The sequence below is a fragment of the Calypte anna genome, chromosome 4A (genome assembly GCF_003957555.1).
Source record: "Calypte anna isolate BGI_N300 chromosome 4A, bCalAnn1_v1.p, whole genome shotgun sequence".
Classification (NCBI taxonomy): Eukaryota; Metazoa; Chordata; class Aves; order Apodiformes; family Trochilidae; genus Calypte; species Calypte anna.
In genome coordinates this window covers 1003810-1073394 of record NC_044248.1, presented here as the reverse complement: position 1 = coordinate 1073394, position 69585 = coordinate 1003810, and the positions used below count along the sequence as shown (strand labels likewise).

The following is a 69585-nucleotide window of genomic DNA, read 5'->3' as shown; positions in this document are numbered from 1 at the left end:
GCTGTAGGGTGACACTGGTGCTGACTGAAAGGTGGGGCACAGGACAGCAAAGCCAGCCAAATCATCATTCCAAGTTTTCCAGGCTGATTCTGCTGGAACCCAGTCTGAGAAACAACAGGAAAGAGGGGTTGAACATTTTCTGGCTAACACTTCAGCTACAGCACATTTCACCATGAGGGCACCTGGCTGTAGGATTCACCTTCCAGTATCTCAGCATCCTTCACATGCTTCCAAGGCCATCTCCAACTCTACTCACCTTCCATGGCAGTTCTACCATAGCCCTCAGGCAAGGCCAGATGAAAACCTCACCCCAGCCCCAACCCAGTTAAAGAGCAGGCCTTGTGTTGGGGCTACCCAACACCCAGGTGGGAACTGGCACTTCTGAACTGTCATTAGGTGCTTCCTAGAGAGGGAAAATCAGACCTTGCTTCCAAGGGATTTCAGCATTATTTCTCCATCTGAAAGAAGGAAACAGAACGGCAGAGGCAAAAAGCTGCCGAGGCAGAGAGAAGGAAAAGAATGAGAGGCTAAGGAAGGCAGCAGAGTGGGAGGCTGAGCTGTACCTCAGGATGTCACACACTAACAAGGACAGAGCCCAATTAGCTGCATGCTCAGGCACCATCTGAAGCCCCAAGGAGCTGAAAGCAGTGGCAGAGCAGAGAAGGTGTCGGGCAGCGGCCAAGCGAGACACAGCAGCTCCTCTGCAGCCCTGCTGAATCCCAGGGCCTTATCCCAGGATCCTAATGGAGGCAGCTGGGATTAAAAAAAATAAAATAAAATAAATTCTGTGTGTCACATCAACCGCTTACTTTAACACTTAAGCTGTTAAAGGCTTTTACAGTTGAAGTATTACAACCTGTGTGGCTGTAACACTCTGGAAATCACAGCAGTAACCCCAGGTTTCAGATTAACACCTCACATCTGAGGCTGAAGCAGTTATGGGCAAATTCTCTGGCATCAAGGTATTTCAGAGGACCACTGGTGTTTTATTGTTTTATTTACTTCATCTTACTGGCTAAGTTGAATTACTAATTCAACTGCAGCTGAAAAAACAGAAATGAACTTTTATTCAGAGCAGCTGTGAGGCCCAAGTGGAAAAAAAAAAAAAAAAAAAAAAAGAATTCTTAAGGAGCAGCCCAAACATTTCAAAACCATCTTTCATGTAGGGCAGCACTTTCAGCTATGACTGTCATTACTGAGGATGACATTTAGGAAAGCCAATTTGCACACCATAGGAGAACCCTGTAACAAACTATAGCAGTCAGAAAAAATGAAAGAAAGAACAGGGAAAATCCTCACACAAATCCAGGACTGATCTACCTCTAAACACCACGAGACACATTGCTCAAGGAGAAAACTGAACTTACAGACTCTTGAAATGGTTATGATACTAGGAAAAGCAATTATAAACTTCACTGCCAGCAGCGAACATCCTGAAAGAACAAAGACTTGAAATAAACTTGTAAACAGTTATTATTGTACAATTAACCTTTCTGTGTTTAATAGAAGTCCTAATGTGCTCTGGACAGAGCTTAAGTAGCCATTTGCTACTAAGACTTGCTCATTTTTTTGCACTATTTAACTATTTATTGAAGACAAATGTTTGACAAAACCAGTACAGACAAGAACACTTTCAAGAAGCCTACACATTTATGGGTTTTTTCCTGAGCCTCTTCAGAGGAGCCGCTAAACCACATTTTCACAAAAAAACAAAACCAAAACAAAAAAACTCACTAACAAAGAAACAAAGCCACCCACAAACTAAGACTGAAAGCAAATAATAAAGTTCTCAAACAATAATAATAATCCCAGGCCTCACATTATATATCAGCTTCCATTCATGTAAACTGCTTCTCCCCCCTTTCTGTTTTTCTGTTTGTTTCATGTCCTGAAAATCAAGACAAAGGTTTGACTTGACCCAAGGCTCAGCTTTGCCAGGCAGTTTTATCCATATTTCACATATTTACATACACATTTACCAACAAGGAGCCAGGCTCCATGGAGGGTGGAGGCTACCCTGTTCAGTCCCACTAAAAAGGAAAAGCTAAAATCCCCATTAGGGCTCCAGTGAACAGACTGGCCCAAGAATATCATCATCTTCACCAGTGTCCCTCCTCACTCCCACAGTGCTGATGGAGAAGAGATGCACTTTCACCTCACCCCTAAACATCTGGCATGTCAACTGGTTCAGTTTTCCACAGGTGTCACTGCACCTGCAGGATGTGGCACTGCAGTCCTAGTGGGATCCTCCAGCAGCTCTGGAGACTGCTGGCCCCTCAGGAACCCCAACAGTTGTGCTGGCTGGACCTGATGGGTCATGAGCTAAGGAGAGCACTGCCAGGAAGCAGAGAGGCTGAGCTCCCCCAGCAGGGAGCTGCTACTGCCATTTGTCCCTTACCTGAACATCCCTCTTCCTCTCTACTGAACAGAGCTGCTGGGTTTTTCCTGAGCTGGTGGTTGGGACAGAGGCAGTTTGCCACTCACAGACATCACTGCATCACACTACTTCCAGTATTGGGGGTCTGGGGCAGCAGCCATTTGCTGCAATTGCCACAAGCAACCTTGGAGGTTGCCATGAGCACTGCAGGAAGAGCTCCTGGAGTCACTGGAATGAAATTTCAGTCCAGCTTCTCCCCAAGCCCAGTCCAGTGCCCATGCTGCCATGCTGAGAGCTGAGGAACAGGCAGATGAAAACATCTGATCAGAACATTTTATTCCAATCCATCACCTCAGCAACTACTGCACCAAACAACATCTCTCCACTCATGGGGTTTTTGTCTATCTGTCAGGTCTCTGATGATAACTCCTCTGACTTGTTGCTACTGTACTCCTGGTTTTTAGAAGCTGTTTCATTAGTAGTCACATCTAGAAGTGCTTTGCTTCAGAGATTAGAGAAGTCTTAATGTATTAAGCATGAGAAGGGCAAAAAATAGCCTAAGACAAACTGTCTTAAGTTTACAAAGATGATGAACTGAGTGGTTGAGAGGGAACACCATCTTACGCAGTGTTTCCACAATAGTTTCCATTTATAGCAAAACCATAAACTCAGATTCCTGTGTATTTTTCATTTTATGTGCCTTTCAGACTGCCACTGGTCAGAAGACTACAATCCAAGCACTGAAAGCCAGACAAGCTATGCACACCTAGGGAAGTCTGAACTAAAAAAACTATTTTAAACCCCAAACCAATAAAAATCAAGCAGCAAAAACACAAAGCCTTTTTTTTTTTTTTTTTAAGCTTTTAAAGCTGAAATTAAACATCAGGTTGCTTTCAGAAAAGGAAAACTCCCTTTGGCTGAGAACACTCAAAACACATTTCCTTCCCAGGAGCTGCTGGCAACCACTTTGAAGTTAGCCCCTCTGCTCCATTAATCAGGCCATCCTCATGCTCACATTCCTAAAATCTGTGATTTCAGCTGTGTGAGTTCAAACTGAGCTGCACTGCTCCAAGTCAGGGGGAGAAAGGCTAGAGCAGGTTTTTTTGCAAGCAATCTGAATGATCAAGACAAATAATTACTCTAAATGAAGCTGACACGTGACAAAACGTATGGACGTAATAAAGTTAATATTCAGTCCCAGACCACCCAGCCTGAGAAAGCCTTCCCTTGCTATGAAAATAAGATGAAAACATCAGGGAAGTTTCCAGATGCCAAAACCTCCTTGCCAGCTATTGGTCTCTACAACATATCATGCTGCCAAAACCAAGCCAAGTCTTCTTCTGCTGCCTCACAACAGTTTAACAACCACTTGCTTTTTTTCTCTCTCTGCAGGTCTCAAAGCAAACCCAAGAGGAACCTATGGCTGTGCAAGGTATGGTGTGCAAGCAAAGCCTCACTCCCCAGGACTGCACACACTCCTTGGCTATTCCTGACAAACAGTAAATTCATCTGCTCAGGATTTTCCCAGTAAGTCTCCCAGGAGCCCTGCTGAAGGTTGCTGTCACACAGGACCAGTCCCAGTGCTCAGCCATCACCTGCCAAGTCACCACACACCACCACACCCAAACCCCACAGACTGTTCCAGGGTCAGCACATCACCTCGGCTGCCCAGCTCACAAGCTTTACACCTCAAAACCTTCCATCTACCTGATGATACTTCCCTGAAAATAAACACTGATAGGAACAAAATGCCAGGCATAACTTAATTGAGACGCATTCCTAGGATGCAATTTATCTCACAGAAGTTGGGTAAAGTGCTTGCTCTATCAGCTTCCACAGAAATAAAACACAGAGTGCTTAAGAGGGGAAAAACCTATCACCATCTTAGCCCAGCCCTTCCTTAAACCTATCACTCTTCCTTCCCTTTCTTCCTGCTCATTTTAATTCTGACACAAAAGCAGATAGACCACTTCAAAGATAAACCACTGCTGAGAAACAGAGTTCACAGAAAAGCTTACACACTTGACGTGGACTTGTTTTTGAGGACGCTGACAAAAAATAAAATAAAAAAAAAAGCAGAAGTGAACACTCAGCTTGGAAGCTGTGAGCATTGAGACCACCCCGCGGAGCAGCTCCGTGTCTCTGTGCAGGTCAGGAAGGGGCTCCAGGTCCTGCCGGGCCCTTTCCAGCCATACCCACCTGGGAAACCTCCCAGCAGAGGGGAGGGGACTCGGGAGCCTTCCCGGGCTCCTCTTAACCTGACACGGAGCCGGGGGGTCAGGGAAGGTGTCGGCCCGGGGCCCTGCTGTGGCCGCCGGTTGGGGCCCTGCTCCTCCAGGCCCCGGGGAGCCCTCAGCCCGGACCAGCCAGGCCCGTTCGCCCCGGGAGGAGCTGGGACAGCCGATCCTGGAGGTGCCGTTCCAACCGGGCACACGGCGTTCCGGCCCAACCGCCACGGCCTCGGCCCGGGGCTGCCGGCACCGCCACCACCCCCTCCCGTTCTCCCGGCTCCGATCCGGATTGCACGTGTAGACACGACACCGGGGCCAACTGCAGCTTCTCTCGGGCCTCGCCCCGCCCGGCACCACCCGCACCTGCCCGGCACCGCGGACCGAACCCGCCGGCCCCCAGCCCAGCCCAGCCCCCCCGGGCCGGGTGCTGCAGGAGGAGGGGGTGGCTGCCGCCAGGCCCGGTCCAAGCCCCGGGGCCCGAGGTGCCGGTCCGGCCCGGCCACGAGGCGCCCGTCTCGGTGCTGCCCCCTTCCTGCCTGTGCCCGGCGGGAGCGGGGCGGGATTATGAAACCGGAGCAGTAGGGCAACCCCCGCCGCCACCGGGGCCTTCCCCCCTCCCCGTCCCGTCCCCGCCGTACCTCAGAGACCTCCTCTTCTTCCTCTTCCTCCTCGTCCTCTTCTTCCTCCTCGTCCTCCTCCTCCTCGCTGCCGTTGTTGCTGCTCTCGCTGCCGCCGCCGCCGCTCTCGCTGCTGCTGGCCGCCCGGCCCGCCCGCCCGCTCCGCTTCGCCTTGCCCGGCGCCGCCTTCTTCTTCAGCAGCAGATCACACACCCGCACCAGCCCCCGCGGGGCCGCCGCCGCCGCCGCCGCTCCTCCTTCTCCTCCTTCCCCTCCTCCGGTACCGGCGCCGCCGTTCAGCCCCTCCGGGGGCCCGGGCCCCGCTGTGGCGCTCCTGGCCTCGCCGCCCTCACCGCCTCCCTCCGCCGTCACCGCTGCCGCCGCCGCGCTGTCCGCCTTCTCCATGGCCGCCGATCCGCCCGCGCCCGGTGCGGAGGGAAGCGGAGGAGGAGGAGGCACCCGGGGCCGCCGCTGTCTCGGTCACCTCTACCGCCGGCGCCGCGACACCTCTCGCGATATCTGTGCCCGCCGCCGTTCGCCGCCGCCGTTCCCCTCGCGACGCTCCCGCCGCCGCCGCCGCCGCCGCCTCGCGCCCGCCTCGCGCCCCCTCCCGCCTCGCTCGGGCTCGGCCGCGCGCCCCCGCCCCGCCCCTCCCCGCCGCCCGCTCCGCTCCGCCGCGGATCCCTCCTGGCGGCGACCCCCGCCGTGCCCCGCGCGTCACCGCACACGCGACGGAAGCGGCCTCGACGTCATCAGCCGCCGCCGCGCCCCTCTCCTCAGCTCACCTCAGCGCCCCGCCCCGTGTCCCCGCGGGAATGGCGGCACCGGGCCCGGACCCGGGGAACGGCGAGGGGAGCAGAGCGGAGCGGAGGAGAGGAGGAGAGGGCGGTGCGGCGGGGCCAGCACAGGCCGCTGGGGTGGCGGTTGCCCGCCTCACCTCGTCAGACGCCGCGCGGTAAGCGGGGCCCGCGTCACGCACCGGGCTCTCCGGAACGGCTCGGCACGTGCGGGCCGCGCTGTGCCCGCGTCACTGGGTCCCCTGTCCCGTGTTTGTCCCTCCGTCTGGGGCAGCAGGAGCTGACCCTCCTCAGCAAATGGCGGACGCAGGGCCCAGGCCTCGGCCCGGCAGCACCGGGTGCGGGTTTCAGGGACAGGCCGCCTGCAGTGCGTGCTCCCCGGGCACCGCCCGCCCCGCCCCGCCCGGCACTGCTCCAACGGAAAGCTGGGGGATGTTCCCAAAAACAAGGAGAAAACGCCAAAATGCCTGTGTCCCTTTGACCACAAGCTGTACATGTATCCATCAGCTGACACCCAAGCCCGTTTCCCCCTGAACTCGTGGTTTGGGGTTTGGTTTGGTTCGGTTTGACAGAAGCGGCCACCTCCAGGTGTGCAGGTGAGGTGTGGCAGGTAAACAGAGGCATTGGTACCTCACAGGCTGGGAGGCACCTCAGGGATCACCTGGCCCAACCCTTATGACCTTACTGGTTGTGAGGTGTCCCAGCACCCCACTGAGCTGGACACATCCTCAGTGAAGGAATCTGCTTTTTCTCTTTTTTTTTTTTTTTTTTTCCCAGACCTGATGGAAATCATCAGGGAAAATGCTTGTGCTGGAACCTTAGGGGAAGGGGTGTTCCAAGGCAATGGTGTCTGTTCCACTCATAGTTTAAAGCAATGCCAAGAACTTGTTACTTCATTACTCTTTAAGTGTTGTCTTTTGGCTTGGATCCTGTTGGAAAGCACCTGCCAGGCCTGCAGCCCCTCTGACAAGCACCACTGCCTGTATAAAGAGCTAATGCTCACCCTGAGAGCAAGCCCACACAGTGTCCCATCCAGGGCCCCATGTCCCTTACATCCCATCCAACCCTTCCTCTGCCTCTCTGCTCACCAAAAGCACTGCAGGAGTGGGAGCAGCACCCCTCAGTTCCAGGGCTCTCACTGCACTTCTTCACCTCTCACCTTCAGGTACAAGGCCCAAACTGAACCACACATTTATGAACACCTCTGGATGGTGTCCTGCAGGAGGAACAGACAGTGTTCCACCTCCCTAACTTGCTGCTTCCTGGTGTGTCTGCACAGAAAGCTGCAGGTGCTGCAGGACCTGTGACAGCAGTTCCATGAGAACAGTGATTTTGTCCTCCCCTGTCCCATACCTTGATTTCCACTGATCTACAGGGAAATAAAAGCACAAAATGGAGCATTTGTTGTGATCACCAGCAGGCAGAAAACTGAAATAAAGTGGGTGTGGGTAACCTCAGCCTCCCCACCCGAGCTCCCTGGTGGAAATGCTGTCAGTTTTCCTGCTGGCAGAGCCTGCTCTCCATGCTTTGGTCTGAGAGGCAGCTGAGCCTCGGGTGTCTGGGGCTGTCCCACAGCCTGTCTGAGGGCTCCAGCCTCCCCTGCTGGGGTCAGGAAGGGACCTGCAGGGCTGGATGCTGCCCTCTGAGCTGCCCTGCAGGTCTCTTGCTGCAGGTTGGGAGGTGGCACCTGAGGGTCTGTCCCTGGTGGAGCTGGTCACTCAGTTGTGGTGCAGAGCTGGGATTTAATCCCCACCCTCAGCAGCTGCACAGTTTCAGGTGCCCCTGTGAGGCAGGGGAAGGGTCCCAGGGGGTGGCTGGTGATGAAAGCAACCGTGTTATTTAATCACTGGTTTCTCCTCCAGCCCTGTGTCAGATGGGGTGGTTACAAACCCCTCTTGCAGCAGAGCCCAGCAGGCTGTTTGCTGAGGTGACCTCTGCTCTGATCAGAGTTCCTCCCTCTTCTCTCCCAGCCAGTCCTTTCCCTCCAGTGTTCAGCACATGCACTTGATCCCTGCTCCCACTCTCCCTGCCTGGATGGAGCCTTGGCTGAGTGCAGCTGCAATGAAAGCTCTTGTGTTCCTCAGAGCACTTTGGGTCAGATCCAGTGGGTTCTGAGCCTTGGTTTTGGCTGGGCAAACACTGCTAACCAGTCCTCACCTCAGGCAGGCAGGAAACATCTCCAGCTTGCACAACAGACCTTTATCTTTTAGAAACCCAAAATAAAATGTTACCAATCATCATGGGTTTGTAATGAAAGAGTACATGATTGAGATAATCTCTCTGGTGTCCTGGTTCCCATGTGAGTGTGTAACCCAGAGCTGTTTCCTCTTCAGAGGGCTCCAAGGCATGGGGTTACTGAGCAGTGGGAAGGCAGCACAGCCCTGAGCAGGGGAGCAATACCTAACAAATACTTCTGCTATGAGGCTGGGAGGTTGGCTGACTTTGCTTCTCTTGTAGCCTAAAGCTGCAGGGAATCTTGAGAAGAATAATGAGTTCCCTTCCAGTTATTGATCAGACACTCAGCATGAACAGTGGGAAACCCTGGGGTTTGAATCCAGTGAATACTTTGAGGGACTTTTGCCTCCACCTGCCCTGCTCTTACCTCTGCACCTTCTCCCTCCTGGATCATCCATGTGTCAGCTAAATCAGAGTGCTCTGTGCCCGTGGCACCCAGCTGTCCCAAACCCAGGCAGTTCAGAAGGTTATTTCTTTGGGGTTTTCTCCCTAGGAGCTCCCCAGTGACAATCAGAACTTCTGAAATTATCAGTTGAGAGCTGGAGAGAAAAAAGGGTAGAAGAAGGTGTCTCCTCCATGTGCAAGGATGAAGTAATGGAGTCTTCAATAGCTTGCTGGAAATGCACTGAAATGGCACCTCTGACTCACTGGATTATTGGATATCTGCATTAATCCACCTGTGATGCACAGAGTTTTGCAGCTGTTGCAGCTTCTATATGTGCTGCAATGGTTTTATTCCCACGTTCTGGGAATTGTGGACCTGAAATTATTACATTCCTTCCCCACACCTGCCAAAAGGACTGATTCGTGCTCCTGGTGCACAGTGGTAGCTTAAAAAGCAAGACCCATTTGAAATGAAAGAGAAGATAAACTAAAATTGGACCTTTATGAATTATTTTAAACATTATGAATAATTATTTAAAATAGTCCTGTTGGAGTTGTTCAGCAATTATACAGCTACTGCTGACTGAGTCAAAAGGAGAAAGCAGGGAGAGAGCAGAAGTGTCCCTGCTCTCACAGGGGTTCTGTGTCCTGGGGCACATAGTTTAAGACTTGTCTGAAACACTCAGTTTTAGGAACAGTAAATTACACATGGAAAGGAATGATTAAAGCTTGGTTTTATGCAGTGTTGGGATTTACTTTAAATTCCATTGTTTAAATACCTGTATTTCTCCATCACAGCAGTTTTCCTGAGCACCTCACCTGGCCTGGCCTCATGAGTGAAGAAGGTACAGACAGTGCAGCAGCTCCAGAGCTGAACCAGAGCATTCCACAGGGATGATGAGCTAACAGATGACCTGAAGTGTTAAGGTAGAAAGATGTCTATTCCACAGTATCTTTAGTACTTTGGGAGGCTGTATCTTATTTGAGTACTTGGAATCCTAAAACTTACCAGTGCTTTGTGAGACTTGCATTTTTACATGCAGAGAGGGTTTTTGAAGGTAAATTTCAGGTCCCTGATTTGCTTCCCATACTTCAGAATGTTTCTCCTCTGAGTACAAAGTTGCAAAGCAGCATGGCAGGCTGAGGCAGGGAGCATCTGGATGATAGTCTGGATTTCGTTCTGATTCTTTTCAAGTGCTGTGGAATACAAAAACAAAATAAAAGCAAGACAAGTTGTAAGATAAAGAGCAGGTTTTGTGTATGGGTAATGGATCTGTAATCCAGAACTGAGACACCTTCACAAGCCAAAAAACCACCTGTATTGAATATGAAAGTTCACTTGTCAAGTAATGCCTTGGGGTTTGGGTTGGTTGTTTTTTCTTTCTGACATCTATGGTAGCATCCACTGTGGACTACAGAAGAATGAGCTAGAAGGTTAAACATTTCTTACAGTTTGTGTTTTTGCTTGGGCTCTGCCAGTTCATAATGATAATTTCTATAGTAACCACTTTTTAAGTAAACAATTGATTAGTTCTGAAATTAGTCCTTGAAATTGCTTCCCTTGGTGCAGCTCAGGAGCCCTCAGTGCAAGCAGCCTTCCACTGGCATGCAGAACAACAAGGCTCCAGCTCTTGTTTTTCTACCTCCATATGAAGTGTGCCCAGAAAAATATTTACCCTACAAGGCTGGTTTATCTCTGGACAAGGAAGGGGGTGAGAATCTGTGTAAAACTTCCTAAAGATCTTGGTTTCAGAGAAGGCAATGTGAGGAATTCCTGAGATATCTCAAGAAGGTTTGTAAAGTGGAAGAAAAACATTTTTTGCAGAATTCAAATGATAACTAGAAAAATTGTCTACAAGCCTTGAACTGTCTGAGCTGATCCAACACATCCAACCCCCCCAAGCCAAAGGTTTGCAAACCAGAACCTCCCCAGCCTCACTCCCCGCATGCTGTAAGGCACTGCTAATGCCATTTGCCAGTTTGTCTTTGCTTCAGTGCATTTCTTTCCAGCAGTTACATACTGCTGATTCCTGACCTCCTCTTCCAGGGGGAAGTCAGGATACAGTTTTTCTGAAAAAAAGGGGAAGATCAATCTTTCTGTTGTTTCAGTTTGACACAGCAGATGGAGCTACAAGCTGGCAATCCATCTCCAGCTGCACTGGTCAGAACCCAGGGCCATGAATGGCAAAGTCTTACTCTTCCCAGCATTCTGGAAAATAAATTTTACTAAAGCTTTTGAGTCTTAAACATAAATGTCCTACAAATATTTCTTTTTTTCCCCATTCAATAGTAAATATATAAAGTGATTTTTTTTTTTTTTTTGCCATTTAATTCCAGCAGGCTAAACAGGGATTTTTTTTCTAGTAGAGACATAGACTTTACTGCAGCTAATGACAAAGTTAAGTGCTGCCTTGAGTAGGTTGGTGTCCCTGAATGAGTGTGCTCTGCAGCAAGCATTTCACCAGGCTGCCTGGCTGAATTTTCATTTTCTCTGTCATGAAGATGAATCAGTTACATTTCTCACTGGGCAAGTTCCACAAGACATCACCTGAAGAGATGGCTGCAGTAAGTCAGAATACATGTGTACCTATGGATGGCTGGTGGGTGGGTGCTGAAATCACCTTGATACTGAAATTTTGTTCTCATTTCTGGGTTCTGATGCAGAGGCTCAGCCTTCTTTTCCTCAGCACTGAGGTCCATGGCTCCTCTGTGCAGGAGTTCTCTCGGCAGTAGGTGGCATGGTGCTGCTGCCTGAGGGCTGGGCAAAGGCTGGCTGCATGCTGACCCAGACTTGTTCTTATCAAGTGCTGATACCTGCTTACTGCAGGGCACTAAGTGGCTTCCTCTCCAGAGCTCTCTTTTAGGAAAGGATTATGCTTGAACATCAGGTTAGAATAACCCCAGCACCCCCTGAGCTAGGCCTGCTTTTTCCTGTCCTCCTGCACTTAGGCCAGAGCTGCTCCCACAGCCCAGTGCAGCAGCAGCACCAGTCTGCACCTGCAGCCTTGGCTGGGTTGCATGGCCTGACAAGCAGGAGGTAATTAAACCCCTGTTAATTCTTCTCTGGGTGACATGGATATTTCCTGCTCTTCTGCCAGCCAGACTAAAAATGTGTGTGTGGTTTGGGGTGAAATAACTTCCTTAGAATACTGTAGAGAGTGCCTCAAGTCCATGTGGAAAGACCCAAACTGCAATATCTGTCTTCCCTTTCATAAACCAAACCTCTGCTTTCCAAACCCAGGGCCTGGTAAGAGCTGTTACATGAAGCACAGCATCCCACAGCTAACTGCACCTGCTTCTGGAAAATAAAGGGGTTTGTGCTGTTCATTCTAACCTTGCTGGGTTCTCAGATAGCTCCTCAGGCAATATCACTGCCCAACAGACTGGAGTCACTGGTTTGTATCATTTACATCTGTCTTTACCCAACTTACAGTGCAGTTAAATGCTAAAAGGAGGAAGAGAGTGCTTGATTTTTCTTTCAAAAGTAGGAGTAGATAGATTGCCTGCTTGAGAAGCAGGAATCAAACACAGCAATCTTTTTCTTTGGGGAAAAAACCCCAAAAACAAAACTACATAGAAATTCCTTGGCAAGCCCAGCTTAAATTTCACCTTCTCCACACACTGATTTTCATTCCAGTGCTACATTGTTCTGTACTGAATTTATGACCAGCTTGATCAGAAAGTTTTCCTTTGGTGGGTGGCAAGATAAAATGACATAAGTACACATCAGCCAGATTCCTTATGACTGGCAGGATCAATTCAACACTCAGACTTGTATTTGCTACTTGGAAGATGTGGAGGGGGTGGAGGCTTGTGTGTCTGAGAGTGTCCAGAGGACTAACAGTTGGATCTGCACATTCCTTGAAGTCTGAAGAGAAAAAATAACCACACTCTAAGGCTAAGTTTCTCAAACAGCCAGTCTTGGGCTGAGAAGAGACATCAAGGTCAGGCATAGCAGCTGAACTCTGTCACTCCTGCTTGGAGAAATGTGCATCCTGCTGGTTCTAGGGCAGCAGTAGTGTAATTTGGTAATTTGTTTTGACTTTTTATTGTGCAGAGGTCAGGGTTAGCAGATTAACAGCACTCTGTGATTTGAAAGGTGTGAACATTTTACACATTCACTCTTTTTTGAACTGCTTTGGTGGCAGATCACAAAACACCATCCCCTGGGACAACAAATGCATTCAGAAGGGTAATTTCCTGTGGGCTCAGTGCTGCCCTACCTCAGGCTCCTGTTGGGAGTTTTCCTGTTGGTTTTGGTAGAACCAAAGGTGTGCTGGTGATAGTTTTCATCAAGCAACCATTAGGACATAAAGTCTGCCTATTTTTTTACAGTTTTCACATAAAATGTCAAGTAATTGAATCTGAAAGGTTTCACTGGAAACATCAGAGTTCTGCTAAACTTTCATGAAGTCCAAAGTTATATTTCCTATAGAACCAGACTGGCTTTAACAAACCTGCAGGGAGTCAGGAATCTGGCAGCCTTAGGCACCCCTGAAGGGAAAATACTTATTCAGACAGAGAGAGGAAGGAGCTGCACCATATAAACCAGGTAATATGTCTGGCTGGCTGAGAGCAGGGACAAGGACATCTCCTCTGTTACTGTGAGGGACACAGGGCAGGATTCTCTCTGTCTAAACCAAGCACCTCCTCTTGGTTAGATGACATGCACCCTTCCCTTCATGGCTGTGTTGACTGGATCTGCAGTGACTTGAAGTGGGAGTCTCCTTGCAGTGGGAGTAGCTCTAGTGCCTGTTTTGTAGATAAATTATTTCCAGCACTTGTAGCCATGGAGAAAAGTCAGGAATTTAAATTCAGTCAAAAGTGCAGGAGCCAGGTAAGGGCAATTCTAAAATAATTCTTATAACTTATCTTCACAAGTTATTATAGAGCCCCAGAGATAGATATGACTATGCTTGCCTGGCAGTGCTGTGTTAGAATAAAGGGCATTTGAACAGAAAGCAGATGTCAAGGACTCAGCATGGGGTTGAAGGGCAGGGCAGAGGAATGGCCTAGCGAGTGTGGCCACTGGCCAATTGATCCAAAAGACAACACCAAAAGCTTTGTGGGCAAAGAGTTTGTTAATTTTTCTTTTCATGACTTGAGAAGGACTCTCTGGCTAGCATTCAGATTTAAAAAATCATGAACCAACAGCAGTTCAAACTTTGCAAAGCCAAAGATCTACCTGCTGCCTCTTTTTCATTCCTTTGACTCTCTGGGGCTGGTGCTTTCATTATTTATTTTTGAGACCTGCATGAACCATATGGAGCTCTGCTAAGCTTCATCACATTTCTTGGTGTCAGCTGAAATTTTTCTCATTGTTTGAAGGTACTGAGGAACCTGTCTTGTAAAATCAGGTCTTCTGAAGGCTCTCAAATTAGGTACCCCAAATCACTCATCTCTTTTGAAAGTCTGAGTTTGCAAGCACTACTCTGAAGAAAAAAAAAACCCAAGTAGGTAACAACACAAGCAATGTTTTCTCAGCTTCATACTATGCTTTAGTCACTTCCTTAACATTGGGAGTCCCTGGTTTCCCTCCTCCATGCTGTGTTGTAACAAATACAGGTAAGGGAGAACATAGGATGGAAACTGGCAGTAGGCAGACAGCATTTTGTTGCTGCTGCTGCTAATTGAATTCTCTTCTAAGAGAATTCCTACCCATGCCTGTCATTGGGTAGTATCACTGGCAGTTTGAGTCACAGTTAAGGTAGTACTAGACTTGGAGCTACCAGCAAGAGATCACCTAATAAATCACAGAATCATAGAATGTTTAGGTTGGAAGACACCACCAGGATCATCCAGTCCAACCTTTGACCAACACCATAACCTAGTGTCTGTTTCAATGCTGCTTGAAGAGCTTTTAGCTGCTAACCACAATTGATTTTCTCAGACAGGTAAGTACACATGCTCAGGTTTGACTAATTGAACTTTGCTTCTGAGGCAAAGACAAAAATGTGGAAATATTTCACTGTCTTTCTGGATTTCACCTCTGAGGACAGAGAGCTTCACATTTAATGTATGGAACCTTGGACTTCATTGTAGCAGAATCCTATGCAGATGATCTGTTGTGTCAGTGAGTAAATGAGCATGCTGCCTTTCAGAATGTCTGAACCTGCCTGCTTTGAAAGAATGGAACAGGCTCAGTCCCAGCTGGAGCAGCCCTGCTTGGCAGGCTGCAGGGCTCTGCACCCCATTTCTTCATCTTCATCTCGACATCTCTGCTCTCAGAGCTTCAGAGTTCCCTGCTGGGATGTCAGGAGGTGAGTCCTCCCTCTATCCACACACTGGCTTTGTGGAAACTGAAAACCTGGGTTCTGACAGGAGGTAGAAAGGAGCAGGACTTCTGAGCACAGCTGTGCCTTTGTCAGGACCTCCAGGACTGAAAGGATTCTTCCCTACACATTTATCTCTCTTGCATTATAAACATTCCTCCTCCTGGCTCTATAAACTACTGTCCTCCTGTTAAGGTACCAATTCAGGCCATGACTCTTAGCTAAAGAACTTCTGAAGGCAGTAGTATTTGAGGTGAAAAATAACTTTCCAGTATTAAAAGTTGTGAGAGCTTCAGCTTCACTAATTGCTTACTCAGAAATAGAGAAAAGAGTGAGAACAGGATCACTCTTTTTCTTCTTAATGCTTTAACATTTACAGGTTGCCTCAAACAGAGAAACTAGAGTCTTCCCAAGAAACAAACCAACAGAAAAAAAATCCAGAGGCCCTGACAGACAAACCAGCAAAGTCAGAGAACAGTTAAAGCAGTAAAGCAGCACCTGTTTCTATGGAGATGGACATGAAAGGGAAAATATTTATCACCTCTGCAGTTCTTAGGCCAGACTGGGGAAACTGTAGGTTTACAATGAAACTAAATGAAAAATAGGATAAAATAAGTGTCAGCAGTTCCAAGGGGCAAAGGCTGTCAGTGATGCTGTAATACCTGGGTGTGTCAGCTGCAGAACAGGAGTCTGGGGAAAAACTCAGAAGTTTTCCACAAGTCCTGCAGCACCACCAGACAAAAAGCAATTTTTTGAACTCCTAAAGTACTTCAAGTGGAGAGCAGAATCCTAAGCTCATTCTCAACATGCTTTTCTTCTGAATTTATCAAATACACCTGCTCACTCTTACAAAAGGGTTTGTAGCCAGGTTCTCTGTAGATTCAAGGTTGCAGATAAATGCCTTAAAGGAACTCAAAACAAAACAACCTCCAAACATTTCCTTTTGTTCCTCAAAGTTTTCAGTCTCTCATTCTAAACCTCAACTATGTCAAGCCTAGGAAAGAAATATTAGCAATCTCTTGCCAAACAAAAGCTTTCAGCTTTGGCTCTCGACTGAACTGTGCTCACTGAAAGCTTTTGCTACACTGCCCAAGACCATCAGGGTACAGTTGTCTGCACTTGCATTTTTCCAGGCACAGTGCCACCAACAATTTCTTAGAGCTCAAATGCCATTTATTAGCTATCAGAAACAAAACAGCCACAGCAGAGACAGACTGGTGGGAAGGATACAGAGGCTCGTGGTGAGAATTTCCAGAGAACTTTGAGCAGATTTGTGAGAATCATTAAAAGACATGAAGTAGGTCACAGCTAAACATAAGTGGAACAGATATAACAGCAGTTTATCAAACATGAAAAATACATCAAAGCTGGTCGGAAATAAAGAGAGTTTAAACAAAATCAGTGTTGTGTACCTCTGAAAAACCCCACACTAATGAAATGGAGACAGTTCCACATGTATCATCTCTGACAATGTTTTTTAAATGGCACCTTAAAGAAGAGGGGAAGCAGCCACTGAGAGTGTGAGGCTCTGTGGAGATACATCAGCAGGATACCAACCAGAAAAAATAGCTGGACCAGAACACTCAGAAGAAGAGAGGCTGCAGAGCTCAGGCAGCAGCATGGAAACTGGAAACTGAATGCCAAAACGTTTCTGGGGCACAAGTGAACGTGCTGGATTCCAAAGGCCTCCTGAGAATTATGTAAGAGGAAGAAAAAAGATCTCCCCCGACAGTTGGATCATGAAACAAACATCAGTCACACCACCACAACAGTTTGAATTCCAGATATCAAAGAAATCAATAACAAAAATCCTGAAGCAAAGGGTTCTTTCTGATAAGGACTTGATGAGCTGAGTAGTGCTGCACCAAAAGTAATTCTTTGCTACACCTACTTTGTAATTAGATGTGCACTTCACTCAGACCAAAAGTCACTCTGATGGGGTTTTTTGAGGGACCTTACATCTAGAAATGGTTAAAATGAGCAGGCCAGTACCTCATCTGCTTTGCACATTACCTACTTGTATTGACAGAAACAAAACCTCATGGACAGATGGAAAAAAAGAGGCCAATTCCGAGAAGTCAGAGGACTTGCCAGCTGACAGCTCTCACAGAACATTGAGGGCTGGATATTTGGGTGGATTAAAGCACTTGAATGCATTCTAGAGGAGTCAGTAGGAGCTGCATATAGTCAGTGAGGTATTGCTGCAGAAGGCAAAACACTTCTTGTGCTTGCTGCCAAAGGATGAGGTTGGCAGCTGTTACTTGACAGCTACACCAGCAGGCTGTGGGTTTCATGGGACAGACTGGTAGGGATGGTGGCATGTCCTGGGGATCAAATGTAGAGGATTTGGAAAGCAAGAGAGGTTCAATACCAGGATGTGGGCTGATCAGCCCAGATGAAGGGGTTGGTATCAGAACTGAGTATGTGCCCAGGAGCTATGTCCTGTCATGGAATGCTGTAGCTACACCTTAGCAGGTCTCTGCCTGTTCTGCTACAGTGATCAAATCCTTTCCATGTTCAGGGCTGCTCATCAGATCACCTTTTTGCTCATGTTGTATCCGAGTCCCTCTCTGTTCAAATAAAAGGCAGGTATCTCATGGAGATGTTTGACATGTTGTGCATTGGAGCCAAACCTCAGTGATAAGAACAGCAAACACAATGCACCAGAGCAAGGAAAAAGTGGTACCTGACCATGTGTCCAGAACTACAGATAGTTCTGTACAGGTAGTACTAGATAGAACTATTCTGCAGATAGTTTGTTTAGAACTACACTGATAATTACATTTGTTTTTAAAATGAGCTACTGGCCAATAGAAACCATTAACAACAACAACAAAAAACCCAGCTAAGCCCCATCTCTGTAGGCACAGGACTGGGTATAGGAGATGATGACACTTTTTCCAGTGTCATCTCACCTCCACCTGTAGCCAGAGGAGAAGTGGCATTCTTCTTGCTGGTTTGATTCCATCTGCTTTGGCAGAAGGCTGCTTTTCAGTTAAATCTTTGGCTGCCCTCCTTCACATTATCACCAGATACAGACCAAGCCAAAGCAAAACAAAGAGCAACACCACCTCCCAAAACAAACTGTGGTTACTGGCAGTAATTGTGGTCCTGGCACTTCAGTGTCTCAAGATTCAGTTTATGTCTCAGTCCATTCACACAAACAAAACTTTCAGTCTTGACAAAGAGGAAGCAGCAGTAAATAAAATGGAGAGCCACAAAAAGAGAGGGGTACTAATAATCTTTGTTTTTTGAGAGATCATTTAGAAAAGAATTTACTGTGCAGAAGTGCTCTGGCAGCTGTTTGTGTGATATATCAAATTTGTTATCCTTAAGTCTCATGCAGTTCTAGAACATGTTGTTCCACATAGGTACAATTGTCAGTAGGAACAGTCATTCCAGTTAAATATGAATTGCTTTCCTTTCAATTTCTGAATGCTTTCCACTCTCCTGCAATCTCCTTCAAGTGCAAACCACCTGAATGTGGAGGTGAACGAGTAGGTTTTTTCTGATGAAGAAGGGGTTATTGTAGGTTTCATGGCTCAGAAATTCCTTGAGAGCTTCTGGCCCTACTGCATGCAGCATCTCTTTGTCCTTAGCACCTTGTGTCCAGCCCAAGAGAGCCCAGAGCAGCAGGTCAGGCTGGCTGTGTGCAGACAGGAGCTGGCTGAACAGCTACCCCTGGAAGTCTTTCTCCAGAGAGGGCCCGAGTTTGCATGGCATGGTATGATGGAATACCTGGAAATTATGCCTCTTTTTTTCCCCAGGTCTTGGAATTACAGTTCTCTGGTCCCCACATGTGAAAGAAGACTGGTTGCTATCTGTAACTTTGCACAGAAATGTGTGTGAAAAAGCATTAAACTGAAATGCAATTGATGTCTTCCTTCCTGTAGTGCCAGGGCAACGTGGCTGGAAGTGTACTTAGCACAGTATGGAAGAATTGAGTAAGAGGAAGCTCAGTATAATATTAAATATTGTTAAACAAATACCAGCACTGGAGTTGGGCTCTCTCTTTCAGCAGTTATATGAAATGTTGGCATGAGGTACAGGACAGACAACAGAAGATATCTAGAAATAAACATGGACCCTGTATTACCAACTTACATATTAACTCTAGGGGACCCGTAGTGTTCCTGCTAGCACTGCACAATGCTGCAGGGGAAAATTCCAGAGAGCTTTCCAGACAGCACTACACAGCAAGACTTCTTCTTGTGCTAAATTTCAGTGTAGCAGCAAATACTTCCCTCTCCTGAGCTGTCATTTTCTGCAGACTGCTTTGGTACAACCCCAGAACCCTTCCAGAGCTGTTCTAGGACAGGTTTCTGCAGCACTTTCACTTGGGCAGTGCTCTGCCTGGCTGCATTTTACAGTTACTTTGCACTTCTCAATGTATGTTTGCATCTCACTGAGTGCCCTAAGATACAAAAGGTGGAACAGGTTCAAGCTGCGTTGGTAGGAAAGTTACATTCCGTTTTTAGGGTGTCTCTCCTGGGGTCAGAAGATACTTGTCAGGTTGCTGAGTTAGTTCCCTGCATTCCTTTTACCTGCATTCCTTTATCTGTTATCAAAAAGCATTGGTAAGCCCCTGCACCCCCCATTCCACCTCTCTCTGCAAATGCAAACTGCAGGCAGCAGTTTCCAGACTCAGGATGCTGATATAGCCAGATGTCAGTGATTTAAGGGACTGGGCAAAAAACCTCCTAGGTGGTCTGCAGCCATTCTGAAGGTTATGGATTGATCAAAGAGATCCAGGTTTTAGTGATATGTCTTCTTTGACAGAGGCGTGGGTCAGGAAAGCCAATTCCAGACTGAAGGACTGGTGGGGATTCCCATCATTCCCCAGAAAAGTTGGGATTTTGCTACAGCCACCCATAAACAACACTTATTTCTAACATTGTGAAGGAGTTGGGGTGCTTTCCTGCAAATTTGGCTTTTCCCCACCATTCTTCATGTAAGGGTTTTCCAGATAACTTTTAATTCCCAAAATTGAGCCCTTTCCCTTTAAATCAGTAACAAGAATGCTTTTTTTTCACCTAGAAAGGATATCAGGGACAGACTTGGGAAAATGCAAGACTTCTTTGCAAAGCAGCAGCTAGTACAAGTTTCATTGTACCAAGCTATTCTGTAAACTGGGCTAAGTTTTGTGGTGTTATTCAGAGAACAGAATGGTGTTTCTGAAAGACAAGATTCATTGCCTTGACATTTCTCTGAATGAAAACTACCTGCAGATATTTTCTGCTTGACATGTCTTTTGATTTAAGGCATGTTTAAACACTCAAGTTCAGAAACAAAGTGAAGTCTTTTTTTTTTTATCTTCTCAGTAGTCCAGAAAACAGAAAATGTAATTATTGACACTGCTCCCAATGGGAATAATACAGCATTGTGCCAAAACTGCCCATTTGAGGAAAAACCCAGACTCCAAGAAGTAAGCTGAGGGACTAGGGAGGTGTTAGCAGATCTCACTCTAGGCTGTGCCAGGTCAATACTTGCTTCTGGAAGCAATGAGTATCCAGGCAGACCACAGCCTCCAGAGGACACTGAGAGTAGTTCTGGGGGTTGAAATGCATCCCCCAGAGAGAAATTAATTAAAGTAAATCATAGTATTTCCCACTCTGAAACCACACCACTTTGCACTCAGGAAAGATCCGACCTTACACTTGTTTGGTTTGGGTGGGATTTTAAAGCTTCTCACTTAGTGTTCTGGAAAAATCATTTCCATTTAAATCTTTGCAAACCTCACAACTCTTCCTGTGCCTGCTCACCTAAGTTACCAACCAATCCATAGAAAATTTCAAAGAGGAGAGCAGTCCTTAATTAAGAGATTCCTCTTGGGAGGATGTCAGCACAAATGACAAACTGCAAAACTTATGAAACAACAGCTCTTGCAATGTTTACAGATGAATTTGGCACCTTTCTGGATCCTGGGGACTAACAGCACCCACAGAAAAGCAGAGCAGGACCTAACAAACCAGGTGCTCAGATCAGCCCCTGGGCTGTTGGAGTAACCAACAAGTTACTGCAAGTTACTGCAAGTGCAGGTCCCAGAACTTGCAGTCAGATGCAGGTTGATGCAGGTGAAAATGGAATTTCCAGTCTGCTGGCACAGCCACATTGTCTGCATCACATTGTTCTGCTCTGGACCTACAGAAATCATGAGATTCAGATTCCTCATGGCCCCTTCCACACTTGCACCTCCTGTGTCTTTCGGAATTCAGAAGCCAACTGGAACTGGAGATGCCATGCACTGGTGTCTTTGTGCTCATTACTGTGTGTTGTTACCAGTTTGTGTTTTTTATACTGGTCTGTCTAGGTGAGACATTTCATGTAAACTCATTTAGAATTCAAGTTCTCTAATGACAAGCATGGATGTGGAATGTGGACTCAGTCCTACTGTACAGTACCAACCTGCATTGCTTCTGGACAAATACTGGCAAAAAAAAAAAAAAGCACAGCTATAGGATTAGACTTGATGACTTTTATGTCTGATGCCTTGAACTCCTTGTTTGCCATTTGATAAGGAAATTTACGCAAACCTTTATCTGTTTGGGTGCTGGAAGGTTCAACCATTTCGGGACAAAAAGAGTAACACATAAAAAACAAATAATATCAAATTCATTTTTGGCAAGGACAGTCAAATTTTGTAATCTTCTTCAGACCAAATGGCAATCTACAGATGCCAGCTTTATGGTTAATGTTTTACAGCCACGGATAGTAAAGGCTATATAAGCAAATGCTTTCCATACAATCTTCCTAGCATTTCTGAGCAACTCAGCCCACGCCATAATCAGCAACCATGAAGTGGGTAACATTAATTTCATTAATTTTTCTCTTTAGTTCTGCTGCATCCAGAAATCTGCAAAGAGTTGCTCGAGGCACAGGTAAGAAAGGAGTGATTTGTTGGCTTTGCACTCTTTGTTAGATCAATGTAATGCTTTACTGGCAGAATGAAATGGCAGCCTGATCCAAAGAGAACAGGAAAAAATTGGTTGAAGAAAAAAAAACTAAACTAAGAAGTGATGAGGAAATGTGTGGAATACTCCAGAAAGCTTAAATGTCTGGGTAAGTTGAGGGACCCCCCTCTGCAGCATCAGAGCAGTACCTGGGCAGAGGTTGGTTATTCAGGTTCTGTTGCTTCACAGCAGAGATGCAAGGTGCTTCTGGAGGTGGTGTCTTTGGAATGGGAGTTGGCAAGCAGCCTCCTTACCAAGTAAAGGCAGTGGTTTTCACACAAATAGGTCAAAAATCTACATCTAGTTTAGGCTATAAGGAGGCTCACTGAAAACTCCTCATGGCATTTCTCCCTGTGTTGTACAACTCTAGACATTAGTCAAGCAGATATTTCTGCAGGCAGTCCTAGAAATTTTTCCCCTGATACTTTTTATTTTTCTTTGAAACAAAATAATGACATTTAACAAAACTGAGTTTTCAGGAGCTAATGGGAGATGCCAGTGGACAGCAGCAAAACCCCTTTAAATTACAATTTTCTGCACTGGAACCCTTTTATTGAGGCAGGCAGATTCTGTTAACAAAAAGAATTACTTCATATTTTCTAAATACTCCTGAGTGATATTATAGAACAAAATGATTGCCTCATCTGGCTCATTCTTTAGTGTGGCCAAATGCCTCAGCTTCTTTTGGGAAATTCTTACCCAGAGAGAGGTATAGCTACAACCTGTGTTACTGCCATCAGGACCAAGTGAAGGCATTTATCTGCTTCCCATGGAGAGCACAGATGATACACACTGGATGGAACAAGAATATAAAGCTGTCAAACTAATAATTTTGTGCTCAAAAAGAGAAAATTCTGCTTAGAGTTGCTCTAATCAAACTGCAGCTGCAATCCTTTGTTTGTTGTGTAGACATATGTTGGTTCCACAAAACACACATTTGCTAACCCTTAATAGTAAGCTACAGCAGTGACTTTTAGTATTTGAATTAAGTATGTGCTTCCAGAGGAAAGTATTGTAATAGAATCCTAGAAATCGGGTTCCTTTAGAAAGAAGGAGAGGAAAAGTGAGGCATTTGCAGACCAGTCCCAGAGTGGTGATGAGACAGCAGAGGTGAAGGTGGCCTGAGCAAGCTTCAGGTTGAAGTTCCTGGGAAAGCAATACAGGTTGTCCAGGAGAGGATCCAGAGGGGGGATTCTACAGCAGGCTCTGTCTCAAAGCAATGATACCACTTCTGAAGCTTAAAGGTTGAGGGGATGCTGACCATTCCTGAGCAGCTGTCCCAAGGTAACCAGAAGGTATGGTCTGGGGGCTCCAGGACAGCCTCTGGCACTCAGCATCATTGCTCTCTTTGTTTGTCTTCCCAGAACACAAGAGTGAGATTGCCCACCGGTACAAGGACTTGAAGGAAGAGACATTTAAGGCAGTGTAAGTCAATGCTCACCTTGCATTTCCTGATTGTGTTTCATCTCTGCTGATACTGGACAAGAAAGAGAAACTCAAACAGACAGTATGAGCTAGTGAAGTGTGTGTCTCATGTCTCACTGAGGCATGGCACTGAGTTAAGGCTTCCTGCTGGTATGCAAAGCCTACAAACTGGACCTGCCAAAGTCAGGATGACTCTCTTGTTCTCTGGGAGAACAATTCCCTGCAACCCATCAGAGAAAACTTGTGTTCCTTGTGTGAAAAGAATTAGGGATGAGTAATACAGGTTGGAGAGGAGTTGTGCTGCACTGACATACTGAAACCAACAACACACAAACAAAAAACCAGAAACAAAATCAAAACCACAAAAAAAACCCCAAAACCCATTAGAGGTTTTCTAAGACAATTCAATTATTTTCTTTTGAAACTGGTTTTGGGAGTGGCAGAGGGCCCTGACAGGAACATAACTACTTCTGAAAGAAGGCAGCCTGAAGATTGTAATTTGTAACAATGGCAAAAACCAGCTTAGTTTATGGCAATTACAAACATGCTGGTAAAAGTGGCAGAACACTCAGGTCACAATCTTTTCTGTTTTCTTCCTAATGTATTACTCAAGACTTTATTTCTTGGGAATTAAGGTTAAAAACATGTTTCAGAAAGGAGGTGAGAAAAGATACAGGACCAGTACTGTGCTCTACATGGTGCACTTGAAGTCATCTAAACAATCATCAACCCAGAAGTACCTTCAGAAATACTGACCACTGTTTCTTATCCCCATCTTCCCAAATGTGCTTGGTGTTTCAGCACCCTGATCACATTTGCCCAGTACCTCCAGAGATGTTCTTATGAAGGACTGTCCAAGCTGGTGAAGAATGTTGTTGACCTGGCACAGAAGTGTGTGGCCAACGAGGATGCTCCTGAGTGCTCAAAATCACTGGTAGGCAGAAAATGCTTTGATGTTGTGTTTGTCTTCATTGCTCTGATTTCAGCACTGAAACAACTTGGTTTGGTCAAGTTCTGAAACTTTGCCTTTCAGAGGTGCTGAAGTGATCTGTGCAGCCATAGATGGGAGCCCAAATGCCATACTTTGGCACATGAAGTTTAGCATTGCCTAGAAATAAACATCAGCATGTAGTACAAATACCTCAGCTGTAAATTACAGGTCTCATTCTAGGTATTAAAGGGACCAAAGTTTCAGACTGGGGGGACTTGAAAAGGTGTGTGTGCTCATGTAAGGTACTGTAAGAAGTTTAAAAAACCCTCTAACATCAGGTAAGATTTGCAGGTATACAAGATCCCTGGGTGTTCAGCAGGTTCAGCCTGGCCCTTCAGAAAGTTAGGTGCTTGTTTTCCTTGAAAGCTCCAACATTTGGGCCAAATGAGATGACTACAGCAGATCTCCCTAAAGGTTTCCCAGGCTGATCATGAAGGAGAACATTGAGTCCTGTTTCAGTTCCCCTGAAAATTCAGTTTAGTCAGATTGTAAGAGGAGTTCACTGCCTTGCACAAAATACTTTTAATTACAATGTTTTTTCAATAAAGCATTGTAAAATTTTTTACATTGGACCACATGAAAACATAAGGTATATTGGGCCTTATGAAAGTGTGTTGAAAACAGTGGATTATTCTGATTTATGGTCTCAATCTTATCCAGTAAAATGTATTTCATTTTCAGCCTGGGTTTTCTTTTAGAGACAAGTAGAATGTATATTACATTTTCTACAAACCATCATTCTGACCCTCAGCATCTCCCATGCAGCCCTCCATTTTCCTGGATGAAATCTGCCAAGTGGAAAAGCTCCGTGACTCCTATGGTGCAATGGCTGACTGCTGTGGGAAGGCTGACCCTGACAGAAACCAGTGTTTCCTCTCATTTAAAGTTCCCCAGCCAGACTTTGTTCAGCCATACCAAAGACCTGCTGCTGATCAGATCTGCAAGGAGTACCAGGACAACAGGGTCTCCCTCCTGGGACAGTAAGGACAATGCCCATTCTGTACTGCTCAGGTGTTTAGCTGTGCAGCAGAGGGATTCCCAAGCCAGACAGACTGCATGGACATGCAGAACATTTGAAAAAAGTTGCAGATGTTCAGCTTCATCTATAAAACAGTTGCTCAATCATTAAACATCCAAAACTCCTATCACATTTTTTCTTTCCATGCTGGAGCAGGTTTTTCCACTCAAAAATGGGATTTTTATATTTTATAGATCTTGAGGGACTTCCCCCCCCCCCCCCAGAAAACCCAAAACCCCTGAAAAATCACTGTTTCTAATATTGATTTTAATAGCTTACTTCCTCCAGTTTCCCACTACCCCCTTTGTCATTAGGATGAAGAAAAATAACACTAAAATTAATAAAAACTGACAGTAAGATCTTGGTGGAATAACAACAAATTAATTGATCACACTCAAGGTCAGAATTTTCAGGTATCTGACAACCTATTTTAAAAATGCAAATGTACAAACTAGGTGGCTGACCATACAAGGAGTTCCTCTTTCTGTCCTTGCTCTTGAGGTCCTGCTTTGGAAACTGAGGTTTAGCAGAACATATACCAGTGGCAGGTATTACATTAGGAAAAGGTTACATTTCTAACCTAGAAATAGAAGTTACAGAAGCTGATAGTGATTTAAGGCCATTTGCTGTGGTCACTGGAAGATGTAATTTATGTTTTCTTTTTCCTTGCAGTTTCATCTATAGTGTTGGAAGAAGGAACCCCTTCCTGTATGCCCCAACCATCCTCAGCCTTGCTGCTGATTATGAACATGCACTTCAAGTCTGCTGCAAGGAGAATGATGTCAGTGCTTGCTTGGATGAGAAGGTACATCACATTTTTGACTGTGGATGAAAACTAAGCAACTGGTCCACTATGTAAAGGTCTCTTCTGGTCTTAGCAGCACTTCTTTTTGCAGTGCAAAGTGACTTTAAAGGGCTAATGCTTATAATGCTAAAATTGTGCTTTCCCAAGCTGCCTTTCAGTAAGCATTTGTACACAGCTTCACAGAAACTAGGATGGTAAAAAAAAATAAATAGTATTTTGGTATTTTAAGAGACCAAAGCAAATAATCAAACTGTAGATCATTAAGCTTGCCTTTTTGTTGCTTTCCTCACACATCATCAGGCAGCTGTTGTGCAGGTGCACTGAGTCCAGGTACTGTGTAGCACCTGGGCATCTGTGGTAACCTGTCAGGAGAGGTGTGAGCACCCAAAGGCCATATCCAGCCTCCAGGTTTGCCCAAGCAAATGGAGGAGGAAGACTGAGAAAGGGGTAGAATCTTCCTGTTCATACAAATCTGTGAAGGGATATCTTTGTAGGGAAAGTTGTATGGAGAGCCAGGGTTAATCATGTGCTATCCCTGTGGGTCCATAGCAGATGGCTCCCACACAGCTTCCCTTTTTTGGGAGCTGTAGCCAAGATTTCATGTTAAGCTTGTGAATGGCATGAGCCAAACTTTCCCTTTGTCTCAAACTCAGTCCTGGTGACTTCTGTGTAATCACTGCAGTGCTACAAAAGCCAGCTTGCCCTCTTTGGAAGCCCCAGGGTTTCTATGAAATGGAAGTATTTTGTGGAGAGCAGCATGTCTGTGGAGCTGCCCCTGGCCATAAAGCATGGTGTATAGACCAGGAATAAAATGCTGACTCCAAACTGGTTAGGACTGCCTAAGGAATTTTCACTTTCCTTCAGGGCTAGCTGGACCAGAACCTGCCATGACTCTCAAGGGGGAGTTTCAGATTTGCTTTTTTCTCAATCTATTAGATATGATCAGCTTAATCTGACAATGTGAATCCTGTTACTGTAGGCAACTGCCATTAAAGAAAAAGCCAAGAAAGCCAGTATGAAGCACCAATATTCTTGTGGAATCCTCAAAAAGTTTGGTGAGAGAACCTTCAAAGCAGAGTAAGTTCCAGTCTGTTTTTTCTTTAAAAAAGGCTGAAACTAGCCAAGAGGGAAACATCAGTTTATATAACTCACTGCTATGTGCTGAGAGTGAAAACTGCACCCCTGGTACTTCCTAACATACTTTTGCCTGAGGACCATTGTCCAACAGAATAAAGATCAGTGGGTTGGTTTTTCAGCACTAGGCCAAAAGCAATTTCTCTGCCTATTTATCTAAGTGTAGAATTCAATTCTGATCAGGTTTCTGTGTCAAGACTGAGCACAAAGGGGAACCAGAGTGTCCCAGGCTGATAGAGAGTAGAAGTAAGATCAGATCAGAGTTACAGAGAAATAAAACCATCTCTAAAACAAATGTGGAAGATGAAGAGTTAACTGGGACGTCACTCAGAACAAGAGAGTTCAGTTCATTTAATCTACATTTTTGCCAGAGCTGTACCCCATTCCAGCTGCTCTCAGGCTGTGGCTCACACCCTAACAGTGCCAGGATCACCTTGCTGGGTGTAGTCAGCTCTGATGTGAAGGGTTAATGAGGACTGTACACGTCTGTGCTTAGGCTAGAGGTGCTTTACAGTCTCTCAGGAGCAGTGGGGAATTCCAGGGTGTGATCCTTACATAGACAGCTCGGATCTAGCAGACCAATCACAAGCTTGTTTCTATCTTAAAGGAGCACTGTGGGTTACCAGTGCAGGTGTCAAAATCCTTTTTTTCTATCCACCAGAAATTAGATGAGAACAATGAATGAATATTTACTTGAAGCAATGCTCATCTACAGTATCATAAATGTTAGTGACTTGCAAGTTCAACACAGAGCTTTAAAACAAGTGTATTTTATTTTCTTTCCTCCTAGCAAACTTGTTAAAGTGAGCCAGAAATATCCCAAGGCTCCATTCTCAGAGGTGACTAAAATCCTAGGTGATATTACTGGTATCTACGAAGAGTGCTGTGATGGGGACATGGTAGAGTGCATGGATGACAGGGTAAGCTAAATATTTTTCAAAAATATTTATATACTTGAAAAATGTTTAGGAAGACACTAATTTGTGCAGCTCTTCATTCACAGTCCAGGAAACTTCTACTCAACACTGCTAGGAGGTTCCTCAGCCACTGAAAATCTCCTGACCAGCTCAGCTGTGTGTGACAGGACCTGCATTTTGGATCAGTTCCAGGTCCAGCCCTTTATGATCAAGAGGGCAAGGAGTTACTTACCCTGTAGCATGTGTTTGGTTGAAACCAAACCATTTCTCAGAGGTTGTTTGATGAGATTTACTCCAGATAAGTCATAAACAAAAGAAAGAGTCAAAAAGGTTACAAACTGTGGCTGTCCTGTTGTGTGTACTGCCACCAGACCAGCTTTGCTGTACTGCCAGTGACTCCAGAGAACAGCTTGCATGGGATGATGCTGTGCAACAGGGACATGACTGAAATAGTGCCTGCATGGCTGGAACTCAGACACACTTTTTAAACCAGTTGGTGTCCAGTCCTGGCTTTGTGAAGCCACACAAACCTGGCCTTTCAGGGTTTTTTCATGTTTTGTCCTCTATCAGAGCTGTGCACCTAAAAGGATGGACAAGATCAATCAGCCATCCTTCTGACAAGCCACTCTCAGCCTTCCCTTGGCTTTCCAGAGTTTATCTTCCCTCAGTTTCTGAGATCAGAGAGGGAACCACATGCTTCCCTGCACCTTGTGCTCAACATGCATAGGACATGTCTGCCCCTCTGGTTATTTCTCTATAAAGACAGCATTTCTTTACTCATGTGCTAAGGTGATAGCTTAACTGAATTAAAAGAGTTGAAAAAGAGAGAGCAGATGAATTCATCTCTTTAAATTATTATTTCACAGCTTTTCTGATAACATTTCAATTTTACAGGCAGAGCTTATGAGCTATATTTGCTCTAAACAAGATGTTTTCTCAAGTAAAATCAAAGAGTGCTGTGAGAAGCCAGTTGTGGAACAAAGCCAGTGCATTATTGAGTCAGACATGGATGACAAACCTGAAGACCTCCCTTCACTAGCTGAAAAATACATACAAGATAAGGAAGTGTGCAAGAGCTTTGAGAGAGACCATGATGGATTCTTGTCAGAGTAAGTGGTGCCAACAGCATGCATGCTTTATTTGAACAGTCTTTTCTAGACTGTGGTCTTTTGCACTGCTGGAAGAACTGTCCTCTTGGACATTTCAGGTGCAAAAGGAGAAAAGATGACCACATGGAAATCTGATGTTACTAACACAGCTTCAGCTCTAGTTTCTCATTGATGCTTTGTGACTGTTTCTGTTCAGCACTGTCCAACTTAAATCTGAATTTACCTGTGCCTTTTTTTACATGAGGGCTTTGTGCATGGCCACATAGATGATCTGCTTACATAGTATTCTCTCCTGGGAAACTCCTCTGTTCCTCTCACAATTGCCTTGCTGACAGACAACAGAGCAACCTAAAAATCCTACTAAAACAAACAAAACAGCATTCCAAGTTCATTGTCCACCTAATCCGATCTCACCTGAGAATTGTCATTGTCAGAGAAGAAAGCAGCACATTATTTAGTGCTCTAACTCTCTCTCTTGTCTCTTCCAGGTTTCTCTATGAATACTCACGCAGACACCCCGAGTTCTCCTCACAGCTGATCCTGAGAATTGCTAAGGGTTATGAAAACCTCCTGGAAAAGTGCTGCAAAACAGACAACCCTGCTGAGTGCTACGGAAATGCTGTAGGTGCAAAGCTTTGTCTGCAGAGAACCAGAATGCTTGGCTGATACTCATCATGAAACACTTGTGTGGATAAGCTCCTACAGAAGAGCAGAGTTTTGAGACTAATCCCCAGGGAAATGAGTGTTCTGATGAGATGGAGCAGTCCAGGGCCCATGACTAGGACAGGTTTCTCAGATCAGAGTAGCTTCAGCAGTCATCTTCCAGTCACAGTTGTCCTATACTTGAAAAATATTCACCCCGTTTAAGCAAACAAACAAAAACCCCCATTAATTAATTTAAATCACATTTCAAACATCTTGCTGCCTTCTAAGCAGGACTTCTGTTAGAACTTGAGGCTTGCATGTGAATGGAGTCCTCTTTGTGCCATCCAGGCTGCACAAAAAATTAGTATCTTAAAGCTCGTAAGGTTCAGAGGAGGTCAAAAGGGATATTGGATGACTGTTACCAGGATGTCCCTCTCTTATCTCACTAATAAATTTATATTTGTTTGCAGCAAGAGGAACTGAACAAACACATCCAAGAGACTCAGGATGTTGTCAAGACAAACTGTGAGCTGCTGAACACCCACGGCGAGGCAGACTTCCTCAAAGCGTGAGTGCTTCCTGGTAAATCCTGTTGGGTCTAAGCAGTGATCCTGCCTGCCCTGGGGAAAGCTATTTTCACTTCTATTTTCACCTCAGCTGTCTGTCTCAGTAAAGCATTCTCCCAGTGTCAACAGAATATCATTTTTATACAACTTTTTCAGGATTCTGATCCGCTACACCAAGAAAATGCCTCAGGTATCAACTGATACCTTGGTTGAAATTGGGAAGAAAATGACAGCTGTTGGTACTAAATGCTGCCAGCTCCCTGAGGACAGGCGCCTCCCTTGCTCTGAAGGATATGTGAGTACATGTGTTATTCTCTCTAATTCTCTTGGAGATTTGAGAAAAGAAGAAAAATTTTGAGAACAAAAGTCATAAGTTCTGGTGATGTAATAACCTCACAATGACTTTTGTGAACCCCAAGCTAAGCACTTACCTAACAGAACTGGAAATCTGTTCATTTCTAATGGGTGTGAGAACCTAAATAATTGTCTGAGGGTAGCTTGTGAAAATTTCAGCTAAAACTTCTTTCTCCCTCAGAAATCAAAAGTCAGTTGATCGAGTGTGCAGCAGACTGTACCTGGAAAAGCTGAACAGTCTGTTAAGACAGAGTGGACAGACAGGCTGCAGATTAAGAAATGCCCAACTCTAGGAATATGTTTTCATTTCAGATTTTCAGACCATGCCATTTCTGAGCAGGTGTTTAGATCCAACAGCTTCCACTGCCTGCTATGCTGCAGTGACACAGCCATCACCTTTCTGTGCCTGTGGGAAGGTGTCACTCACATCTGTTCCTCCATCCCTTCTCCTTTCAGCTCAGCATTGTCATTCAGGACATGTGCAGGAGACAGGAGACCACTCCTATCAATGACAACGTTTCACACTGCTGCAGTGACTCCTACTCTAACAGGAGACCCTGTTTCACTAGCATGGGAGTAGATGCCAAATATGTGCCCCCAGCATTTAACCCTGACATGTTCAACTTCGACGAAACACTGTGCACTGCTTCTCCTGCTGAACGGGAATCAGGGCAGATGAAGTAAGCTAAAGGAAATACCTTGTAGAAAAAACCTTGTAGTGTAAGCCTTCAGTGGGGGGCAGGAGGCAGAAGGAAGCTACAAGCTCCTTGTTTTGTCATCTGGTTGGAACTTCACCAGTGACAGAGGAAAAACCAGGTGGAACTCTGTGTTTGTACTGAGCTGGTCAGCACATAACATCATATAGTCTGGAAGAGGCAAAGCAGGGTATTCAAATAAAATCAGTGTCTTAGGTGAGCAGTTTCATGTAGTTCCACTGCCCGTGCAAGCCTTAAGATGTATTTAATTAAGTGAAGACAGGATGTTTCATTAAGTTTTTTCCCCAGTTATAATCAGGGTAACAAAAGGCAAACAGACAGTTGTGGGATTTTAGAGTCTGTGCCTATTTGACTCCAAGGCATGCCAAAAAACCCTCATACATGAGCTGTACCTGCACAGACTGATGTATTTTCAGTTGGGAAGTCATCCTACAACAGGTAGCACTGACTGTTGTTTGTTTTCAGACTGCTTGTCAACCTCATTAAGCGCAAGCCCCAGATGACAGAAGAACAAATCAAGACAATTGCTGATGGTTTCTCTGCCATGGTAGACAAGTGCTGCAAGGAATCAGATGTTGGGTCATGCCTTGGGGAAGAGGTATTTTATATCTCCTTTAAAAAAAAATCAAAACAAAACAAAAAACACACCAGGAAACTCTATGAAACCACGCACAATCAAAGTGGTTCTGTGGCCATTTTTCCCTGTGCCTTTACAATAATTCTGTCTGCAGAGCATAACATACATCTTGCCTGTACAGATCATAGTCACAGATTATAGTCATTGAACAATTTAATGCAAAAAGGTTGTCTGGAGGCAATGCACTCCAGTCATCTGCTCAGAACACTGCTAAATTTTATTTTAGACCAGGTTCTTCATAGCCTTGTCCAAAAGAGTTGACTATCTACAAGTCATAGTTGAAAAATATGTATGTGTAGAATTTTAACTGTGTCTCTACCATATATAAGGTTCCTTTTGTGCTACAGATTCTTACAGAACTCTGAAAGTTTACCAGTAAAGAGTACATCTAGTACTCTTCAGTGTCAGAGATGCTTAGAAAATGCTGCTATATTGGCAGGAGGGGTCCAGCTGGTACTCTCCTCTGAGCAGTCTCTTCATTTTTTTCAAACTCATCGACTACAAATACATTCCTCCATTTAACAGTTATTTGTCTCTGAAATAGCCAAGGAGGTTTAGCTGTAGCCCTACTGCTGAGCAAGAGCAAAGCATTTAAAGGAAGTAGAAAAGACAGCAACCTGATTATCATTTCAGACCTAGACCTCTTACTAACACCTTCAACTGCTTAATGATTGAATGCCTTTTTATTTAGAATTGAAGTATTGCATATTAGGGAAACTTAGGAAAAAATTGTCTCTAGTTCCCTCTGGACATTTGTTTTCTACCTTTGGAAAAGTGGAAAATACCCAGCACACTGGGTATTCTATCACAGCACATATTCTAGGGTTAGGAAGTACCTTTATCTCTCAAACCACCACACAGACACAAGTTTATAAAAGTACCTGCTCCAGCACTACAAACTTTGCTCCCTTGCTTTGTCTCTCATGGCTGTTTTTATTCCTTTTTCTAGGGTGCAAACCTAATTGTCCAGAGCAGAGCCACATTAGGAATTGGTGCATGATACATGGTAGGTAACAGCAATAATTCATTTATGCCCCTCTCTTCCACCCACCTAGCTCCTTCAGCTCACAAACTCAGCTTCCCTTTGAACACCACACGTTTGCTTTTTCTAATGGGTGGTTTGCCCTCTGTCACTACATACCATACTGACAGTTGAAGTACTGTTACTGTGCTGCCATTATATAAAATATCCTTTTTGTCTCTCCCAATCTAGGTTGGCACTGAGAAAAACATGAAGAAAAATACTTCTTTGTAACTTCTCCCACCCATTACCTTTTTTCCTTTGGTACTGAATGAGTATTTCATAAATCTTCAGTGTTTCTGCTTTTCCAGAAACATTTCAATTCTATTACTTTGAAAAAAAAAAAATGAAAAAAAATAAAAGCTTTATAAATCTGCATCTGTCCTTGTCTGCTGGTGACTACCACAAGGCAAAGCTCTGCAGTCTTCCCTACACAAAATGTTTATTACAAGTAACTTATATGGGCAGGGATTCCATTTGTGGGTTTTTTAATGTTTCTTGCTCTTGGAAGGTATGTGTGAGAGGATATGAGAAGTGGTAAAACATTTAGTGAGACTTTAATATTCCACTTAAGTTTCAGGTTCCTTTTACACTTCATGTCAGCAATTACAATTACATATTAGGAGACTGTTCAAAGGACTGTTCAGACTAAATAAGATGATCAGTGTGCTCTTACAGAAAGAAAAGAAGATACCTTTTTACATCAGCCACAAAGAAATACCTCTTTGCTTGCAAAGTTGCAAACAGATCTGCTTTTAGACACTTTGTGTCTTAAGTTTTTAAAACAGCTTTTACTTGGGATGTCTCTTCAAAAGCACCATCTAAACCATGCCCTTCATTCAGTTTCTCAAATTTGAGAAGTGTTTTTGGCTGTATGCCACTAAAGCAGTGTGATTTTCTAATAGATATTTAGTTTCAGTCCATAAACACAACCACCTCCAAATCTTCTCACTTGAACAAGGACCTTTGCATGACTCTTGCATTGCTAGAAAAGCCCATGCATGAGGAGTCATTTCACAAGGGCAGTTTGCTTGGCCTTGAAACTCTCTGGGCCTGTAGTTCCCAAGCTAGGAATCTTTTCCAGAACCATAGAGGTGTACTCAGCATGAGACATGCAAAGGCACTGGGTTGAAAAGCTAAAGGGAAGAGCCATCAGTCTTACTGTGACCAAGATGTGTGACCATCCAGTTGCTGCAGGGCACTGTTATCTGTTGGTTCAGAAGAGTTTGGGACCCCAGGGCAGTCACAGACATCTCATTCAAGATGTGAAGTTCTGTGAGCCTCAGCAAAAATCATTTGCCAGGTGCACTTAAGCACCTTCTCCCTTTGAAAGGAGCACAAACCAACAGCATAAAGACCTTTCCCTTTATCTAATTCTCCATCCCCAAAGCTGGCAGTCACTGCAGCTGAAACCACCCTGCTTAGGGAGAGTGCAGCAGAGTTCCTTAGTGCAAGTTAAGCTTGGTTGAGCTTCAGTGAGGATTCTAAGGCACAAAAACCATCACTAGCCCAGGAAATCACCAGATTTCCAAATAATCCCCACACCACATCACAGTATGGTTCTTAGAAAGTGCTGGTTAGTTCCCTGTCACATCTGGAATAGCTTTTTAATTGAATAATTCCAAATGCAGAGCAGGTGAGGGATTCCACTGAGATTTAGAAACTGGCAATGTTTGCAATTACTGTTTGTAACTTGGCTGCCCCCAGAGAGACAGAATTCAAATACAAATGATTTCCAGGCTTCATTCATCATTTGGCAGTGCTGAAGAGAGTCATGTGTCAAGACAATAGCTGAATATCAATACATCAAAAAGATGTGCAAAGAGTTGATTACCCTTCCTCCCACCCCCTTTTCTGCAGCTCATAGGAACCCATCAGGTTTCACTCCCCCATGTCAGAGGACACAGAGAGGCAGCACTACAGCCACAAGGCAGCACTTAAACATCAGCATTGATGTGGGTTTGAAAATTACTTCTTAAGAGCTTTTGCTCCCATGCTGAGCAATCTTCCTGTTATTCCTGGGGCTCTCTTTTGGGCTGGGGTTTTCCACAGCTGACACATTTTTGTTCACCTGGGTTTCTAATGAGTTATCCTTTTTTTTTTTTTCTTTTAGAGTCTGAGTTCAGAAGGAAAAGGAATAAGCAGAGCTGTAGCTGAGACAGCACTTGTACTAAAGTATTCTTTAACCACTTAAGTGTCACCTGAAGAGGTAGGGAAACCTCTCCCTCTTACATGGAACATATTTAAATTTCTGCTACTAAACATGAATGAGGGCATCACATTCCAGAAAGGCCAACTGTTCAGTACCTCTTCCCTTCAGACCTGTGACCTCTTTTCACACAGCAGCTTTGCTTAGGTTACTTCAAGAGAAATGCAGGGTTTCTCTTCCTTCCAGTGCTACTCCTCACCCCTAGAACTAACACAAGTACAAGGGATGGGAAACAACCCAAAAACACATCCATTTGAAGGCATTTTACTTTCTCCATTTTCATTATTTTTTAATGCCTGTATCTGTCTCATGTATTCTTTATAAAAAGTTCAGTAAAGCCTTGGCCACAGAACATCTAACATGCACAAAAACTATTCCTGAAAATCAAGTTTTCCTCTCTTTGGAGAAAGCCTGGTGGGAAACACAAACCCATCTGTTAGAAGAAACAATTTTGACAGCACGAGCCACACAAACGGATAGAAATCTCCTCTCCTCCTCTAAGTTAACTTATTTACTATATGTAGATCTCTTATGCTGAGACAGAAATAAACACAAAGTCATGAATCCTTAACAAATAACTTCTTGTAAGAAGGCTGCTCCCTTTGGCCTTGCTGCATGGAAATTCCTTTCATGCACACAGCAACTTGCTACTGAACATTTGGAAACATTTTCATGACAAAGCAAATAGAAAAGTGGCTGGGTAGCAAGAATGTTCTTCCAGTCTCTGTACCAGCTTGTGATGGTGATCTCATGGCTTAATAAAAACACAATAAAGCATGTCCAGGGCTTGGTAACTGGCTGTGGCTTTGGGCCAGGCTATATTTCTGGGTTTCTGAAAAAGTCCTCTGAGTTACACAGGTACTTAGCCCTTTTCTGCTCTCAGATAAGTGTCAAAGAACATTTTTAACTGCATCAGATCAAAGATGTACAAAAGTTTAAAAAAACATGTACAAGGAAGCTCTCTAGAATATAACAGTGGAAACCCCACTAGGTCCATGGCTGTGCCACAATCCATGTCTGGGGAGCAGTGCCTTTCCCAAAGGAGCAGCAAGGAATTACCTGGGGCCTTCTCAGCAGTGCAAGCATTTTTGGTAAGCTGTGGGCAGACACAGCAAGTTCCCTGCCTCGCTAAAAAGTGCTGTGTGAGCAGGTCACTGCAACCCACGTTCATGTTGTGCTAAGATAAGAGAGATTGTGTTGTGTTAAGATAACTTGTTTTGACATCCAGCCATGGTGTTGCGCTTGGCGAGCCCATCACGCCTACAGGTGTCAGATAAAGACAAGGACAAGCTGTAAATGTCACCCTTTGTACTTTGTTGTGTCCAGTTCAGTTGCAATCAACCCATGGGGGGATTTGGAGCATAGACAGACAGAGGCATGTTTGGCTTAGGAAGTTGGAAGCTTAGGGGGAAGGATTTTAGCTTGAGGAATTGCTTATTACTTCCCTTCCAGACCTTGTAGGTTCATCTTAGCTGGCATGTAGGCTTTGCTTCCCAGTAAGGGAGTAATTCCTTCAAGAACAGATCACCAGAATTCCTTCATCATGTATAAATAAGTCGCCTCTGAAACTACCTCATGGCACTGACTGAACCTCCTCAAGCATCCTGCTGCCCACATGGTGTGACATCCTGGAGAGCAGCAACCCCTCATCCAGCACCCTGTCAGTGTCCCTACAGAAGTGGAAAAGTCAGCAGAAGAAAGGCTGTGAGGTTTATGTGAATTTATTTTGTGAAGAGTGTGACACAAATTAACCTGTCCTGTGCATGAAACCTTAATCTCTTGGCTTGTGAACAGGCTTAGTTCCTTCTGATTTCACTACAGAGTACCCCAAAATTTACCAGAATGAAAGAAGTGAAGAGAAGGGAAGATTTCCTGTGCTTGACCTCAGACGCAGTCACTGGCAGCCCCCTGACCTGGGGAGCTCCAGCAGCCCCTGAGCCTGGCAGGGGCTGCAGCTGGGGCAGCAGGAGGGAGGAGGAGATCCTGGTTTGCTAACCCTGAACTTCTGGGAGCCCCTCTAGGAAGTGACCTTTGCTTGGTACTGTGTTGAATGCCCACTCCTGCCTCTCCCAGAGCTGTGTTTGACAGGTAGGGACTGTACAGAGAAGTCAAGCAGACAAAGACACCCATGGGGACAAGTCCTCCTGGGACAGCTGTTTATTCCCACCTCTGGGACCACACAAAGCACCCAATGCACTTTCCACCCACGTGCCACTGACACAAAACCATCAGCAAATGTGTCTTCACAAGCCCCGAGACAGAGGGGGTGGAGAGCCAGAAAAGCAGGGAGGGAAGTTGTTTCATTCCCAGCCAAGTGACTCAGAGGAACCAGAGGCCAGAGGAATCTGCTGCCAGCTCAGGGCAGCCCCTGGGCATCCTGTCTCCTGTGCAGACAGGCTCACACACCCACAGGGGGAACACTGCCCCAGGCAAGGGCTCAAGGAAAAAATGACAACTGATACCAAACCAGGGGCTACACAAGGCACCCAAGGGGGACTGGAAAAAAGGGAGAAGCCAGACATCATCCCACATGGATCTACTCATTCCCTCAAGGCAGCAGAATCAGGAGAGGATCTTTGCAATTGAGAAAGTATGCTTGCATTGCACCACACACAGCTTTTCAACACAGCTCAGCAAAGAAGCATGGCTGGGGAATGAGAGGATATTTTAACATAGCAAAAGTTGTGTGTTTGTCATGAAACAAGTCACACTTCTGTAGGTACAGGCAGTCCATGAATTCATACACCCTTTTGAAAATAAAAGGTCCTCATTACATATAGGTAGACAGAAAACAGGTGAAAACATGCACTTTTGGCAAAACACACTCACTCAGGAAATAATCTCCAGGTTAAACAAGTTCATAAATAATTCTGATACAATTAGTCATTTATAGAGGCTGAAAAGAGCAATTCTTACCATCAATCTTCCCAAATAATTGCCAAATAATGTTAAATCATTTGCAGCAATGAAGTTAACAACTTGGATTTCCTTCCTGTATTGCCTCCAGGTTACAAGCACCAGAAAGATTCACTGAACATACAGATAATGCAGTTTTGCATGGTATGTCCTGTGCCACACCTTAACACTCAGGATTTAATAAGCATGACACTCCCCAGGTAGAAAGGAAGGATGGATGTGGAACCTATATGTGTACTACTCACATTACCACACAACATCATTGTTTAGTTTCAAAAAAAAGAATTAAAATATTGATACAGTCATGAAGAAACCAACCCAAGCAAAAAGAGGATTCACAAATGCTGCTCTCTTTAGTAAGAACAGACACAAACTATCTGAACTTAGGGCAGATGCTTTCTCCCTTTGCAGAGAATGATAAGCAGTGACTGAAGGCTATTGGGACCATACACCAGCCTAAGCCATAGAAACCTTCACTTAAAATCAGCAAATGTCATTAAAAAAAGAAATCTCCAGTAAAACCTGACTCACCTGTCTGCCAGGCAACCCCCAGAGCCCCAGCCCCTGTCCCTGCCCAGGCATTTCCATGTGCACTGAGGGTCCCCTCCCCTCCAACCATCCCCAGCTGCTGGGAATTCACACCTCCTCTCAGAACTTCTGGAAACAGCTGTGTCCTCAAGAGGTGTCAAACTGAGCTGCTCAGCATGATGGAAACTCCTAATGAGGACCTCAGCTCTTCACTGGATCTCATCTCTTGTGTTCACCACACATTTTCTGCACATTTCCCTTCTCCAAATGAGAGACTTCTCTGTAAATAGAATTCTTGCCATCCAGACTGTAGCAAGAACTTCCAAATAAAGGTGAAAAGTAGTTAAATCATCCAGCTCAGCATGGAAAAGGGCAGTGAGGAAATAGAATTTAAAGGGGTTTGATATGCAGCAGCCAAGTGCAGCTTCCAGAATTACTTGAGACTGTACATGACAGATGCAAAATCTCTGAAACACACTCTCCTGGCCCAAAGAAGAACTATTTCCTTCTGATACTGTCTCATGGTAATGAACAACCCTCATGGTCTTCCCACTTGGAACAAGGAGCATTCCTGTTTTCTTTATAAATAAATAAAACCTCTGTCTTCACCTCTTCCTTCAGACCTAACACACATCTTGCCCACCTACCTGTTGGTTACAGACACGTGTGGCCTTCTGAAGCCATTCTGCCTGCAGGAATGTGACCATTTTGGTCGTGCTGATGCTTACAGCATGCTCTCCTAAAAAAAATTCACTGACTGGAATTAGTTATTAGTTCTGCAGTTTGGGAGCTTTGTTTCAAGATTCGGGGACATTTTGAAGGTAATTGTTAATGCTTCAAAAATAAAATAAGGGGTGCTTGAATCAGCCTCTTCCCCTCGATACCTTGGGAGCTGAGGTAGCTTGTTCAGCAGGAGGCACCTGCAAACCCAGCAGGTTAACAGCTGAACTTGGGATTTTTCAGTCAGCAATGTCTTACAAAGACATCTTCTGCACAGCAATCACCTTTGAGCATACCTGTAAGCAGGTGAGATCAGCATGCGTGATAAAAAGCCCAGGGAGTGTTTAAACTTCTTGTTTGAAGTGTGATAAGTTAAAAATGTCTATTTGTCTAAATTTCAGGGGAAAAAAAGAATCTACAAGGATTGGCAACAGGGTGGTCATGTCTTCATACTGAGCAAATAATGGTATGTCTGGGTATTGTGGGAATATTCCATGTTATATGTGGCAGTAAAAGGGTTTTGATTAACCAGGACTTGTTTGGGTGGGTATAAAAGTGACTCTTTCCCCTTGATTCTTTCTGCCTTTCACAGAAGAACCAAGCCCACCCCAGGCCCCTGCCAATCACCTGACAGTATGAACTGGAGAACAAGGATTTATGTTCTTTTCTTGGTGAGCCTCACTGTAGCCAAAGCCCTGCCCAGAAGTTCTCAGGACATAGGTAAGAACAGATTTCATGGGTTTACTCCATTCTTTTGCATAGTACTGATGGCTGCAACTTTGCATGCATGGTTATTTGCAGCTTATATTGCCACTGAATATTTTTCTTATGGGTGAAAGGAGTGCAGCAGAACTGGATCTGTATCATCATTTTTTTTTTAAATCAGCCTTAGATGTGTTGCTGCTTTATGGCTTGAGAAGCTGTGCAGAGGGCAGGGGTGTGGGTGATTACTGAAAGGCTGTTGAAGGGTCATTTAACCCACAGGCTTAGAATCAGGATGCTCTGCTGATTTTAAGTACTCTGAAAGCTGCTGGAGTACAGCCTGTGGTTGTTCCAGACTCCCTCCATAATCCATGAGGAAGTGAGACAGGGAAGTACCAAAAGATCTGCTCCTTTTTTCCATCTTTTTAACTTTCAAATGCACTAAATGACCCAACAGTGTAAACCAGGACTGATGTTTGTGGCTGTTATTGCATGTCATCATCTCAGTTGCCACCTCTGCATAACCTGGAGAGAGAAGCTGCCTTGTTGATCCTTTTATCCTGATCTCAGCCCCCCTGCCGTGAGGGTCAGACAGCAGCATTTTGGGTTGTGAAAATCATTCTCTCAGAGTATTCTCTGACAAAGAAACACAACAAATCACTGCATCTAAGTAAGGCAGTGGTGATGGAAGAATATTAGCTCATGATTTTCACATAGATTTGCCACGTCTGCTTTCCTCTGGGCCAGTTCATGGCATGGACAGAAGGATGCAGCTCTGCAAGTTTCTGAGGAGCGTTGCCTACCAAGGTAGCCTGCATGTGTCTCACCTTTTCTGGACAGAAAATCCTTCACCAACAGGCAAAGAGTGGGCAGGCACACCTTTAAGTAGCTAAGGCAAGGCTAAAAGGTGTTTTGTAAGGTGCCTACTTAACCATGAGAAGTGCACCAGCAAGGTAGCTGAATGCCCTCCAGGGCTGACTGTTCCTCCTGGCAACACTTGAGGTAGGCAGGGAAATGATCTTGGCCCTGGTGTAGGGTTGGTGACAAACAAACAGTGCCACATCCTACAGGAAGGGCAAGCTTCTGTCTTTCCACCCCAGTGCTGCTGTCCTGGGCACACAATTATCTTTCTCCAAGATTCCAGTACCAAAACCAAGCAAGTAAATAGAAAAAAAAACATTGAATGAATCATTTACTAAACATTTTTTTAATTCAAATTATCTTGTTTCTCAGAGTTAAAACCCAGCATTGTCCAACGTTTCTCCCAGCTGCAGGAGAAGAATTTCAAAGCCATGTAAGTTGTCCAGGTAAAGCCTCTCCTTGTAAATCTGCTGCCACTGAGCATCCTTGTCTCACTTGGGAAGCAGCATTTACCATGGGCCAAGCACTCAGCCCTCCTGCCAGCCCTGCCAGCTCTGCCCAGGGTGACACAAATCCTCTCACTGTCTCTCCCATGGAGGTCACACAGTTGGGTTTTAGGGAGCCAGGGACAGGTTTAATGCTGTGTGTTCTTCTCCCAGTGCCATGGTCATGTTTGCTCAGTATGTGCAAGGAGGCACGTTTGGCAAAACACTTCAAATGGCTGAAGATGTCACAGCCCTTGCCAAGAAGTGTGCTGCTGCCACCAGGGACAACCCAGACTGTCTGAAGCCTTTGGTAAGCAATTTCTGCTTCTAATGTGGCAAATATTTTCAGAAGGGATTTTTAATTTCAGAGCCCTGGTGTGTGTTCTTCCAGAGAGACATGAAGATGCTATGAAGAGGCTTCCTAGTGTAGGTGTCTTTGGCCTTACTGATTCTCATTCTCCAGGCTCCCAGCCATAAGGCCTCTCAAAATAAGTGGAGGAAAACAAAGCCCTGCCTCCTCCTACCACCCATATTTAGAGCAGCTTTTGAAAACCTTGAACTGTCTTTCTAAAAGTTGTTCAGAAAGTTTTGCTTTTATGGCTGGTAAAAGAAAATTGAGAATTTGATGTGATGTTTGTAGGATCTGCTCCACCCCAGGAGCTGACAGGCCTGGCTTCTGATGGGGTCTGCAGGCACAGTTTTGGAGCTGACAGATTGAATGATGACACACAGGTTGTTCAGAGGAGTAAACTGGAATCCTCACACAAATTAACTCTTCTCTGATTTTTCACAGAACAAGATTTTCCTTGACACAATATGCCAGGAGGAAAATCTTCCCAGGTTTGCTGAGTGCTGTGCTAAAAAGGATCCTGAACGAAACGACTGCTTCCTCTCCCTTAAAAACTCATCAGGAGGCTTCATCTCACCTTTTGAAAGGCCAAATGCTGAAGCTGCCTGCAGAAATTATTCACAGCACCAGCATCCATTGACAGGATAGTAAGTGACTCATGTACTTGTCTCTTAGAGATGACTGTTAGGAGCTCAGAGACAGCAAATGCAGTATCAACCAAACCATTTCAATCTAAGGTGCTCTGTAAACTCATGTTCATTTTTATTCCCTAATCTGAATTATTTGCTTAATTCCTCTAGCTGTAATTATCATCATGTTCTGCCACCTCCTGCTTTGGATATAGGTCTGAAACACAAACAATACATGGCCTGTTTAATGTAGTCTTTGTAAAGAACTCATCTGAAACCAAGGGCCTCCCTTTAGCCTTTAAAAGTGGAACTTCTTCTTCCAAGCAGAAGTTTTGCTGCCTCCAAGCCAGAACTGGATTTGAGATTTTAATTTCCAGGAAAATGTCAGGGCCACCAGAATTCTCCAAGATAAACACCACACTGTACAGCTTCTTGTTAGGGCAGAAAACCAATCAGTTTTAGAAGATGTCATTTTAACAGATAACAGATGCTGCAGTAACAACATTACCCCCTGCATGTAGGGACTTACCCCAAAACTAAAGACACTTTTCTTTCTGCTTTAGTTTTATCTATGAGGTTTCCAGGAGACATCCTTTCCTCTATGCCCCAACAATCCTTTCTGTTGCTCTTGGGTATGAGGAGATGATGAAAAGCTGCTGTGGGAGTGCTGAAGGCCCCACTCACAACCTGGAGGAATGCTTCCAGAGACAGGTAAGCAGGGGCAGGCTTTCTGGTTAATTAATGTGCCCCCAGGGACCTTTCTAGAGCTAAGGAGTGAAGCAGAGGTAGCAGCCATTTCTTTTACATCTGAACCTGATACTAGAATTCACCTTGGTTCCTTCCCCTGAACACTCACCTGAAAGTCTGAAAGGGTCCTGTGGCTGCTTTCCACACACCACTTACTGAAGGCTGCTGACAGCACAGCCAGCACAGCAGTTGGTGCATGTGGCAGCTTGGCCAGCATCCCCCTCCCCCTGTCTGTGTAAAAATCAGCAGTTTTCACATGAAGTGGTGTCTTTTCTCTCCTTCCACTTCCATGGTCTGCATCTTTTTCCTCCCAGGCACCAAAGGTGGTGAAGCCACTAAAAGAAGATGGCCTGAGGCAGGAACACACATGTGGGATCTTGAAGAAGTTTGGAGAAAGGACCCTGAAGGCCCTGTGAGTCTTCCCCCTGCTGTCATCACTCTGACCTGAAGGATGGCTCCACACCCCAAAGAGCAGCCATGTCCTTTTTGTGTGAGGTCACCAGTGGCATCCAGCAAGGAAGGGAGATGAGGAGCACAGATCTGTGCATGACAGCAGTCAGCATGTCCTCACTGACAGCCACTGCCTTTCAAAACCTAAACCCAAAGTCTGTAAGGCAGGTACCTCTGTGGTGGCAGTTGGACTCACTGTGAGAAAACAGAGCACAGACCTCTTAAGCATTCTGGACACAAGGTGGCTCCTGGAATTTCAAGCCCACTTACCACATTTCTTTCCACCATCCCACAACGAAATCCACCTGGGGTCCTTAGAAAACTCTTACATTTCAGTTATTGGCTTCAGGGGACATTTATTTGTTAACTTCAGTGGGAGCAAGGAGAGTCCATTCCAGAGCACTTTGGATACCCCCTCCACAAAACAACAATGATACTAACCACAGCCTCACACTCAGTATAAACAATAACTATATATATATATAACAATAACTTTTTTTTTCCTCTTTGTTGTAGGAAACTTGCTCAGATAAGCCAAAAATTCCCTAAAGCTGATTTTGTCACTGTGAGCAAACTTGTGGTGGATATCTCTGACATGCACAAGGTCTGCTGCCGTGGAGACATGCTGGACTGCATGCATCATAGGGTAAAACTTGGCTGACATTTCAGTGTTTGCAGAAATCAGATGCATTTTTTGGTGGGTGTTTTCAGATTTTTTTTTTCCTGCCATGCTGTACTGGTTGCTCTCCAAAACTGGAGCTGAAGTTGCTATTCCCATTTGGCTTTCCCTGGGCAGAAAGATCACTTTGTGACTACACTGCCTGAACACTCCACAGCCTTCCCTGCAGCTCTCAGCTCTGCTGGGTATTTTCTGTACAGTTTTTGGCAGAAGACAGCATCTGCCTGTCCTCCAACACACCAAATCCATGAGAGAGCCAGCCACCTCTTCTCTTTGGGAGTCTCTTTCTCTGTCTCTAAAAGGGAAATTAAAACCACTGATCAAAAAACCCAAAAACAAAACAAAAAAACCCCACCTAATTCTGGTAAAATAACCCTTTGTTTGTTTGTTTTTTTCTTTGCAGGAAGAGATTCTACACTACGTCTGCACCAACCAAGACATCCTTTCAAGTAAAATTAAGAAGTGCTGTGAAAAGCCTCTGTTACAGAGAAGTGAATGCATAGTGAATGCAGAAAATGATGACAAACCTGCAGGCTTGTCCCCCCACGTCAGGGAGTTTATAAAGGACAAAGGAGTCTGTGAGCGTTTTGCCCAGGAAAAAGATACACACTTAGCCAGGTAACGTGGCCCTTCCTCTCCTCTCCAGCTGTGCTGTTCCAGCAGTGGGGACAGCAGGGGACAGTGAGGGTGTCAAAGCTCCTCAGCCTCAGGTTTGTCTCCTGCTGGAGGGCAGGGGATGCTGGGCAGGTTGAGCTTAGCAAAGCACCACTCAGCAGGAACAGGGCATGGGTGTTAATCCACAGACAAAACTGAGGAAACACATGAAATTCAGGTGCTATCAGCTCTGGTCTCAGGCCCAAAATACAGCTTTGAGCCCCTCCTTAGTGAGAATTCAAAAGCATTTGTTTAAGCCAGACTCACCTCTTGATCCAAAGAGGGTTGGTCCATTTCTGCTCCAGCTGTGTCCCTTTGAGCAGTGAAACCCCCATCCTACCTGTAGGGACCTGGGGCAGCAGCACCAAGTCCTAAAGGCAGAGCAGTCCCTACAAATAACCAAATAAAAATAATCAAATAACATCCATCACCTCAGCTGATGGAGAGTGCAGCTCACAGGGTGGGCACAGCTCCTGAGGAGAGGGACTGCTGCAGCAGAGCTCAGCTTTTCAGCATCTCCTTAGAAATAGGTCACTTACTGGGAATTCTTATCATTTAGACAGGATAAAAACAGAGCAAAAGCCCAAGTCCCACAAAGCTCTGAGCTTTGTTTCCCCCCCCAGGACTTGCTCAGGCAATGCTGGGCTGGATCCTGTGAGCTGCTGGGAGCCTCTCCCTGTTCCACTGTGGTGTCAGCAAAACAATACCAAAGTCACCCCCTGCCCTTACCTTGAGGGCCTTTGTCTGGACTGAGCTCTCATTCCTGACACTCCCCACCTTGCAGGTTTCTGTACGAGTATTCCAGGAGACACCCGGAGTTCTCTGCTCAGATGCTGCTAAGGATTGGGAAGGGCTATGAGGATCTGCTGAAGGAGTGCTGCAAGCCTGGGCTGCCAGGAGACTGCTGCAGCAGAGGGGTGAGTGCTGCAGGTCACTGCTCCAGGGCTGGAGCTCCTGTAACAAACCCTGCAAGGCCTGACTGATTCCCCTGGGGAAAAGGCATCACTGGAACCTCTGCAGCCTTCCCTTGGGAGGCAATGTGCCCCAGAGACAGAGATGCTGGGGCAAAGGGATGGAGCAAACATTTCCATGAGCCCTGCTCTCTGCTGGGCTCCCCAGCAGTGCCAGGTACCCTCCTGCAAATGGGAAAGGAGCTTATGGGTATTGTCTAATGAAATATATAAATATAGATCTCACAGATATATAAAATAAGTTATGGGGCACCCCATGCCTCAGGCCTAGCCTTCCATCAGTGATACAAAATTCAGTATTTCCAGGGGCCTGAGAGTGGACATTTACCCCACTGAGGCAGTTTGCAGAGGTTTCAGATGGATGAGGACAATTAAAAATGGGCAGCATGTGTCAGGGGAGAGGGAGCTGGAGATACCCAGGCCTGGCCAGAGGGAAGGCAGAATGCCCTCCTGCCTCCTGAGTCAATGACTCCTCAAATTAATTTTTTTCAGGAGGAAGAACTGAAGAAACACATTTATGAAACTGAGAGTGTCATGAAGACAAGCTGTGACATTTACAAGCAGAAAGGAGATTACTATTTCCAGAATGAGTATTACTTTTATACATTGCTTACATTGCTCCTGTACAGCTGGGCACAACTGGGGCTGGGCCAGGAGTCTCAAAAAACATTGGCCAAAAGATACCACTTGAATATTTGTACCAATGTTTTAATGGCTTCCAGAATATTTTTATTTTTTCCAAGACAGCAGTCTGGCATCTCATGAGGTCTCTCCTTAACCTAAGTCAGGAAGCAGGGACGTGGCAGCATGATCCACCTCCCACCCATGTGTCCTCACATGTTCTCACTTCAGAGCTGCATTTTGAGCCATCAGCTGTAAGTTAAGAGCCATCAATTTGGCCAGAAGGCAGCATCTGCCTGTCCTCCAACACACCAAAGACACAAAGGTGCTGTGTCTTCTGCTAAAGCCTTTGCTCCCTCCAGCTCCTGCAGCAGATGCAAACATTAACAATTGTACCAGAACTCTGCCTGCAGCCCTCAGAGCAGCAGGGCAGGAGCTGACCCAGGCACTGAGCAGGCAGAAGCCTCCTGGAGGAACTCTGGCCCTGGTTTGCACTGCTAACAAGCACGTGGATAACTTAAAGTTTGTCAGCAATCCCAACCACACCTCCAAACTTCCTCTGTACCCAAAGCCAGGCTTCACCCCCCCTCCTCTGGGGAGACCCATTGGGCTTTTTGCACTCCCAAGCATGGTTGATCTTTGAAAGGCCTCTGCACCCAGAGGTTTCCAGCAAACCCAGTGGGGCTGGTGCTGCCTGTTGGGTCAGTGGTTAAGGTTTTCTTGGGTTAATAAGCACAATTTTTTAAGGAGAAAAACCAAAAAAATTGAACTTTGAGCTTATCTTCTGCCCTCCTCCAGTCTGCCAAGAAGTCACTGGAGTTCAGTTCTGCTCTTACACAAGCTCCCTGCTCTCCAGGGGAATGAGTAACAGGGAAACATCTGTACCATCTGGCAAGAGGGGCCACCAACAGCCAGCTGCACTGCTACCATTAATTTTATTTGTTTAACCTGGTGAGAGGCTGGTCAGAAAAATGAGAACTCAGCCACACAGCATGGTACACTCTCCTCCCTCAGCAGATGAGCACCCTGCTCAGCCCTGCCCTTGCACCACGGGGTTTTCCCTGGGGTCTGGCTGGAGCTTTACACACCTGAAGGCAGTGGCTTGCTCACTGCTGCCTGGTGGAGCAAAAGCACCAATCCCAAAGGGATTTTCATTTCAGGCTTCTCGTGAGCTTCACCAAGAAGATGCCTCAGCTGACATCTGCAGAGCTGATCAAATTCACCAAGCAGATGACTGCAGTTGGTTCCAAGTGCTGCCAGCTGAGCCAGGACAAGCTGCTGCCTTGTGCTGAGGAGAACGTGAGTGCTCTTCTGCCTTACCTTGGTCCTACCCATTTCTTGAAACTCTGCCACACACTCTGCTGGGTCCAAGAGCTCAGAGCACAGGTAGCTGAGGAAAACATTCCCTGAGCTGGCCTGCAGGTGGATTGCCATGCCTGCAGGGAGCAAAACTCAGCATCTTTCTCTGACACAAACTCAGCTGCAGGAGGCTGAGGAGGTCAGGCTGGTGTGAGGCAGTGTGCAGGGCTCTGAGTGGAAAGGCTCAGTGTGTGGGGCTCTGCTGTAAGAATTCTCCAGGCCCATGAGCCAGAGTATTTGGAAAGCTTCAGCTCTCCTCCAGCCCCCCGTGTTCAGGAGGAGCCAGACTCATCCCAGAAGCCCTGCTGCTGAGAACAGACCAAACAGGAGCAGGGCTTCATCAGGGACAGTTCCTAACACAGCATACTTTATTTTTATGAAAAATCTGAGCCAGTTTTGCACCAAGAAAAGTCAGCATTCAGCAGAAATATAAACTGTCATCTACCTTACAAATCAGATTTGGTTTAAAGGCTTAATTTTTTTTATAACTTTACTAAAAGCAGCATGAGATTCAGGGATTTTGGAACTTTAAAAAAATATGGAAAATCTCTTTTTTTTTTTCCACTTCTCTTGGTAAAGCTGGATCTTGTGCTTGGAGAAATCTGCAGAAGACACCTGACTGATCCTATAAACCCAGGAGTTTGCCACTGCTGTAGCAGCTCCTATGCTCTCAGGAGGCCCTGCATGGGGAAACTTGAAATCGATGAGACCTATGTGCCCCTGTCCTTGACTCCTGACCTCTTCACTTTCCATGAAGACTTGTGTACAGCTGAAGAGGAGAAGTTACAGCACAAGAAGCAGGAGTAAGAGATGCCTATTGACTCCCTTACCCCTTTCTTACTTACTCTTACCCTGGCAACACTCACCTTCCCCTTGCCCTTGGCTTCTTGATCTACACATGGCATGGGAAGCCAGCCAGCCAGCACCTCTCCTCTCAGGCCCAGTTTCTTCTGCAGTCAGGTTCAGCCTGCCTTGGACTAGAAGGAAGTTCTCTGATTCTGTGGTTCAGAGCCCCTCTCAGAGGCAGGGGGCTGCCCAAAGCCAGCAGCAGCAGAATCCTCTGCATGGAAAGGTTCCAGCAGAGCAAGGAAGCTGCTGCCTGAGGCACTGCACAGCTTCATGGCTCCACTTGGGATCATCTCCCAGACTGGGACAGCCCAAACATTTGTCCCCAGTCCACACACTCCTTCAGCCTCTGGAAAGTTCTGGTGTTTGGTTGCCTTGGTCAGAGAGACCTTGCATGCTGCCAACCTCCCCCCAGTCACTGCAAGGAAAGAAAACCTCTTTGACTGTTAACCTTCTGTTTGGTTTATCCATGGGTAGTGATGGTGGAACAGCAACAAAGCCATGGTGTGTTTCTCAGGGGAAAGGAGCACCTCATCATCATCATTGCTCCCTGCTGCAGTTACTCACCTGGCTGGTGACTCCAAATGAAATCCTTGTAGGAAGGCAGGACCAAAGCAGTGGCCTGGCAGGACTGGTGCTTGAGGAGTGCTCTCCAGCTTCCCAGGGCTCACTGTGCTTTGCTTTTCTTGCAGAATGCTGATCACCCTCATCAAGTACAAGCCCCAGCTCACCCAGGAGCAGCTGGGCTGGGTCACAGCTGCCTTCACTGCCATGAGGGAGCAGTGCTGCAGGGAAGAAAACCACCAGGAGTGTTTTGCAACAGAGGTACCATTTCTGTTCTCATCTGGATCAAAGTGGAAACACAGGGGATGTGCAAGAGAGTAAATTTCTCCACTAGCAGCAGAAACAAAGCCCAGCTAGGCAGAATTCCTGCAGTTACATTTCCAAAGGCAACCTTTCCTGCCTGCACAAGCAGCATGGCTGGCAGCTGAATGGTCACTGGAGAGTCCCAGGTTTATGTGCAGCACTTCATAGATACAGAGCTCAGCTACATCTGCTGCTTCTGGGGAGTTGCTGGGACTGGCACTGTTGAAGGATACAGGCAAAGGTCTTTCCATGGCTAACAGAACTTCTCTTGAAAAGTTCCTCTGCAACAGGGAGAAGGATTTATTGAAGTTTTAGGTCAGAGCATTTTTCCTGTTTATTCTCCTTTTCCCTGTTTTCCTCCTGCCTCTCCTCTGTTATTTTAGCTCACTGAACTTCACACCACAGAGCTACTTTGGCTTCCCTTTACCCTCCATCAAATCTGCTTTTGTCTGCCTCTCATCCCTCTCTCTTCAATGTATTCCTTAACTCAACTTTAACAAACTACCCACAACCCCCAAGCCTTGCTCTCTCTTCTCCTGAGTCTTGTCCTTGCTTTGCTTTCAATGATAAAACACAGCAAACCCTCTCTTTTCTTAATCAGGAATTTCCACCTCTGAATACAGCCAAACAGCACCTCTGCAAAGCACCATTGTCCTGGCTTTCCTAATAGAACTCTGTTTCAGTACTTTTAGGACAAAACCCAAATCTTCTCAGGTAATCTGAGCTGACCAGGAAAAGCAAAACTGCCACCACACTCTTTTAACTTGTTCACAAGCACATCATCTTCCTGACTCCCTTGGGTCACAGATATTTTGCTTTTTTTCAGGGTCCAGAGCTTATAAAAAGAAGTGAAAAAATGTTGTCAGGATAAAGAGCTGGCCTGGCACATCAGAAGCTACTTGCTGAGCCACCCAAGCCCCACAGACCTTGCAGTGAGCACATCTTGTCTAAATGGTCATGAAGTATCAAGAGGAACATGTGATTTGTCACAGGACAAAACCATTCCCTGGCTCCTTACTCACAAATCTAACAAAGTCTTGATAGTTCTCACCAGCTACAGCTCTGACACTCTGAGGGTGAAGGAGGTGCCTGGGGAGGAGCCATCCAGCTCCTCATCCTGCTGCTCACCCCCAGACCTCCCCTGGACATTCAACCTCTGTGTCCTGTTCAGGGGGGGAAGAAGCCTGTAGGTAAAATTCAGACCTGTCTCCTGTCCCTTTGACTCAAGATGATCAAGGATGTGTAAACCTTAAAGCAACCAACACAAGGAACTTCCAACCAGTCCAGGGAGGGGGGTTGTGCATCAACCACCCTGCACGGGTCAGCCCACAAGCACTGAGAGAAGGCACCAGGAGACTGTCAAGTCCACACTTCAGAGGGTTTGACACAAACAGCTTTTGGTTTTTTACATTCTTTTTTACGTTAAAAGAAATTAGAAGGTGTGTTAAAAATCATATGTCAAAAACAGTATGAAAAAACCAGAATAAAATACTTTGGCTTGGAGGAAAAGATTCTGAGGTGTCAGATTCCTTCAGTGGATGCAGTAGTGATCCTGGGAGCAGTGCAAAATACCTGTGAATTAATCACTGCCCAAACAAAGGGCTCATGCAACACAACCCCAGCTGAGAGCAGGTTCCAGAATCAGACTAAGAGGTTGCCCAAAGTGAATCCCATTGGGATTCATCCTGAACACCCTGCTGGACGTGAGGGATGTAAAGAGTGAGCTGAATTCACTAGATTTGTGGCTGACAGCAAGTGTGGCAAAGCCCTTTGCAACATGTTAAACGTCAGCATTATCTTGGTGAAAAAGAGAAATAACCAAGGAAAATACAGTTATGTCCCATGAGGACAAATACAATGTAGGGCATGGGTACAATTCAGCAGCTGAATTGTTTCATTTCAGTTTTTTTGTTTTAACATTTTGAAATTCTCAGCATTTGAACACAACTCAACCTGCAGCATTGCAGCACAGGAGAGCTGCTCACTAGGGAGCTGTGGAGGTACCAGAGCCCTTCCACAAGCTGACCAAGAGTCACCAGTGGTTGCTGCTGATTACAGCCTCACGTGCATGCCAGGGGTGCAGGCAGGACACAGAAGTTCTGCTTGGTAACACACAGAGCACGGTTTCATTTTCCTCACCTCTGGTCAGGACTTCACTGGAGCATTAGGACAAATCTTGGTGCCTGCCTTCCCAAGAGCATCTCACTGCAAAGAGAGGAACAGTAATGGTCAGTGATCCAAAGAGGAAACCAGGACAGGTTGGGGTTGGCTGGGTTACTGCAGGCACTGGGGAATCTCCTGTGCCACACAAGAGTGATGTCAGGATGAGGGCAGCCCCTCAGTGCCAGGCAGGGGAACACAGCTTTGGGGAGCTGCCTGGGGAAGGTGAAAAGGACACCTCCCCCTAGCATATTAAGATTTTATGTTCTGATAAAGATTGGTCTTCTGGAATTTAGGGGTGGTTTGGGTATTCAGCTTTTTCATTCTTTTTCCCTAAATTCAGATACGACCTTGGATTTTTCTCAGGAATAACTCAGTAGTAAAGTCAGATAGGAAACCTACTCAAACCTGCTGTCTTTATGGCTAATGTCTTAGGCTCCAGATTAAAACCCTCTGTTACTCACTGCTGCTTTATCCTGAATATTCAATGGATATATTTGGAATAAATTCTATTGTTCTTGTCTGTACCTGTCAGAAAGGGCTCATGTAATCAGCCCAGTGTTCATGAACAACTCACACCACAGCCATGTGGCAGCTTTCTTTCAGCAGCCCTTAGCCCCAGCAGACTCTAGATCAGCTGTGCCATGTTCCATAGTTACTTTTCAGCATCTTTCAGTTCAGCAAGACAAGTGAAATAAAAAGATTCAAGTATGTAAAATTAGGTGGTGGCCAAGTGGCTCTATCTGGGAACTGTGCACAGATACAGAGGGTTGGAGAACCTGACTGGAGCCACCTCCTCTTTTCCACATGGTCTGTGCATTTATTTGTCTTCTATACTCACACCAAGGAACTGTGAATATTTCATATTCCCTTAATTCCATACTGCACCTTCATACAGCTACTCAAGCACTGGGACAAGAGAAGCAGCCTATCCTGCATTAAAAACCTTCAATACTTTCTTTCTGGTTGAAGTGAGGAGGGAGCTGCAGTGTGGCAGAGCTCCTTGCTCCAGCATCCAGCTCCTGAGGAGTGTGGAGTTCATGTCCCTGCTCATGGATCTAAGGCACCTGAACATCACCTTCCCCCTTTGCCCATGCTGGTTTCCCTGGGCAGGATAACAGACTGAGCATGGAAACAAAGCCACAATGGCTCCAATTAGCACATCTTCATTTTCAGATTACCATTTCAAGTAACATTTCAGGCAGTGCAGTTTCACATTTGATTTATTCCATGATTTCTAGGCAACATTGATCCCCTCCCTCTCAGTGTTAATCTGCATGAGCCAGAGGTAGCTGAGACACAAGAGACACCCTGTAAAAAACCCTAACTCATACAGGCAGACAGCCAGTTGTGCACAAATGGGACTTTATTTACATATTCACAATCTGAGCACTAACATTCAGCACCCAGATGGGGCCCAGTGACTACATGTGGCTGGAGCCAGGCTGTCCCAACACTGCCCCTGGGGAGGACTGGGATGCTCAGCCTCTCACCAAACACTTCTCCTTTCACCCTCAAACACAAACCACAGCAGGTGACACAATCATTTGTTTCACCTCCATCACATCTGAGGTGCTTCCCAGGACCAGCAGGCAACACATTCAGTGTGAGTCCCAACTTTGCAGTTCAAGAGGGATTCAGAGAGAAACTCCCTCTTAGGGTGAAGAGCTGAGGTGGGAAGGTTTCCATTTCTATTTTTTCTAATTATATAACTCAAAGCTTCAGCAAGTCAGGCTCCTGCCCATTGGAGGGATTTCAGGTCTCTGCTGCACAGGTTTGGTTTGTGTAAGTAAAAAGCCCAAGAGCAATCCTAGATACATAAATAACTTCTGCCACTTCTCTCTATTGAAAAGCTTAAGCTTCCTCCTAGTGTAATTTAACATTTCTCTAGTAAAAGGAAAACCATATACTTCATTTTCATATTTTCTGTACCATTAACACATTGGTTATTGCAATATTTTCCCTCTATGCTAGACTTCTGGCAATGGTTTGTAAATGAGCAGGTTGTGAGGCCTTGTGCTTTTCACAGGATTTTTTTCCTTAGCTTGAGCATCTGTGTTTGGAGCATCTAGTGGATTGGCTTCAGTGCTTCCCAGCTTCTACTCCAGAGCTGTGGAGCCGTGGGATCAGTTGAGCTGCATGGTGAGGAGAAGCTTTGGCACTCGGGTGCCCCCTGTGCTGGTTTTGCTCTGAGCCAGGGCAGGGAGAGGCAGCAGCAGGCCCTGCCCATCAAACCGTGGTCTCCGTTTTTTTAACAGTTCTGCTATGAAGGTGCTGGCAAATCATATTCTTCTCTTTCAGGTACCTGCGATGGAGAGAGAGAGAAAGAACAGATCCCCAACAACAGATCCCTTGCACCCTCAGGCCTTTCATACACATTCAGAACTATGGCTGTGCATGCACTTGTACCTGCTGTGCACTCTGAGCTGCCCTCAGGAGAGCCCCTGCCCTCTCACAAGTGCAGTTTTAAAGGACATCAAGAATTTGACACTTATCTTGCTTAAATTCCACCCAAATGGCAGCAGTGTCTCTACTGCACTGATGCTTTCCAAGGAAATACATAGCAGCAAGTAGAGAGTAGACCAGCCTAGGGCTCAGAAGACAAGCAGAGTAAGCAGAAGTGGCCCTGGGGGTTGGAATTTTCTGGGAAGAGCCCCCCATGTGAATGTAGGTGGTGTTTATTCTGGTACCTTTAACAGCAACAGCTCTCCTGGGTGTGCAGGACATGAGGATGACCATAAATCCCACCAGGCTTCCCTTGAGTCACAGCACAGTGCTCTAACCATGACAAATGCATCCACCTCTTGAGCCAGCCCCTGACTGTAAACATTCTCCTGTGACCCCTGCTTCCATTTACCTTGCAATGGTCTGTTGAATCTCCTGTTCCTCTTCTTCATTTATTCTGTGCAGAATTGACTCCAAAAAGGGGAGATGAAACTGAATATACTGAGCAACCTATCAAGAAGAGAACAAGAAATGCCCATCAGGGAGTGTGTTCCCTGAGAAAGGCTCTGGGCACTACCACAACTGGTGCCATACGTACATCACTGCTGATCTCCTCCACGTCCCTGTCCATGAGGAAAAACCTGGCAATCTTCTCCGAGGGCCCCTGCAAGAGCCTGTGCAGTAAGGGAACATCTCCACTCCTCAGCTGCTTCTTTTCTGGGATTTACAAGGAATGCCATGATGCATGGAACACAGGACACAGGACAGTGCCTGGTGCTGCCCCGTGCAGCCAGCAGGCTTCTCTAATCACAAAGATCCTGCATCTGTCTCTGTGCAGCTGTCAGAGACCCAACAGCCTCTAGGACGTGTCTGCAGGAGGATGGGACACCTCATGGTACTGTGCAGTTTGAAAGGAAATGGTAGGGGCAACAACAGAGCTGCAGTTCAGGGAACCAAGTAAAGGATTTAAGAGACTGATCCCAGGCCCCCCAGCTTGACCACGACTCCCTCAAACAAAAACTACTCCATAATTTTCAAGTATCATTTCAAATTTGTATTTTGACATTTAAAGGTACATGCCCATCAGTTCTCTCCCATTTTTTTCATGCATTCCTTTTAATAAAGGTAAAATTTCCCTTTTCCTGAAGTAGCAGAGTAAATTGTGTCACACAGATAAACATGTTTCACTGAAAAATGCCTACCCAGGCCTCTAGGCTCCAGGACTGCCATCCTACACCTGCCAGCTCTAACATCCCATAATAGCAGCCTGATGCCCCACAGCTCCATGGAGCAGAAGTTGGAGAGAGCAGAAAAGCACCTTAAACATGGCCTTTAAAGACAGAGAGGAAAAGCAAAGCCCTGTTGAGCTGAACCAGCCACCCTGGCAGCACACTGCAGACACCCAGCTCAGCTTTTCCTCTCTGAGGAAAAACCTCCAGGGGGTCTCCAGAAAAGCCAAACCCCCACCCTGAGCCCTGCCCAAGGATGAATCCTGTCACTCCAGGCAGAGGGAATGCACTTACCTCCAGATGCATGGAGAATGTAAAGTGCAAATTCCTGGGGGCTGTTTTCTATCTGTTAACACAAACAGGAGAAGTCCCTTCAGACTGACTGATGCACTTGCCCAGCACTTCACTGCCTGCAGCTCTGCTGAACTCCTTTTCCCACTTACTCTCTACAACGTTACCAGCTGCTCTGTAATTCCATTCTCTGTGCTACCATTCCTACAAGCCAGCTCCTCCTTTCAGCATGGCAGGACCAAGTGTTACTGACTGGGTGAAGGGATCCTGCAACACCAAAGTCTCCAGGCAAGTTAAATGGAGAATTATCAAGCCTGCACACCAAGCAACTATGGAGAATACAGAGATGGGGGAAACACTCCCAGAGATAAACGTGTTTCTGGCTGGGTATAACCACGTTAATAGAAGATGGTACCAACGAAAAAAAAGCTGTTTGAGAGGATGGCACTGGTCACTAGTTTTAACTGTGACTTTCTGGAGCTGCCCTTGTGCCTGGATGGAACAGAGCACACATCCCAGCCCCTGGGGCTACAGAGAACTCATGAGCTGTGCTCTGAAGCAAACCCGCAGCAGCAGTGCCCGTCACTAGGGGGAAGCAGGGCCCGCACAGTAAGCAAACAGCTCCTCCCGCTGCGGGCAAGTCCCTCTCTGTGCCCGAGTTTAAAGAGCAGCAGTTCTGTAGTGATCTTACTGCACAGCATTGCACCTACATTAACCGGAGCCCAAATAGCCCTGAAACTTTTGTAAAATAAAACTAACCCGTCCCTTAAACGTGGTCCGTGTGGTTTTGCTGTGCCCTGCTCCATGCACTCTCTCCTCCCACTTATTTCCAGCCCCTCAGGCAGTGCAGGGGGGGCACAGCAGGGTTACTGGAACCTCCATTGCCTCCTGTAAGCCCCCACACTTACCTTAAACTTCCGAAGCAATTGTTCTATTACTTGTCTTGTTCTCATCTGGCTGTTGATCCTTATTTTGGTTTCTGATCCAAACGCTGGAGTAAAAACTGATGTCTAGGAACAAAAAAAGCAGAGGGAATGAATGAGGACTGCTGAACTCCTCCTAGAGCAAGCTGCCCGGGGTGCTGGCACTGCTGCTGTACAGCAGAGGGCAGGCAGTGTCCTCAGGACCACCGCAGACCCCCCTGCACCGGCTGAGCACACAGAAACCCCCCCTCTGGAGCAGCCCCTGGCAGCAGAGCCCAGGGCTGAAGCCCCAGCCCCCCCTTGGCTGGGGGCTGCAGGGGAGCTCCAGAAGCTCAGCAGTGACCTGTCCCACTACCCCACCTCAGGTGATGAAAAGCAAGCCCAAAGGTTGCTACCTCGTAGTTGTAGAAGTGTCCATTGATGGAGAAGCGGTGCGTTTCCAGCCCTGTCCTGGCCGGGGGGGGCAGCTTGTTCCTCCTGAGTGCGGTGCTGCCGGCCCGGGGCAGGGTGGCACAGTCCTGCTCCTCACCACTCCTGCCCTGCCCGGACTGCCTTTCGTGACACGAGTAACCTGGGCAAAAAGAACCACAGCACCGCATCACACAGCTGCTCTGCCCTCCCTGCCAGCGAGAACCTTCTCCTTGTGGACCGATTTTTAATTTTTTTCAGTTGTTTTTTGTGTGGGTGTGGGAGAGGAGCCTTAGGCAGAGGGTGCAGAGCCCCAGGCTGCCTGCAGGGGCCACAGCTTGCTGGTGGTTGGGTCACTTCTGGGGATGGTTTCACTGGTGAAAGCACAGCCCTCCAGCACTGTACCTGCACAGCCATGGTTCCACCAGCCCAGCAGCCCTCACCATGTCACCAGCACATAAGAGATGTAAAACAGACAGAAGATTCCCTTTACGGGCAGGGCAGGCCCAGTGTCTCCAGTTATTCTACACAGTTACAGAACAGAGAATGTTTAGTGAAGACAGGAGCACCAACACTAACCTTCCTCAAGGTCTGGCTTTTCTTCAGTAGATTTCAGTGTGTCCCCACTAATATGATGCAGGTCATCAAACTCTCCCCAGCGTGTCATTCCCCTGGAATACCAAACACATATTTACACTTGGTTACTCCTCATTAACATTTAAGGGTTGGACTCGATGATCTCTGAGGTCCCTTCCAACCCAGCCTATTCTATGATTCTATGAACTCAGTGATTTCAGTTTCTTCTGTAGCCAGGCTTCACTCAATACATTCCCAGCCCTGTTCAACACTTCCTAGAACACAACTTCCCTGTGGTACCTGTAGCCAGTAACTTCAGTCTGCACCATAATAAAATTAGTTATCACAACGTGGTGTGAGCAGGACTCCCAGATGTAACAGTCCTGTTTAGAGTCCATTGAACATGGACCATGGTGTCCCTAAATAATTTGCAGTAATCATTTCTCTACTTTACAGCAATGCTCTGGGCTAATCAGGGTACCAGGCAGTACACACACACACACACACATTTCAGACAGGGACATGGCAGCTTCAATGACCACAAACCAGTCAAGTTAGACAGCAGGGAATTCCAGCCAGCCTGTTTTAAAAGCAGCTTCCTCTATGTCAGTATTTCCATAAATCACTGCATAAACTCTCTAGCAGAATATATCTTTGGCCAGTTACTGCTCTGACTGAGAATAAATTTGTAAGAAAATATTAAAGATTCATTTCCTATATAAAAATATGCAAAACAATATTCAACTAACTCCAATGAACATGGCCAACAATGATCTCAGTTGTGTTCTGTGCATTTTAAAAGTTCATTTAAGATCAAACAGTTGAGCTGCTCCACATACCTTAGAGCATGTCAGGGCAGCTTCACAGCTCTGTGCTCATGAATTAATATTTACTTTAAAACTCAGATCTCCACCAGTCATAAGTTTCTTAAGAAATAAAAGGCAAAGCATAACTTGAAGTGCCGGGCAGGCCCCCACCCCACATGTCCCCCCAGGAGTGGAGCTGGTCAGGATGAACAAGAGAGCCCCAGATGTGGTTCAGCCTGGAGCTCTGTGCTGGTCACTCCTGTCAGGGCACAGCTCTTCATTTCAACAGAAGCCACCAGGATGAAGACTGTCCCTGACACTACTGGCACTCCACAAACTGCCATCAGGGTAGAACTGAATCTACAATTCAAACTCCACATGCACCCTAACCCAGTGGATTTAAGAAAATGAGCTCTGAAACACAGGATTTATCAGGGAGACACCAAAGGTAAACATCAGCTCAGCCTCCATGTTGCACTTTACTCAGCTTCAGATCATCAGATGCATTTCAAAATTCACCAGTGAAGGGCTGGGAAATAGTGTTCAAAACAGAAAGAGGAAACACTCTGAGAACTGACATGAGTTTTAAGAGGCTGAAAATCTGGCAGGAGTCAGATGAGCACAATGCACTCAGCTCTGAAGCCTCCCAGGCTGCAGGCTGCAGGAGCAGCTGATCTGTGTGTGCTCCTAATGGGTTTAAACACCAGATTTTAAGTGGCAAGGCCAGCATGTTACCTAGCTGGGAACAGATCTGTTCCTGCCCTGGGAAGGTAACCTGTGACAGACAATCCCTTAGCACTAACCTACCAGCTTTGTGCTTCACTCTGTAGAACATGGGGTCTTTCAGAGGGTGCCAATGTTAAGAGGTGTACATGCATGCTTGTGGGGTTTTGATTGGCTTTGGGGTTTTGGTTTTTGGAGGTTTTTTTAAGGTTTTTACATACATAATTTTCACTGTCAGCATAGACAAGAGCAGCTTCCTCCACCTCCTCAGCTGTTCAGCTGAAATCCAGACAAAGATGCATCCTTCTGCCCAGGAGAAGCTGTTGCAAGACCACAGCAGTTGCATAGTGCTGGTGGGAAAGTGCCCACCACAGCCCTTGGGGGACCTGGGATTTCTGACCAGCCATACCCAGTGAAGCAGCCTACATGAGCTGCCTTCAGTCACCAGCCTGCCTGCCTCTGAGGGAAGTTGAAACCTTACCTTTTATTAGAAAACAAACCCCCACTCTCTGTTGACTTCAGGGTAACAAAAGAGGGTATCTGCTTCTCATCTTGAACTTTCAGTCGGATAGGATGTCGTACTCCCCAAAATATTGACAAGATTCCTTCAATAAATGGTGTGCCTCCACACTGGAAAAAAAATAAGGAATAAGGAACACGGCATAATCAAGTAACACAATCATGTAATAATCATGGACTTCTCATCACATTCCAGTTCCTTTGAGAAAGTTGCTGAGGCTGGTACAGCCCTGGAAGAGGGCAGCTAGAGAAGCTGTGTCACCTCCAGCTTTGGGATATTCCCAGGACAGGTTGCTGGAGCTGTCCTGAGCTCATGTCAGCATTCACCTGACATTGACCAGGAAGCTTTCCAACCAACACAGCAGTTATTCCCTAAAATTACAACTCCAATGCTATTTGTTCTATCTGAATGACTATCTCTTCCAGAAGCAGGATGTTAAGAAGTTGGTAAAGGAGAAGAATGGCTGCTGGCAAAGGAGGAGGAAGCAGTTAATCATCCTCATTGTCACAGGGCACTGCATCAGTCCAAAACCTCTCACAGTTCCCTTTCTTGCTGACATAAAACTCACTGCAGAATGAGCTCACAGGAGTGAGGACTGCCCATTTTCAGATCCTTTTTGTCCAGAATTTCTCTAATGTCCTCTTGATATCAGCAAAACAAACAGAAATATAAATTGTGAAGAAGAAGGAACTTCAGGCCTTCAGAACCCAGGACTCTGTGAGATGAGACACGATCCATGCTTTGACCCACAAAGGCACACAGACCCTTCTGGTCTCCTCATGCTTGTTTCAGTTATTTTTACACAGAACCTTACCTGATTGTGTGACAGCTGCAGATTTTCTTGATCAGAATAATAGGAGTTGTAAGTCTTCAGAAGAGAACTGAGCTGCTCTCTAGAATAAAAAGATCACACCAAAACATTGATTTTAAACATATCTCTCACTGTAAAGCCCAGGTGCTAAGTGTCAGAGAAACACCCTGTATCTGTATCACTGCATCGTTATACATGTTTGTTAATGATTAATAAATTGTTTCCTGGGAGTAAAATTTGGTCAGGATACTGGGTTGCTTCTGAATTACCTCTCTGAGGATCTGATAAACAGAGGCAACTCATTAGTCACAGTCTGATGTGACGTTACAAACACTGCCCTAGAATAACTTGTACTTTGGACTGCTGTTAGTCAGGAGGGGGAAGCAAAGAGGAAGAACACTCCCATGCACCCACATAGCACATTATTTCAGTTGGGTTACAATTTGTTTTCACCACATAATGGTTTCTATTGGCCTTTTTTTTTTTTTTTTTCCTTCTGAAACTCTTCTTGTTTCAAAATATCTCCAGTGTGCCTAGACAATTGTTTCCTTCTGCTTGAAATGTGACAGCTTTGCACTCTGCTCAGAGGAGAAAGGATGAAGAGAACCTCTGCCAAGAAGCAAGAATTTGAAACCTGAACTGGGTGTCAAACAGCAGCTCCTGATGCAGTTACCAAGAGGAACATCACATTCTGCTTCCAATGAGGCAGGAAGGCAATGTCAGCCATGCTGCTGCTAATGATGTTTAAACTTAGTATTAAAGAACCACCATCAGAAGAAACTTGATAAACTTACATCACTGCTGGAAAAGAGGGTTTCAGAAAACGTTTCCTATTTGATAGCATGTCAAAACAACCAAATGAGGGCTACAGCACATCCCAGTTTCTAGGCCACAGCTTCCTCCTCCTACCTTTGGCAACTTTGTCTGGAAAGCAAGAACTTTCCCTGCTGGCTGTTAGCTGTGTGATCTCCAGACACACTGGGAAATTTCCACAGACATTGGGCTACTTGAGATCTTGAAATTCTGGGCAGCCCGTGGGTGCACAGACAGCAAACACCCCTCCCACCTGAGCTAACAACAGCCCTGACAGAGCCCTGACACACACACAGCCCTGACATACACACACACACACAGCCCTAGGCAACAGGGAAGAAGCAAGAAATGCCACGTTGCACAACCACAGGCTGGGGGCTGGTGGCTTCAGCAGTGTGGAAAAGCACCTTCCAGTTACTGCTTGTGGAGGAGGATACACAGCAAGTTGAGATAGGGCAATAAAAAGGCAGAGTTAAGTGATGGGTGTTTCAGGACCACCAAGAATGAAACACTCTTCCCCACACCAATTAAACAGCAAAGATGACTCAGATTACAACTCTAGAAAGCAGTTTCTACCATAATTAAGCATGGGAAACAAGTGCAAGAAGCACTGGAATTCTTCCTCACCAATTGAGATGACTATCAAGACTGTCTTGCAGCAGGGGGGTGAAAACACTAAGTTTGTTCCCAAAGAGTTTTCCAAACTGAACGTGGCAATGTTCTGCTGCTCAGTGAGCTGTGCTCCAAAGCAGCATTTTCAACATTTATTTCCATCTTAGATCCTAGTTCTACAGGTGGTAAAGGCCTTTCCTTGCATTGCATTGGAAAAATCTCGAGGGCTATGGGGTATTGTGCTTGGGTCATTCCTCCAAAAAGGAAAGTTTTAATACCTATGAATCAGTGGCATGTGAAAATTTGATCATTCTGGCTAAAGGTAAGAAAGATATCTTGGTTATATATATATATATATATATCTTGGTTATATACAAAGGCCAAATCCAGATCCATTTGTCTCTTCCATAGCCAAACTGAGATGAACACACAAGAGTTTGTTTGACAGTTCTGATAGACCTGCTGATCCTGCTTGTGAGGTACATAAAGCATAAGTCTTCTTATACTTGGCAGCCTAATATCTTTGGCAATCATTTTATTGACAGCTGTTATTCTGCAAGCTTCTCACAGACTGAAAGTTGGGAAGATCAGTTTCCTGAAGAATTAGGAATACATAAGGACTTGGGTCATGCTGAGGCTCATCTCTTACTCTCAGTCCAAGCTGGCTGCAAAGGCAAATAAACCCATAGGCTGAAGGCATTAAGTGATGTGGTAATGGTCATCTCTGGAGCAGGTTCTGTTTGTCAGAGCAAGCTCTCAAGATTTTCACTGAGTTTCTTGTCTTGTCTAGAACAACTTCCCATTAAGTCCCCCAGCAACTTGCACAAATAAATCTTTCAGGTTTCAGCCCTGCATTAGTGCAGCCAAGGGTGACGAAGCACAGGAGCCAGGAGAAGAGCCCTGAGGGAAAGATTTAACAGCAGCTCTCACTGACCCGTTTGTCCTTGGGTAGAGGAGAGGCTTTAGAGAAGAAAGTCTTATTTTATTGCCCCAGAAAGGAGTAGAACATGCACAAAAATGACTCCTGGTGTACTATCTTCCCTGCAGAGGCCCAAAGCCTGGCCTGACCAGCAGGCAGAGGGGCATCTCTGAAGCTGCTAGAAAATCAGCAGCTCTGCTGTGCTGCAGGGGTGTTCCTCAGAGCAGAGCTGTGATAACAGCCCAAGGCAGCCAGCAATGGAAGCCCAAGCCCAAGCTGGTAGAACAGCTCAGAGACAAGCCCAGCAGAGGAAACCCTGACTGCAGATTCACCACTTGCTTCAGTAATGAAGGCTGGGTAGGAGAGAGCTGCAAGGTTTAGTGCCCCAGTGTTAACCACAACAGAGCCCAGATTGTGTTCACTCAAAGCACTAACCCAGGACAAATCTGCTGTGTCTGCTTCTCCCTCCAGCCCTACACATTTATCCACAGGTATTTATGGCAGTTCAGCCAGCCAGGCAATGCCAGGTGCTTTGGTCAGCCTTTGGCTCCAGCCATGGTGCAGTGCCCCAACAGGAGGCTTTCCAGGTCAGCAAGATCTGCGTGATGCAACTGAAGGAGGAGCAGATTCATGGTGTGGATGAGGGATGACAGTCTGGAAATTGCATTGGAAGCAAGCTGGAGTACTTACAGAACATCTTAGTGCTTCTTGAAGGCCTTCTTTGTTGTTTCACAAGGCAAAGAAGCTTGAACAGTACTTTAAACCCTGACTGTAATGCGGAAGGGTCTCAACCAGGATCCACCTTTCAGCACTTCAAAAGGTAAATATATAGGGGAATACATGAGTTGCCCTGGGACACTTCCAAATGCTTTCGTGTGCCAAATATGTGAAAGTTCACCCAGATTATTGCCTCTGACACAAAAGCACCATGTTCCAAATCAGTAGCAGTATAAAAGAAACAATTATTTGAGGGAAAGGGAGGGACCCATTTATTGCCTGTCTGCTTTGCCCAGAGCTCTGACACTCTTCCTGGCAAAGGGAGAAACCAATAGCACTGTTCATGCCAGGTAGAAGTGTTGGGATTCAGATGCAAATATCTATTGCAGCATGAGAAATCCTCACAGGCCCTCTTGCCACCGGGGACAGCAGACCAAGCCCCATACCTCAGACCAGGAGAGCCCAAATTAAACACAGCAACTCACGTTCAGTTTCAAAAGATTTCAAAGACAGGAAGGACTTCTTCCATAATTTGGAATTTGATGTCAGTGTCCTCTAAAAATGCTGTTCTAACAAACAAAATCCACAGACCAAAAGGTTTAATGCTCTGTTCTTTTAAATCTGTGTAAAGGGCAATCGTTTTGAGCAGACACTTGACAAAAAGCAAGCTGTGGGGACTGCTGCTGCTACAGTCTGGTTCTCTACAAGACTCCCAGTTAATGAATAAACATGATGTGACTTGAAAGAAACCAGCAAATTCATTAAATCTTTTTTAAAAGATTGCTTTTACCTGGTTATGAAATTCTCCTCATTGATGAAAACAGAAGGTAGATGCTGTGCTTTCATAGTCACTTTCTTCATTTATTCAGAAGAGATGAATCTAAACAAAAGGTAAAAAAGATTTTTATCTACTAATGCTACTAAGGAAGACTAAATGGTAAACACACCAACAAAGCCTTAGTTTGTCAAGTGGAACAGGCTCAGAGACTCAAGCTAAGGGCTAACAATATGACATTTTGACTACTTTATACTTACTCATAACATCCAAATAATTCCCACTCCTAGTGAAAAAAGCCATAAGCTGTTCCCACCAACTATATACAGTACCTTAAATCCCACGTACTGCATATATCAGGACTTTCTCAAATAGTTTTAGGACTGCTCTATAACTCCAGGATTATGCAGTCACTTGTCAGCAGACTGAAACTATAACCCATTTACTGTTCAGGATTCATTTGTAAGTTATGGATAGAGCATTGCCCAGGGTCACAGAAAAGTGACTCAGCAAACTATCCTTAAGCAGGTTCATAAAACCAGACAAGAGAAGAAGCCTTGATCATGGGCAGAGTCCTGCAGCACACAGAAAAAGCAGCTGAGACATTAAAGAGGGAACAAGGCTATAATTAAAGTGATGTAGCAATATAATTTACAGATCACAGTGTAGTGATTCCAGCACTTTGTGCAGGCAACAAGCCAGACCCACGAGACTCCAACAATGCATCCTTCAGTAAGCTTAATTATGGAGTCTTGGCTGCTTCCATTCCCCCTCAGGTACCAGAGGAAAAGGCAGACTGAGGAAAGTAACTGAACTGAAGAAATGAAGAGACTCTAAAGGCTCAAGATTGACAACTGATGCTGCACTAAAAAAAAAAATAAAACAGCTTCATCTGAGCCCAAGAAGTGGCGTCACATAGACAGGTGGAAGAAATTTAATCCCACAGAAAGCAGTCACTCTCCCAAGGACTGCTCTAGAACTTTATTATTCCACTCTTATTTCTCTCTTACTTGGGCACTGCAACAGAGATTTGCCTAACAGCACTTGGTGTCTGTTCCCCCCCCAGGAGACTGACTCGAGTCTGACTTCAGGCTGCATGGGACACAGCTGGGTCAAAGCCCTCTGAAAAGTAGTTTATTGTCTACAGTAATAATGACAAGTAGCCTTCAGAAAACAAATTCAGATAAGAAATTCAAGCTTGAAAAGATCATGTCTAGCTTGATCTAGACTAGACTTCTCCCTAAAAGAGTGCCTCACTTCAGTGGAAGTGACCCTCCACTACCAAGCTGCTTTATTGGAAAACAATACGTGAAGTTTCCACAGTCTTGGTGAGTGACTTCTGAAAAATACATGGGAACAAATGAGAGGTTTAGGATAAAAATATGTTGCTTTCAACCTACAAAAGATATAGGAAGTTATTTCACAACATCTAAAAGCAGAGTGCAGTGCCAAAAAGAGCTTGAGGTGAGCAGCTTGATCAGTAGGTCACTGAGAAAAGCAGGAAGGATCCCACATACCCATTGTCCTTGGGGTGACATCCATCAGAGCAAAACCACCCCCAAAAGCCAGAGCAGCCCTGGGACTGCTGTACAGACACGAGTCTGGGTGTAAAGGAGAGACACCAGCACACCAGTATAATGGTGGTGTTCTTTGCCTCTGAAATGAGTTCAGTAACCATTGGCCACACCTTGAAATCTGCTTTTATGTGCTTTACTAATACCTCCAACTGACTCTGCTGCCTATGCCAACGTAATTTCAAAACAATTTTAAAAGATGCAGAGGAGTTTATGCACATTGGCACCTGAACAACTGGATATATACACTTGAGCTTCCTCCCATCTCTCAGGAAACAACATGTTAAGAAGAGCAGATAGCCAAGTCATCACTATTAAATGTAGAGCAGCAACTCCAGCAAGCTCCAGCACTGCTTCATTGCTCATGGTTGCATTTCTTTTCAATTGAATTTGACCTCAAAATGATTCATATAAAAAAAAAAAAGCTGATCTCTACAGATTGAGAGAAGTGATCTTTACATGCACATAAAAGGTTTATCACTGATAATCAATCCATTTTGTTGCACAGCAAATGGTTCTAACTGTATTATTTTCCTTAAAAACCTCAAGTACATCTTAAATTAGCTGGATGCAATTATAACACCATGAGACAAACAGGAAGAGTAGTTGGGGAAGGGAACAATGTACAGCTGTGAGGGGGCTTCTACAGAACATCTCCCCAGCACCAGCTCACCCAGAGGTACCACACTTCCCCACGTACCCTCCCCTTGGGGACATTTTGGCTGCCCACACCTTGCAGCCCTTGTTTTCAGTTAACCCTGAAACCTGCAGGCTGAGAACATGCACTGACTTCCCCAGCACACTTAGTTGACACCACAAATATTTACACTGGCTCTCCATAAATCCACAAAGCTGTCACATCTTCTATCACCTCCAACTATTATTGCTTTCCACATCACTTCCAAGTGGCTCTTCTGAGGGCACAGGAGAAGTGAAGTGTGGGTTTTTCCATTGTTGCCTATGATTCAAACAAAAAAAAGTGCTGATTTCCCAGCTCTTCCAAGAGTATGACTGTGCCCACCTATTCCAAGCCTCTGCTCACTTGGATAGTATTGGGCAGATGTCTTGAGCAGTGCTTTGTTCTGGACCAGAACCACAGAACCCTCTCAGACAGGTAACCTTGAAAGTGGGACCTTGGCTGCACTTAAGCAAGAAGAAACTTTATGCTTGGAGGAAGGCTGACTGTGGCTTAAAATACTTTTGGAAGGTGAAAAAAAAAAGGGGGGGTAAGGGAAAGACAGGAATAAATCAGAAGTGGGGCAGATACTATATGAGAAAGGAAAAAAATCCAACACTGCATAACCCCAAAGCTGTGAGAGGATCAACAGCTCCAAAACCAAACCTCACACAGACCGTGAGCTTTACTTTTCTCTAAGATTCACATCATACCCAAAATATTTATTTCCAAGAAGAAGTCAAATTTTTAGTGGAGAGGCACATAGACAATTTCCTTACTTTTATTAATAGTTATCAAGTTTTCTGCTTAAGGGGACAGTACAAGGACAGGACAGTGGAGGAATGAGTCTTACAGAAGGCAAAGTTGGAAAGGAGGCAGCAGTAGAGGAGGGAGACAACATCCAGAGTGCAGCCAAGCAGGAGCAGCAAGGCAGCAGCTGGTGTGCAGCAGCCTGCTTGTGCTTTGTGGTACATCCACAGATTAATGCAGGGACTGAGGAGTGAGCAGGGTGCTACACAGAGCTCCTCCCAGTGTTAAAAACTAAAAACCCAAACCTCCCCAAAGATTCCTAGAGATTTTGACCCAGTGCTTCCCAAAGCTGTTCCAACAGCAGCGGGATGGGATGGGATGGGGTGAAGCTTCTCAGTTTCTCATAGAGGAACCACAAGGCTCAGCTGCCTATGAACACAGCTCCCCACAGCACACATACATCTGACATTTCGTACAGCTTGGCACCGTAGGCACAAGAGCACACACACCTAAGTCATTGTTTAACTCAGGAATAGCTGGTATTTAGCAAAATTCTGGACCATTATCTCTCTGTATAAAAATTTTAGGATTTACTCACATACATAAGAAATTCAGTACCAGCAGAATCATTTCACTAGTCTTTACCTAGTCACACACTCCAGTCAGGAGCTTCCATGCCAGTTTGTTTGCTTTCTGTGTTATCTGTCCTCAACACCAAAGCACAGGTCTAACAAAACCAAAGTATTTACTGCAAACCCCACTGAAAACAGGGGGCTTTTAAAAATTTGTTTTGCAGTTGTTTTCACACTTTATTTTAAAAAATTAACTACTACAGCAGCAAGCAGTACCAAACAGTGTAACCACCCTGCTCAGGCAGGCTCAGAAGAGACTGCAACTACTGAACTGAAAGTGAGTTGGCATTTTTCTGTGAAAATGTCCCCTTCACTTGGAGTCATAAAGCAGATACACACAAGTTCCCTCCCTTCACACAAATGATGGCAGAGCAGGGCTTACACCGAATGGATGTTAAGCACTAAGTAAGCTATTACTACAAAGAGAGGTTACTTTGTGTTTCAGGTGGCTGAGGAAAGGCAGTTTTTGTCCACCAAGAAGAGCAGACAAGGTCACCCATGTAACCTTTCCAATGGCAGCGGGCCTGACTGAAGGGCAGCCCAGGCTTACCCCCAGGCAGCACCCAGCAGCACCATTATCACCTCCCTGTGTAATCACAGCTCTGCCTCACCCACAGCCTCCTCGAGATCTAGGAACTTCTTGGATGAGGATTTTTGATCGAACATTTCTCCTTCCCTCTGGCACCCTAATTACCCGAAAGGAATTTGGCTGAAGCTGTGGGTGACTGCAAGGGACCCTGCTTTCTCCTGGCACTGCAGGTGAGGCAGCAAGCAGCACAGCTCCAGCTTTGCGGGGCACTTACCTGCAAGTAGGATCAGAGAAGGAGAAGCAGGGAGAGGTTTCACATACCTTTCATTGAGCCCCGGGAAAAGGCATGACAGCATCGCGCCGCCTGACAGCTACCTCTGCTACTTCATGGAACCCACACAGCTCTAATTACTGTTTTGCTTAACTACCTGGGAGTGCTGGAGAGCCGGGACACTCCCCGCAGCTCGGTGCCTGTCGGGAGGACTCACAGTACTCACCTACCCGCTCCCTTCCTGCCGCCGCCTGGCAGGAGCGCTGCCTCGCCAGGCTCACACCGACGGGAGCTCCACTTAACACTTTCATCACTAACTGGGGGACCAGAGGCAGCCTGCTGACCCCCAGCAATCATTAACTGACAGCCTGCACCTGAAACATCCCGTGCTGGAAGCTCCGTTAGGCTTTAACCTCTCGTTCTGATTTCTAATCCACACCATAAAGACATTTTCTCCTTCTCCAGAGAGATGCCAGTCTTTGGGGTTTAGTGGCATACCAACACATGCAACCAGATCATGCCTCAGAATAATTGTATTTATAACATTATGACCAACATTCTGACAGCACAACTTGATCCCTTGATGCAGCCGGAAAGGAGTCTCTTGTCCGGAGTCGACGCGTTGATACGG

General features: G+C 45.7%; 3 protein-coding genes across 8 annotated transcripts; 2 read left to right on the top strand and 1 right to left on the bottom strand.

Annotated features, from left to right (window-relative positions):
• Positions 1-21662: 21662 nt before the first annotated feature.
• Positions 21663-33203, top strand: ALB (albumin). The gene is made up of 14 exons (XM_008497404.2): positions 21663-21791; positions 23228-23288; positions 24090-24222; positions 25045-25259; positions 25970-26102; positions 27082-27179; positions 28027-28156; positions 29048-29262; positions 29751-29883; positions 30378-30475; positions 30630-30768; positions 31284-31507; positions 32009-32141; positions 33130-33203. Exons 1-14 carry the CDS (start codon positions 21707-21709, stop codon positions 33178-33180), a joined length of 1848 nt encoding a protein of 615 aa, XP_008495626.2. The 5' UTR covers positions 21663-21706; the 3' UTR covers positions 33181-33203.
• Positions 33204-35319: 2116 nt separating this feature from the next.
• Positions 35320-51269, top strand: LOC103531771 (alpha-fetoprotein). The gene is made up of 16 exons (XM_030449531.1): positions 35320-35410; positions 39976-40040; positions 40167-40294; positions 41510-41570; positions 41797-41932; positions 42416-42618; positions 43164-43311; positions 43662-43759; positions 44314-44443; positions 44880-45094; positions 45915-46047; positions 46594-46691; positions 47883-48021; positions 48661-48884; positions 49620-49752; positions 50621-51269. Exons 3-16 carry the CDS (start codon positions 40210-40212, stop codon positions 50663-50665), a joined length of 1848 nt encoding a protein of 615 aa, XP_030305391.1. The 5' UTR covers positions 35320-35410; positions 39976-40040; positions 40167-40209; the 3' UTR covers positions 50666-51269.
• A 2033-nt stretch (positions 51270-53302) lies between these two features.
• Positions 53303-69199, bottom strand: RASSF6 (Ras association domain family member 6). 6 transcript variants are annotated; one of them, XM_030450084.1, is made up of 11 exons: positions 69181-69199; positions 64538-64627; positions 60690-60768; positions 59837-59985; positions 57830-57921; positions 57238-57413; positions 56828-56929; positions 55923-55974; positions 54998-55116; positions 54812-54909; positions 53303-54259 (listed from the first exon to the last, which is right to left on the bottom strand). In XM_030450084.1, the coding sequence occupies exons 2-11, from the start codon at positions 64606-64608 to the stop codon at positions 54184-54186; spliced, it is 1014 nt and encodes a 337-aa protein (XP_030305944.1). In that variant the 5' UTR covers positions 64609-64627; positions 69181-69199; the 3' UTR covers positions 53303-54183. The 6 variants fall into 6 exon arrangements, with proteins under 6 accessions (XP_030305944.1, XP_030305942.1, XP_008495627.2 ...); XM_030450082.1 differs by lacking the exon at positions 69181-69199 and adding an exon at positions 68958-69160; XM_008497405.2 differs by lacking the exon at positions 69181-69199 and adding an exon at positions 69005-69160.
• Positions 69200-69585: the final 386 nt, after the last annotated feature.

Bases quoted from the DNA above. Each gene is read 5' to 3' on its own strand.
- ALB (XM_008497404.2), top strand. From the start codon at position 21,707: ATGAAGTGGGTAACATTAATTTCATTAATTTTTCTCTTTAGTTCTGCT. The intron at 27,180-28,026 runs GTAAGTTCCAGT...CTTTCCTCCTAG, and splicing joins GAGAGAACCTTCAAAGCAGA to CAAACTTGTTAAAGTGAGCC. The intron at 28,157-29,047 runs GTAAGCTAAATA...TCAATTTTACAG, and splicing joins TAGAGTGCATGGATGACAGG to GCAGAGCTTATGAGCTATAT.
- RASSF6 (XM_030450084.1), bottom strand. From the start codon at position 64,608: ATGAAGAAAGTGACTATGAAAGCACAGCATCTACCTTCTGTTTTCATC. The intron at 57,414-57,829 runs GTTAGTGTTGGT...CTTTTTGCCCAG, and splicing joins AAAGCCAGACCTTGAGGAAG to GTTACTCGTGTCACGAAAGG. The intron at 54,260-54,811 runs GTAAATGGAAGC...TCTCCATCGCAG, and splicing joins ATTCAACAGACCATTGCAAG to GTACCTGAAAGAGAAGAATA.
- LOC103531771 (XM_030449531.1), top strand. From the start codon at position 40,210: ATGAACTGGAGAACAAGGATTTATGTTCTTTTCTTGGTGAGCCTCACT. The intron at 46,048-46,593 runs GTGAGTGCTGCA...AATTTTTTTCAG, and splicing joins GAGACTGCTGCAGCAGAGGG to GAGGAAGAACTGAAGAAACA. The intron at 48,885-49,619 runs GTAAGAGATGCC...CTTTTCTTGCAG, and splicing joins TTACAGCACAAGAAGCAGGA to AATGCTGATCACCCTCATCA.